This window comes from Lutjanus erythropterus, chromosome 16 (genome assembly GCF_056507025.1).
Source record: "Lutjanus erythropterus isolate fLutEry1 chromosome 16, fLutEry1.hap2, whole genome shotgun sequence".
Taxonomy (NCBI): domain Eukaryota; kingdom Metazoa; phylum Chordata; class Actinopteri; order Lutjaniformes; family Lutjanidae; genus Lutjanus; species Lutjanus erythropterus.
In genome coordinates, this window is record NC_139332.1 from 20,698,454 (window position 1) to 20,762,950 (window position 64,497).

At 39.6% G+C, this 64,497-nt stretch overlaps 2 protein-coding genes across 5 annotated transcripts; one reads left to right on the plus strand and one right to left on the minus strand.

The window, feature by feature from the left end:
- Positions 1–7,806: 7,806 nt before the first annotated feature.
- zbtb10 (zinc finger and BTB domain containing 10) lies at positions 7,807–37,075 on the minus strand. Of its 2 annotated transcripts, XM_084738528.1 has the most exons (5): positions 36,092–37,075; positions 24,822–25,860; positions 17,021–17,086; positions 12,384–12,559; positions 7,807–10,922 (listed from the first exon to the last, which is right to left on the minus strand). In XM_084738528.1, exons 1-5 carry the CDS (start codon positions 36,773–36,775, stop codon positions 10,623–10,625), a joined length of 2,265 nt encoding a protein of 754 aa, XP_084594654.1. In that variant the 5' UTR covers positions 36,776–37,075; the 3' UTR covers positions 7,807–10,622. The 2 variants fall into 2 exon arrangements, with proteins under 2 accessions (XP_084594654.1, XP_084594655.1); XM_084738529.1 differs by lacking the exon at positions 17,021–17,086.
- Positions 37,076–39,338: 2,263 nt separating this feature from the next.
- tpd52 (tumor protein D52) lies at positions 39,339–60,128 on the plus strand. Of its 3 annotated transcripts, none has more exons than XM_084738667.1 (7): positions 39,339–39,486; positions 54,287–54,414; positions 55,213–55,361; positions 55,770–55,871; positions 57,513–57,554; positions 58,895–58,943; positions 59,862–60,128. In XM_084738667.1, the coding sequence occupies exons 1-7, from the start codon at positions 39,468–39,470 to the stop codon at positions 59,982–59,984; spliced, it is 612 nt and encodes a 203-aa protein (XP_084594793.1). In that variant the 5' UTR covers positions 39,339–39,467; the 3' UTR covers positions 59,985–60,128. The 3 variants fall into 3 exon arrangements, with proteins under 3 accessions (XP_084594793.1, XP_084594791.1, XP_084594792.1); XM_084738665.1 differs by lacking the exon at positions 39,339–39,486 and adding an exon at positions 48,409–49,141; XM_084738666.1 differs by lacking the exons at positions 39,339–39,486; positions 57,513–57,554 and adding an exon at positions 48,438–49,141.
- The last annotated feature ends 4,369 nt before the right edge of the window (positions 60,129–64,497 follow it).

The window sequence follows — 64,497 nt, forward strand, 5'->3', positions numbered from 1 at the left end:
AATAAAAAGCAAGTATGAACACATGACATGACAGTGTGTGTGTGGATTATTAACAGACATAATCATAAACACAGATACTTGTGTAAACAGAAAGGATTAAAAACACACACACACTCATTTCTGTCAACACCAGAGAGAGAGAGGAAGCCTGAGGCAGCATGTTTATACCTGGCACAAACACTGCCATGCACAATATGTGTATGTTATGGTCAGAGATGGGCAATTTTTCAATTCAATATATTTGCAACAAAATAATTACTCTTATTCTTAAATAAGACACATTTTTATCCCCTGGTTTACACTGTAATAAAAAAAAAAAGCCTAAACGCATCCTTTGGCTAAATTTATGTGAATCATGTGATGTGTCCTCTCTGGTCCAGCAACGCACTCATTGTGAACTACTGTATTTAATTTGTGCCTTATGACCGCAGTTTGAGGAAGGATGCTGCTTTAATGTTTGATGCAAATTTCCCCTCAGATAAATGTTTATTATTAAAATATGATCAGATATTGCGGCTCAGGAAGCTCAGTGAATGACACTAAAACACAACAGAAGAAAAGAGTAATTAGTGAACATATGCTCTGAAACCACTAACAGGTCATCACAAATAAATGACAGAATAGATCCATAGCTAATGACTCCCAAAACAACATATGTGACCACTGGAAAGTACCAGTGATAGGTCCACCTGATGTATGTGCATTGAGTATGTGATGAAAGTCGCGACACAAGTTTTAACCACATGGTTATACTTATGAAACATTTGCAAATTGATTAAGTGCAGGCACCAAAACTACTTAAGTAAGGTTTAGAATGAATACTTTATATTTAGTAAATAACATCAATCATGAAACTTCACTGAGGTAACTTAAAACTTAAATTTAGTCAGCACTGACTTTTTGGTTTTCCCAGTCTCCAGGGTGAAAGTCCTGAGTTCGTCCTCTATGCGGACTCTCTCACTCTCTATAGAGCCCAACAGTGACCCCTGACTTTTTCAATGGCCCCAGTTCTGGAAGTGGATTTCCCATTCATTAACTCCATTTACGAAACAGAAAATCCTCATGTTCAGTTTTAGGCCTGGAACTAGCAAGCCAAACAACTACGAGATGAATCGTAACAATAAAACATTTGATTCAGAATAAAAAGATATTGAAAATAGAGTAAAAAGGCAAAGATACAAACCTGTGTACATGATTACTTTAAAAATGAAGGAACTACTTTGTATAGAATGTATTTTTGTATTTTCTTATTACAAATGACCTATTCTTTAATAAATACATTTTCTATACCAATATTTAGTATTTTATTTAAATACATTTGATGAACAAGTATTTGTAATTTATAACAAGTTATTTTTTGATGTATTTGCCCATCTACCGCGTGTGTGTGTGTGTGTGTGTGTGTGTGTGTGTGTGTGTGTGTGTGTGTGTGTGTATTGATTGTGTTGGCCTTGACTTGGAGATGGTGGCCCTAAATAAAGCGAAGCTGAAAAGAAAAGAGGACAGAAGAGAGGCCACCACACCACAAGCCAGTAAACTCTCCACATCTTAATTGCCCTTTCGTTTTCACATGGTAATGACTTTCCGCGTGTGTGTGTGTTTGTGTGTGTTTATATGTGCCAGGTTCACACAGCAAAGCCCGCCAGGCCAACACAGTGTGGTGTGTGTGTGTATGTGTGTGTGTGTGTGTGTGTGTGTGTGTGTGTGTGTCCTCCTGCCATAAACACACACACTCTGCTGCCCTGAGCTCCATTGTACACACAGCCGGATGGAAGGATGGATGGATGGAGTGTTTCCACCCCCACACACACCCGTTTTATTTCATCAACCGATGTTTCCCATCACCCCCCTCTGCTTGACCACTCCTTCATACAGTGTTCTGACATTTTAGTGAGTAAAGAACCTCTCTGTCGCTCTTTTTCTCGCATCATGTGGCCACACTCACAGAGGATCTTTCTAACAGTCTGATATATTTGATTTCAACAAACTGAGAGCATTGAGAGCAAAGGTTGGGCTTTACTTTACTTTTAAAACATGCACACCAAAAGTAGTTCGCACCAAATGACAAAGGAGCTGTTATGTCTAGTCTTATTCTATTCTTGTGTTCTTGTGTGTTGCTGATTCTGATTCTGAATTTGTTTTTTAATCTGGGAGAACAGACAACACATCTTGCTTGCAGACGCATCTTGCATCTTGGGTAAATAAGGAGTAAATTTCACAGGACTTGGAGGTTTTCAACAATGATTTTTTTTTTTCCCTGCACGCTGCTGTGATGCAGTATGGGAGAAATCCATCAGCTGTGCAGAACAGAATAAACTCATCATTGGTTTAACTTGTATTTTCATTTCAAGTGGTTACTTGAATACACTGCTGCATCACCACTAGATGCCAATAAATAGATATACCTTGTACCGTTAAAAGTAGCCCAAATCATGCCACAGAGCCTGAGTTATCCTGACTTTTAGTCCCTAGTATCGGTCAAGCTCCAAAAAATCTAGATACCACATTTCCCATAATGCAACATGCATGCAGATAGAATCCATCATTAAAATAAACCTGCATGTTAAATGACATGATGTTTCAAACCCAGTTTATAAAGTAGGTTTTCTGTACAACATTTGAAGTCTCAAGCCTCAAACTTCCCAAAACTTCATGAAAGCTCAACCCCCAGAGTCTCAGCAGACTTTTACAAACGCTTTCACAATGATGATCTGCATGACAAATAAACCACCTTTTATGTATAAAATCAGTGCGGTGCTCCCTCAAAAGGCAGAACAATATGAAAGATTAGTCAGAAAGACTAAAACAGAAAGTTTAGTTGTCTGTGTTCAGTTGCACAGAGTGTTGCTCCATAGCACTTCAAAGCCCATTTTAAAGCTGCAGTGTAAATGCGGGCCACGTGCAGCGCAGTATTAAGCCATCCTGCTGGGAACACTTTGTGCATGAGAACCAGATTTGTCTCAACACCAGTGCAGGGTCACAGCAGGTCACAGAGGAGATAATAGTGATCAGAGAATAATCTTCTCCATTAATGTTTGCTCTCCCGTTGACCTCTGAGTGCCTCGCTGTGAAGCATCGAGCCTTTACAGATGATGTGAAGGTCAAACACACACATACACACACACACACACACACAATGGGTGGAGCTGGGGTTCCCCTGTTCACAGCTGCAGCTGTGACCACATGATTACCTGTCTGTCTCTCCACCTTAGATATTTCATGTCCAGCCCATCAGAGCTCCGGGAGCACCAGGGGAGAGAAAGGGGAGTGCAAACAAACTCTCCCCAGGTCCGGGGCTCCGGTTTCAGCCTTCCGTCCGCCGTGGTTGGGGGGCCATGGGAACATGAAGCGCCAGGGGCCCTGTGTCAATAAGGAGCAGTGGTTCAACACAATGGGGGCCTGCCTGCAGACAACACCGCTGACAGACACCCACACAAAAGGGCCTGTGAATGGGAAGGAGGCTCACGCACACACACACACACACCCACACACACACACACACGCACACGTGAACACACACACACACACATTGAAAAGAATAGACCAGTGTGCGGTTGCTCACAAGGCCAATGTTTGATGACTGCTCCTGTGTGTGTACACTCAAACACGCAGCAGCACTCATGCCCACGAGGAAATAAACACACTACAATAAACTGAGGCCTGCACACAGTTTAGACTTACAGTACACCGTGTACCACAGAGAATCAGTGTGACAAACACACATCACTAGATTGGACTTTTAATGCATTCTTTGCATTGGTTTCAGTCTGTTTTCCGAATTTACTGCAGTCAGCCGCTCAGATAACATTTAGATAAGTTGCAACAGAAAACTGAACCGTCAGATATTTTAATCTATAAGGTGCTGTCAGATAAACCTGCATGCTGAAATATCCAAGTTTCAACTCTGCTTTTCATGCATGCTTGGGAGCAGGACGATCTAATCTGTTAACGTGGATTTTATGCCATAAATGTGTTTACACGATAACCTGAGAATCACAGAGGGTTTGCTTTATATCTCTAATATCTGAATACATGTATGCAAAACAGAAGCTGTTCAAGGTAAAGTAATTATACACACATTATTATGCAGGTTCAAGGCTGTAAGAAACATTGTCAAAGAAAATAGGTAACACCTGCAACAACCAAACTTTATGCATGTTAGATTTGGTTGCCTCTACACATGCACATCAGTCCTCTTGCAGTCTATATAACTCAATTCAATCCCATTCAAAAAGGCAAAATCAACAACATTGTAACCAGAGGGGAAAAAATAAAAAAAAATAATAAAATAGTGAAATGTGAGTATTTTGTCCTCCTTGACTTTTAGACTTGAGATGTACCTTTTCAAGTTTCTGGAACATGCTCTCTGAATTCTGGGTTTCACACTCCACTGAGAATCTCATTGATTAAGAGCATCCTCCTTTTTTTTTAAGAAATACAGCCTAATATCGTTTGACATGACTTCAGGCTTCAGCAAATATGTTAAAACCTCTGTCCGCAGATATTAGTTAGTTTATGATGCTGAAAAACCCTTATCTCTGAACTGTAGGCTATTCTATGTGATTTACTTTTGATTTAATGTTTTAATATTTTTTCACTTTCATTCGCTGAGCTTCCCCTTAAACTGTTTGGAGGCCCACCTCCCGCTTTGAAAATCTCTGATTAAAGGAATCATATGTTTAAAACAAATGTCATAAAACTGTGACCAGGCTTACTACCCCAGTGTTAGCAGGCCTCATCAATGCATCACTCAGTTCTTCCATCAGTGGTCTCACTACACAACTGGGGCAGTTCAGGAGCCCTGCTGACTGACTGTGCAGGAGGAAAAGTAAAGACAAGTGCTGCCACCTGGTGTCGTTTGAGAATAAAAAAGCCAAATGATGTTTTAATGCACAGTCTTAACAGCAGATGGCAGCACTTTAGCTTTTAGGGAGAGAGTAAATTAAACAGAAATCACGCTCCCAGGCAGGATTATGTTGAGAGAAAATACCATTTAACATGATTAACTGATGAGACTAAGAAACATTAGTGGTTGCTGAAGACAGCTCACCACCAGCGTCTCTGTTTCTTGTGTGTATAAATCTGATAAAGCACTTTCAGTTGGCCCAGTCTGAAGCTGTGCAGCTGTCAGTAAATCTCTGAAAATATCATCTCATCATCACCAGGAGTGAGTTTTACTCTGACTGTGTGCTGAGTGTCACCCTGTTGTTATCCTTTAACCACAGGTGTGTCAGTATGAACTGAACCACTGGGCAAACTGCTGGTTTAACAGTATCACCAGCAGCTAGAGGACACGCCGACAGCTCCGACTGCTTAAGAACATTTTCAGAAACGTTGCAGCTCAAAAAACATTACAGAAATCTCCACCAGTCTACTGTGAGGGCATGGGTTTTTTTTTTTTTTGGTTTTTTTTTTTGCAAACTACCAATTACTTTACACTGGAAGAAACTGAACTACAGCAAAGCTATCTGTGTAGAAATCTAGTTTGGCTGGTACAAACTATCTGGTAAAAGATGACTAAGTTAACAACATGTGATGTGAAATTATAACAAAATACGATACAAGAAAGTCCCATGATGGCAAACAATGTCACTCAAATGAGTTTCCTGCAAAACTCATTCATGGAAAATCCCTGAGACCTAAACCTGGGAAGAAAAATGTAAATAATAATAATGATAATATAATATTATTGTTGCTAACTAAGCTGGATTTTGTAGCTGACGACAACTAAAATAAAATTACATTTAACTTGTATCTTTTTAGACCATCTGAGCACTATTGAACCTCAGTTTTGTAACAATCTTATTTACCAAATTAATTTGACTTTCTTGTTAATATTTGGAGGATGTCTGAGTTAATAAAAAGTAAATGGTGGATAAAATTGTAATTCATTGTTGCTCTTTGTTATATAGTATTTCTTTGTTTCGTCTACTTTCCTGACTTAATTTATTTGTTGTCATCTGTTGAATGTTTTCTTATTTTTTCTTTATATAAGTACTTTCTCTGTTGTTATTTTTATGTATTGAAAATGTCAATAAATAGATTGTCCAAAAAACAAAAGAAAAATCATCCAGATGGTGTCGGGGAATACTCCTGTAGTGCAGGTGAACACAGTGTTGTGTGGTGTTGGTGAACGCAGCTGAGGCCCGACTCCTCCCAAACCAATTCTCTAATCAGGACCAGACTAGATACGGCACCTGTTGGCCATTGTTCACTCCTTTGTCTCCTGTCCTCTGTCCCTGTTGTGGCTGGTAATGTTTAGCCCCACAGGTATGTAGTTAATGTGACCATTTAACATGCACAATTCATCCCTCTTCATATTTAGCTCACTGCCCTTTGTGTGTGAGGGTTTTTTTTTTTTGACGTGTTTGCTGAGCATGTGTGCTGGAAACCTGTTGTCCTCGTGCCCATCTGAGTGATCACATGCATTAATGCCTCAAACCAAAGGTTGCTCTCCTGCTGTTTTTACCACTGCTGTTCTGCCCCTTGTTTTGTCAGAGCTTAGAGTTATTAGTACCTATAGTGTTTGATTTAGCAATTGTTAAAGTCAACTGGGCTGTCTGTTTGTCTTTTGTATTCGTTTCTTTCAGAGGAGCAGCATATCGTCATGTTGGGAGGCTATATGCAGCCATGGGAATAAAAGCACCAATATATTCTGTACCACTGATTAACATAATTTAAGGTTCACTTGTCTGTTTAGAATTTGAATCAAGGCCTTTTTAATGATAATTGTAATAGTGAAATTTATTAATCTTATTGTTTTTCATTAAAATCTTTAGGCTAATCATAAGCTCCAGTCTCTGTTTTGTTTTGATTAAAATAAAATTTAAAAGTAAAATAAAATTAGTTTCTTTGTCCACATCTCCTGCCACACAGTTTACTTGGTTTTATTAAGATAAAAAAAATCTGAGGATGAATATGTAACTAATTACTTTTTGGGCTTTTCTTTAATTGACTGCACAGCCACAAGACACACACTCTACCAGCTGATCCACCAGACAATAGAAAACTATTTAACTGAAATGTACATGATATGTTGAAGAGCCTCAAGTTGTCTCAAATGTTTTACATGATGGATTTACACAGAAACATGGATATAAAAATAGTTACAAAAAACATTCAAAATGTTAAGTAAAAATACTGGCATCAAAGTATACCTTAGAATAATTTGTTCCTAGATTAAAATTATTGTATTGTACCAATGTGTATCACTTTAATGGTGCAGCTGGTAAAGGTGGAGTTAATTTTAACTACTTTAACTGCTGAATAGCTTCATTTATAAATGCACTGTGATTTATTAGTTTTTTATATTTAGTATTACTAATCTAAACTTGCAAACTTTGCCCCTATGATGTAGTGTAGTAGAAGTATGGAGCAGGATAAAATGGAAAAACTCAAGAGAACAGTACCTCAACTCTGTATAAATCAGTACTTGAGTAAGTGTACTTGCATATATTCGATCACAATGCATCACTTGATCAGCTGTAGATATTTGGATTGTGCCAGAGCAACAGAAAACCTGTAACCAAAATGGTATAATAAATAAATCTCTTGATCATGGACAGCAGCCATTCACAGGGCTACAATAAAATTGTTTTTGAAGGATGTTGAATACGAGTAATAAGTTGGGCTGCAGATTTTAGGAGATGTTCCACCATGTAATAACTTTTGTAGTGTTTAATATATGTGTGTGTCTCTTTGAGTGTCTTAAATGGATGTTTTCCTCATTTTTTTCAAAACAGAAATGTTCTGACCATCATCAGAAGAGCGACATTCTCACGATGGGACAATAAGTGGACAGAAAGGTTAAAGCAATATCAAAGTTTTATTCTTAAAATGTAGTATAGAGAGGAACAGTAGTACAATTCAGACAGAAAAAAGGAGAATGTAGTTCCATCTTTGAAAACCTTTGATAAAAACGTAAAAAGAGTAACCTGAATTTGCTTTGTGTTCGGAGGGCACTGAGGCGCGGCCCGAGTTTTGCATCACTGTTAAAGTTCGAGAGAAATTGAAAAATACCTTTTGCAACAGCGTAAAAAAATACAGCTGGGGAAAAAAAACCTCTGCTTTACATCTGTAGTGTTTTTGCTTCGTTTTTCTGTGTTTTTTTGTCCATATAACAAATACAGCATAAAATCTAAAATGATACATCATAGTTTTGAGTTTCATTCATTACAGTAAAATCAGTAGGATGGTAAATAGTATCAAAAGAACAAACAAGACAACAGGATGAACGTGTGATGAACGAGCACACAGCGTGAACAGAGAGAAGAAAGCGGAAGGTTAAAGTTCACGGAAATAAGAACCACCACATCAGGAGGTCTGTAGCTGACTGTCAATGTGTTCCATTACGCAAATCCACTAGTTAAATAATATATTCTTCATATATATATATTTATCTTATATATTCTCAACATATATATATGTAATATAACCCCTCCCACAGTGATTTGAAGGTAAAAGTGACACGAAGAGGCTGAATATCTCTATGACTTAAAATAAATCTTCTTCCACTGAGAGTAAAGGGAAGTTACACATCTTCTGTATCATTAGCACTTCAGTACATACTGTATATATCCACTGCATATGAACAGATACTGCTGTTCCAAGGTTTCAACCCGCAAACAATCCGTGTTTCTTTAGAAAATATGTGCTTAATGAAATAACAAAAGGAGAAAGGAAACATCTTGTGGAAAGGACAAAAATTAAAATATGTATCTAGGGTAAAGTGAATGATTCTGTAGCATAAAAACATTTAAAAATCTCAACAATTACAGACACAAGCAAGGATTTTCTACACTAAGCAAAGTTTTCACCTGGCTTTTTCTCATACATTATATCTCAACAATAATTAAAAACAATTTTGGTTGGACAAATAGAAATTAACAGTCTTGATTGCATTTTGGAGTCAATATATAATATTAAATAACAAAAAAAACAAAAATGTCTAATAATAAAAAAAGTTGCTCATTGGAAGAAAAGACACAACAGTTTTTTTTAATATAGTTCCATTCAGACCCGCTTTTGGGGGAAGCGAAGAAACATAAAAAGCAAATTATTTTCATGAACACAAACGTAAGTGCATGTCTATGAGGTGCCATAGAGCTTCACTTTCTGTGGAACAAAGTGTTTTTCTACCTGGCAGACCTAAAAAAAAAAAAAAAAAAAAGAAAGAAAAACTTACATCAAATTAAACCAACGACATTTTGTATACCTTTTACACATGAAAAATGGAGTTCTTTCAGACACACATCATGATTTTCTTCCCCCTCACAACCAAGGTTCAAGTGACTCAAAATATATATACTGTATTTACTATATAACTCAGTACCAAATATAAACAAACAGGTATTGATGTCCACTTAGGTCCTCAAAACGTCAATTACAAGTACTGCCGGTAGTTCTACAAAATGGTATGTGTGTGTCCGTGTGTGTTTGTGTGTGCATTAAATAAAATAAAAGCTTAAAAACAATGGCAAAGCATACCTGATAGTCGCCGTAGCACAACAGTGTTCTATAGTTTGAGCTGATTACATATGTATAACTGAGTCAGTTTAAGCTTTATGATTATAAACATCATATATAGCCTGTAGGTCCAGTATTCTGCGACAAGCATTACAGCACCAAACGTTTCATCATTTGGCAAAATTCAAGCTTTAAGTGAAAGTCAAATGCTTTTGTTTAATAATAATAAAGTGTTACTGTGACGCCGTGATTTGTATAAAGCTAGCAATAACATTTCCCCTTGTACTTTTTTTTTTTTAGTCATCTTTTTTTCCCCACTTAACAAAAAAAAAAAAAAAACTCACGTTGTCTTTTATTTTTTCTCTTTAAAGCGTATTCAGTAGTTTTTGTTTCCTGCTAAATCTTGGTGTGCGGTCTGTTTGGCACAATATCGCAGCCCTCTTAAATTAATCATAAATATGGCTGTGATACATTAGAGTCACAAAACAGATTTTTTGGTTCCAAGATTTGTGCAGGGAAAGAATAAAGAAAAAAAAAATTAGAAAAGAATAATATAATAATATTTAGCGCATCTAAACAAGATCTACAGAGCAAGTTAAAAATCTTCCTGTGGACAATAATGCTCTTCTTCTTCTCCGTGTACTTCTACAAGCACCAAGCTATATACTTTCAGATTGTGCAGAAAGCAGCAGCTACAACTGTGCCTCTGCCTGCAGACGAAAACAACAGAAATAAAAAAATTATAGCATTTGATAAGACCATAATAACCTCTCTTCATAAATTAAATAATTAACATTTCGCTCTTTTTTTTTTTTAGATGATTGGCCTACCCCAACTCTACATCACCACCCTGCCCAGGAAATAAAAATACATCACCAAAAACCTGATTCATCATATTATTCGTCGTTATTAATCTTTCTCTTGTGGGCGCTGGGCCCAGAGTTGGACACATTTCAACAATAATAAATCTGTACATCTTGAAGTTCCCGTTCTACCAAAGCTTTTTCTTTTTAAACCCATCTCTTTGTCATATACTTGCACAATTAAGTAACCTCGAGGTTTGATAGCACTTTGGAGTTGATTGTTTACCAGCTAGTTTTTGTATACATATATATTAAACATCAACTTTTTTTTTTAGATTTTGTTTCTCAAGCTTGTTAAAATTCTTTGTCCTCTTCTGGGGCAGCACCAGCGTTGCCCTCGCCCCAGTTTGATTGGTCGTTGTCGGTGGGTTCTTCTCCCTCCAGGTCCTCGCCGTCCTCGCCTTCGAAGTCTTCGTCGCGAGGAAACTCCATGCCCTCCATGGCCTCCAGGCCCTCCTGAGTGGCCTGGTGCGAGTCAGCGCACTCCGCGCACACACCGTAGCGCCGCGAGCCGTGACGGATACCGACGCTGGCCGCAAGCATGAAGATCTTCTTGCACACCATGCACTTGTACTTTTTGTCCTTCTTGTGCACCTGTAAGAGGGACGTGGAGAAGAGGAGAGATTAGTTAGGTTAGTCACTCGTCACTGCTATTTTGTGAGAATTAAAGAATTTAAAGCGATTAAAAGAAGAAGAAATAAACGTATTCACTTTCTTGCTGCGAGTTAGATGAGAAGAACTGTCTTGAATCGTACTTCAAATGTCCCCCTTTCTAGATGGTAAATATAGTTTGATAACTTTGTTTCAATAACTTGTATTACTTGATTGACTTTAGTCCACCATGGAGGTTCTGCTGGTTGTTCCCTGCATTTATATCTGAATAAAGAAATGATATTACCCTGGGTGTGAGTCACCCTACATGAATAATCAGTTTTAATTATTCTGTTTGTTTATCAATAAACACTCCACCATGTTTCTCTTAACTGGTGGTTAAATATGAAGCTACTAGTAGCAGCCAGTTAGTTTTGCTTAGCATAAACACTGGAGGCAGGAGGTAACACTGAACTGTCATTTTACACTTCTGTCAAGATTTGACCAACCAGACAGAACGTGCTGGCCTGATTTCAGACTGAACTGTCGACTATTTAGACTCCATTTCCATATTCACTGTGCGACTTGTTTTTGTTTTTAAAAAAGAATGGTTCGGATTCACCAAAGTCACACAATAATGGGGGAGGGGGAAATAATCAATTCTTAAATACATCATAATTCTCTCTGGAAAAGATCAATGTGTATCTAACTGACATCTGAACCAATTAGATGATAAAACATAATGCGTGTAAACATATACATCATGTTTTACGTTCTAAACTAGGCTACGTCTCGAGTTTTTGGCGACTTTTTGAGCGTGAGCGACTGCAGATGAATGCAATCCAATCAACACCCCCTGGCTTTAAGGCTTAAAATATTGTTGCATCACGATGCACAATAACACAAACAAACTAAGAGTTCAACTCAGCAGTAGACCAGCAACTCTGTGCTCTGCAAGGTAAAATGACTGTTTTTGCCTACGGAGTTTGACAGGAAACTGTTATATAATCCAAAAAATGCTCTCTCCAAACCAACCAAAGACTGTCTGCAAAGTAAAGCAGTGAAAATACTCTTAATGATGGTAAACACATTTTTAGTCAGACTTCTTTTCAGTGAAAAGGTCTCAGTTTAGTTCACATTGCCTGCTTCTTCTTTCAAGTTTTGCTGCCTGTACAACGATACAGCCTCCTGATTTCTTCCCAGAAATCCATTTGTTTTGTACCACTTTGTGAGAGATACTACGATCCTCCCTACACGAGAAAGTAGATATCATAGCCAAACATTTCTGCTTTTAAAAATATCTTGTTGAACTCCCTCCCTCGAGCTGCCAGACAGAAACCATGAGGTGGAGTGCAGAGATGTGAGGGTGGACAGCGGAGCACTGTGGTGTTTGGCAGAAGATGGTGGATGAACGTCACGTGATGGTAAACGGGAGGAGAGGATCCTGTGCATATGTGGACTCACCAGGGAATGTCTCTTTACGTGCTCACGGCGGGTGAACAGCTTGCCACAGATGTCGCAGCTGAAGGAGCGTACGCCCGAGTGGATGATCAGGTGCCTCTTGAGCGTGCGCCGGTGCTTGGCGATGTAGTTACAGTGGGGGCACTTGAGCTTATTGAGGGCTAGGTGTGAGGACTCGCCTGGACAGAGACAGAGAGACACGCAAGGTCATTAACACACAGATGTATTAACATAAATTATTAGTTAGTTCAGTGTTAGATATTATTTTTTGCTTTATATCTTTAAAAAAATACAAATATGGTTTGTTCTTTGTGTAAAGTTTTAAAAGGAACAGTTCACCCCCAAATCAAAAATAAATAAATAAAAATAAAATCCAATGGTTTACAAAAACTTTTCAACCTATATTTAATTGAATGTGGTGCAAAGACAAGATAGTTAACTTTATTGTTTTTTTTTTGTAAATACAATCATTCTGAATTTGATGCCACAACAAGTTCCAAAAAAGTTGGGAGAGGAGCATGTTTATCACTGATACATCACCTTTTCTTTAAACAAAACTCAATTTGGGAACTGAGGACACCAGTTGTTGGAGTTTTGAAAGTGAAACCCCTTTCTCATTCCTGTTTGATATACAACATCAGGTGCTCAACAGTCTGGGGTCTCTGTTGTCGAATTCTGTGCTTCACAGTGCACCACAATTTCAATGGGAGACACGTCTGGAATGCAGGCGGGTCAGTGTAGTACCTGAACTCTTTTACTGCAAAGCCACACTGTTGTGACACGTGCAGAATGTGCCTCGGTGTTGTACTGCTGAAATAAGAAGGGACACCTCTGAAAAAGACATCTGGATGGCAGCATATATTGCTCCAAAACCTGTATGTTCCTACATGAAACTACTTGGGATCGAGTAACCTGATCATGATCTCTGGCAAAAGACACAGGAGTCAAATTTTGGCACTTTGAGCACCACAGGCCCTTTTTAGTTCTATTATATTCGACAGAAGGCAGACATGTGTATGGCAGATAAATCCAAAACTGAGTGACTCACATCAAAACTTACTAGATGGTTAAATAGCACCAAAGGTAAGGGGGGAAATTTGTATATTTGACTTTGGGGTAAACTGACAGGATGTTACTTGAACAAACTGGAGATGCAAGACAAGACACTGATCATAAAAGCTACATTTGCATCTATAGATCTTCTAATGAGAGAGGGGTGTGTCAGGAACCAATATCCTGTTTATCAAATCACTGAGTTAGGATGCGGCGACCATTAGAGAGAAAAAGAAACCACAAACTGATGCATCACAAAAAGCTCCTTTAGAGAAAGATTGCTACATAAGTTTGTTAAACTGATTACTGAGGAAGCAGCCATGTGAACTTCAATATCCAGCTCTGTCACTGTTGCTAAGTAACTGCTGCTTGTCTGCATCACCATGGCAATTTTAGAAAGGATACAGATTTATATTAGCAGTGAACGCAAAGCAGCAACATGGATCTGTCGTTGTACTACATGGACACAATAATGCAGTTTGGTGTAAGATACTAATGAAATCAACACTGATAATGTAACAGGGTTGTAGAGCTGCAACCTATGAAAGACATAAATCCATATAATTACACACATATTGAAAATCAAATAACAAGCAGAGTAGGGTTGGATGTTTTCATATACTTTCTTTTATACTTTTTGTCTATGTTGGATATTGATTACAAATTGGGCAGTACTTTATGTCGTCTTTCCTTTAATAAATCAGCTGTAAGGTGCTATTATAATGCTCATCCTTCATTTTTTCATTCTCTGGCTGACACTCCCTAAAATACATATTCAGCAGTTCTGACGCACTTTTAAATCATGATGTTACGATGGTTAAAGGCTTGGTGGTTGATGACTGTCTGGCATCGTGATGGACAACAGCATTATCCATCGGCCCAACCCTAATATGGAGCACGCTCATAAGAACAATCTGCACTATTTCTAGGGCGCAACAGTGAGGATTGCCCAGTTGACTGGGGCTAGTAAAATGCCACTTTGGGCAAGTAACTCTAGAAAGTCACTAGACAAAGAATTAAACATCGTTTTTGGAGCTAATAATGGAAGCAATAGCATTCAGGGGTCAGCAGATGCCAATTTCAATGCTAAGTGTGTTTTACAAAGATCACTGTCAGCAGGGCAGAGAGCAGTTATTTGTTAACTGCTAATTAATAAAACAATTTGTATAGTGACAAGTAAAAATTTACTTTGGGCAAGTAGACTGCCGACCCACTTGCCCAGTCAGGCAAAAATAACATTGAACCCTGATTTCATCTTGATTTGACAGTAAATAATTTATTTAGTATTTAAGACATTTTAAAGGGCTTAGAATCAGATTATTGGATTTTAAACCTTTTTAGCACCTGCAGAAACTCCATTATCATCGCTAAATAACTAGAATACTTTCTTTTAAACCTCAAATAATGACAAGTTGCAACTAATAATTTAAGACATTGTCTGTACATTCACTAATGCTGTTTGTAAGACTAAAGCATTTTTTTTTTCAAACTGCTTAAGTGCAAATGTTTCTTGATATACAATTACCAACTCATAACATCAAACACCAATAGAAAAGCTAAAAACCACAACAACATCTAAATATAGAACAACATTATGTATCATCCATCAAACTTGGCTACTGTGCTACATAACAACAGGTGGGTACGCCATAACATTTTTATTTCAGTAGTTGAGGGAAAAATCACGATGTCTTCATCAGCCCTTCTAAGATGTTTATGCTAACAACAGTAAATAAGCGATCTATTGATTGTGAAGAGGCTCCAAACAGAGTGCACAGTAGTCTTCACTATGGAGAGAGTGGGGTGACAGGGCTGGGCCTTTTGTTTGAGCCAGGGAGCACACAACAGAGGCGTTGTCAGGGGAGGTTGCTAGGGGGGGAAGAGGGAGGAAGGGGGGAGGGTTGATGAGAAGCAGGTCACCTGTGTATTCCTGGTGTGTGTGTGTGTGTGTATGTGTTGTACACAGCTGACAAGCACCTTAAGGAAGTGCAACAAGCTGTTAATTTAGACTTTAGAGGTCTAGGATGAAATTATATGTTATCCGTCTCCATATATACATATATATACAAATATATATACACATATACATGTAGAGAGACAGAGTGCACGATAAATAGACATAAAACTTTATTCAAAGAAAACAAGGTGAATAAAAGTGATGCTGCTTTTCAAGTTTAATTCACTTCAAAGGAGTTTTTCTCTATATTATATAGATGTGACCTTTCCCATGTCCCCCACAGGTGTTCTACCCCACAACTCCACTGTGGCACTGATGCATTTCAATAAAACTGAGACTTATGCTGCATTCATGTGCTCCTCAGATGGGCCTATTTCTCAAGTTGGGAAGTTCTTCTTCCGACTTTGGTGTGTTTATGAGCTTTTAAGTTTTAATGTGGAAACAACACTGACACTGCATCATTACATTCCCTTAAATCACTAAAATACTGCTATAACAGACTTCTGATCAGGGTTAATGCTAACGTGTAACTTTTCTAACCAATCTAGGTCACTCTGCATGGACAACAACTAAAGGTTACAACCTAATACCATATTATGAATTACATGTGAACAAAAAATCTATATGCAACAGGTGAATTTACATTTATTCTCGAGGCACCACCGTATTTTTGCGTACATGACATCAACAGAAAACAACCTGGCATGTTGTGTAACATATTTTCCCCAACTTTCCGAGGTGTTCAGACTTGAGGGGGTCTAACTACTTTTTCCACTTGTTCTGACACCACATGAACGCAGGATTAATGCCAAAAGACGTAATTTCCAAGGATTAACTGTTGTTTGGTTCTCTGGTTCTCCCAGTCATTTTACCACCATCCACAACTTGTTTTAATTTTTTTTTTTTCAGCTCTAGAGCAGCCCCTCTGATGCCTTTGTGCAAAGCATTGTGGGAAAGTGGTGTCCAACAGCACACTCCAAAGACTTTTTTTAATGCATACTTGTATTTCTGGGTGTACTTCATTTTGACACTCATGATCACATATTTTTACATACATGTGTGTAACTGGTGTGTATTATGAACGTGGGACACATGGCCCCATGTACTGTAGACACTGGTCACCTACATATGTGGTCTGTGGCTTCCCCACCACCCCTTCTAGGCAAATTGTGATTTTGGCCCATAAATACAATTAACTTTACTACTCGTTAATGCTCTACTTGCAGGTAAAACTATTCTAGGGAAGTGAAAGAAGGGTGGGGGGGGGTAAGGATGAGGGTTGAGGGGTAGATTGGTTTAGAATTAAAAATGTAATCTGCAACCTGTTGTATCATCTGTAATTGGTTGGTGTTTCAGTAAAAAAAGCAATAAAAAAACACCGATTGATTTTACTGGCATGTAGACAAATTAGATCATTTGATGTAAAAGGGTCATGCAGATTAGCTATGCATTTAAATGCTGGTTGTTCATGAATCCTTGAATAGAAATCATGTGTTTGTCTTCTCTCTTAATCAAGGAGACACATTAACTGGACTGCCCACACTCATTTTCAAGATGCATTTTGGGTAAGTTTCATTGAAGCAGCCTGTTTTTTTCTTTTAGCTGTAGCTTAAAGAGTGCGGCGTCTTACCATTCTCCCAGGACTCCCCTTGGTTTAAGTCCTGGATGATGCTATACGGGATCTGATTGGCCAGCTCTGGGAAAGGGAGGACGGGGGGGAGGGGTGGGGAGAAGAGAAGCAACAGGGAGAAAGAGAGATGAGAGGTGGTTGAGAGCCTGGTGGAGGCACACACGCATACACACACACACACACACCTCACAACACCTCATGTACAAAACTAACCCCCCACCCCCCACGTGAAACAATGGGAGCTTCAGTTAAGGGCAGACAAACAAACACACAACCACGCACCCCTACTATATGTAAAGCAGTGTGCTCCCCAGGCCACAGCAGCCAACTGATGGTGTAACCATGGCTCCAGCAGGGAGGGGGTTAATTAGAGTCTGAGAGTCGAGCCTTCACACCGGCTCAGCTTACACTCGGCTTTTGTAAGCTCTTGTGTGTGAGCACCTGTGTGTGTGTGCATGTCCTGTTCCTCCAGCATCAGCGCTTAGAGCCCATTAAAGACACACCCCTCTGAGTGTGTGTGTGTGTGTGTGTGTGTGTGTGTGTGTGTGTGTGTGTGTGTGTCCATTCTCCCTGGGTCAATATTTGAAATAGTGAGGACAGCCCCAGTGCATTAGAGTGGATTAGGGAGGGAAGGGACTGCCTCTGCCGGCTTTGCACCTCACACAGACTGGGGGGAGTTATTGTGTGTGTGTGGACGCTTCAACGGGGACTAGTGTGTATGCAAATGTATTTCACCTGCTGTGTGTGTGTGTGTGTGTGCGTCTGTGTGTGCAGCAACCGCCCTTTAAACAATCCAACAGTCTTGTTTGGAGAAGACCCAAGAATTTATTGGCCACGAGTGTTGGCTGTGGGCTCAGCGTGGTGAGAGCGGACAGCGATGGTAAAGTACTTATATCATTGAAAACACCCCTCACTTTCAACTGTTATTTTCCACACCACGAGCCTTAATGTGATTCTGTAAACTGTCCAACACCAGCTGCCTCTACAGCCATATCTTTTTACTCTGCTTTGTCTTTTTGTTTTTGGCAAGCCGTTGCTGCTAATTTTAAAATGAGACGTCCACCATTTTGAAACAGGAAAACGGTATCAGCCATTTTCAGATTTTATGGTAGTAAACTTAATCCAGTGTAGGGGTGTCAAAATTTAAATTCAAAATTGAAAATCGATTGAAATGGGCTTTCAATTTCAGTAACTGAATTCAAAAGCAGGATTGGCCATTCTAGTCTTTTTTAAGTGCCCATCACGTGGCTCTAAGAATAACTATATAGAAAAACTCAATTTTCTCTCTGATGGTCTCATTACTCATGTAGGTCATATGGAGGCATCAGTAATAAAATGAGACTGAGTATGTTTAACTACCCCTTTCTTCATCAAAAAAACAGGAGATGAATCCATAAAGACAAGTGAAAGTTACAGCCTTGAATATTTTGTTAGTTGAACAACCTCTAGAAAAGGGATGATAGACAACACAACAGAATGAAACAACCATTTGGGCTACTATGTTTCCATCCTTGGAGCATGACCGCACAGATCAAACTGAAACAAAATGAAAGCCACACAAGTGACATCACTGTGGGGAACTGGGACAGCTAATATTGGTGGATGACTGCTCATCGGCTCCAACAGAAATATGCAAGCAAATGACGACTAATTGCGCAAGAGAGATCCGAAACTGTCCATTCTCCGTGTGCGTGTGTGTGTGTGTGTGTGTCTCAGCAACCTTACAAACCAATCTAATAACCCACAGCAGGCATGAGCGATAATTCTATGCATTCTCATTTTTGCTTTGGAAAGCAATATTTCAGTATAGCGTAACTAACATGTTAGACATCATGTGACACGCATTTCCAGAGCGAGTCACAACAAATGAGCCCTGTGTGCAATACAAGACTAATCAAGCCTAGACAGCACGGAGAGACTATGGGAAACACTGTCATGAACTGAAACCTTTGATAAACGACCCTCTGTCCATAAATGGTACCAGACCATCTTTACGTGTGCTTTCCAGGAGATGTGGACTGAAAAATGATTAAATAAATATGGTTTTGTGCGCCCTGGCACGACAAGTAGTTGACTCTGTGCAACACATTCCATGACACAGCAGCTTTACTACAGCTTACTTGTAAACAAATTCAGAATATCACACACACACTAGTGGATCTCACTTCATCAGAACTGTAGTCCACATCTCATTTATTCATTAGCTCATCCACAATAACACAGATTTTGAAGGGTTACTTGGTCAGCCAGTTTATTTGTGAGACCCAAAGTCAAAGCTAGAGAGCTTTGCTTCTAAGCAGCTTTCATGTACGACACTTTTACCTACAGATAAGCAAAAAACATTGTCAATGAAAAAGCTTTACTAAAAAAGAAGAATCTTATGTCTGTATTTAACAACTGAAATTAAATCAGCCTTGCAGATTGAGGCAGGGAGATCTCATGGATGGAGAATATTGATAAGATTGTAGCTAAAAGGGGTTATGACCATTGCCGTTCCCAGGAAATGTTCTAGGTGTATGTCTGAACAAAGTGTTTCAGGCTTTAGTTTTGTCCCACCTTAAGCACTGTTCAGTCATTTAGTTATCCACAGCTAAAAAAAACGTCCAACTGCCTCAAAACAAAGGAGCCAGATTAGCTCCGTCTCCCTGTGTTCATGGCTGACAGTGGGGACCAGATTCAGTCTTCTGATCTTTTTCAGCAACGTCTTAAATGACAAAAAACAGTATTTATTTTCTGAGCAAGTAACATACATCAGACACACATAACATAATCATGACCAGACAGGCCAGTTTAGGATCTTAAACCCAACTGTAACTTACAGAGCTATTACAGGATGGAAATCTTTATCATATCACGTCATTAAAACAAACACCAGAGCCGCTTTTGAGAAAATAAAAAAGTACTTAATACAATCAATTGTATAAACAAACAGTAGATGATTCATTTTGTCTTTAAGTATCTGATGATTTGATGATGCATCTTTGTGAATAATGGGGTTGTATCAATGTATAAAATTGTTGTAAACATCTGATCTGAACCTAATGTACATATTTTCTCCTTTCGGTTTGTCCTTTCCATCTGTCTCACCTTGCCCTAATAGATGGACAGAGTAAAAAATGTTGTAGAAATCCCTGTCAAAAATCTGCTATGCCTTTGACATATTAGACTTTTAAACTTCAACTCAACGTATCTGAAAAAAGACAGCACCTCAAAACTTGGGAAAATATTTTGAGAACATTCCTCTTTAAGAGAACACTTTTCTTACAACCTTAAAGAAAACTGGAACTGAAAAACAACACACACACAAGTTGATAACTTTGCCAACAAGTTTTTTTTTTTTTTTTCAAAAGAGTAGTATTTAGAGTTTCTATGCCAAGCCATCATGAGCAGACTAGCTAGGCTAAACTAACTTTTTTTTTGCAAGCTAGTAAAGTATGCAATATTTGGTTAAGTTTTTGTTAGGTTTGTTAGTTTTTGTAATATTTTGTTGAGGAATATAGAGCTGACGAGAGCTTTGTCCCAACAACATTCAAAAATTTTCAGTTATTTATTTATTTTAATTTGGGTAATCTCCATATTATTTTTTATTGATACACTGTAAGCAATTTTTTTTCCTAAACTCTGATAAGAACAAATGATAGATTAGATTAATCTTTGTTGGTGCAACCCAGTCTATGGCCTTGCAGGGGCGAAATATTCAGAGATCCGTTTTGAAATTTTAAAGATACAGTTTACTGCATGAATGAATTCCACTGTTTGGAGGTAAATGAACTGTTGGACACAAAACTATAATTTAGAAGGCAAACAGTTGCCTTGAAACCTTTTACTGTGACTAACAGCCTACTTGAAGTCTTAGCCATATCTTTATTTGGAAATGTAGTATACATTAAATAGAGACATGGAGCTAAACAACAGATAAGTGAAGAGAGGAGCGTTGGCACACATGCAGACAAACTCAGTCTTAAAGTGAGCGTCTCTCTTGGCTATTACAACACCCTGGATCACTTCGTGCACACATTAAAAGAGCCCTATGAGGAGTTGGAGGCACTAAGAGCATTCAAGTGCATTTAGGGAGGCCTGGGGGGAGAAATGTTTCCCCTGCTTTCTTCATTTTCCTGCATTAGAGATGGCTTCTCTCTCACACACACTCAGGCACACAAAATGTTGCTCACTCTCTCTCTCTCTCTCTCTTCCTACACACACTTTGTGCCACACACACACCCCCTCCCCCTCATCCATACCACTCCACTTAATATGTGATATCATTATGAGTGCCATGCTTAATGGGGCCAACAGAAGAAGGCTGGAGCTGAGAGAAGAGATTACCAAGAGCGCTACACTGTGTGTGGATAGGATGGATGGAGTGATTTATAGATTAGAAGGACAGAAAGTTATCAGATAGTTAAGAGAAAGAGAGAAGATGAAGAGGGCAAAAGTTTTATTAAGAGATAGAAAAAGATAGAAAAAACTGATTCTATGATTCTATGTAATTTTTTGCAATTATTACAGCAACTATACATTTATATCACTTTGAAATTTTTTGCAGCTCAAATGGATGATGAAGTCCACACCACCACCAAGGTATACAACTTATTATAATAAAGCTTCTCTATGGTCTGTTATTTTCAAAGAGCTAATCACTCTTGAGGAAAAAAAATATTAATCTGAAAATGATTTTACTGATTTAAAGATTATTTTGTGTCAAATTATTTATCTTTTTAAGTAGGTAGCTGTGTAATAAATGGCATAATGTACAGTGAGCAGGTCAGTGTTGCAAAATAAACCCCTTCAGGGTTAATTCAAGATCCTGCACCACCCTGTTGGGGTTTGTTTCTGAGTAATGATCCACTCACTGTACATTATCCCTCACATATGATGCAATATTAGACTGCAAATAACACACAAAAATGTCATTTTACCTGAGACATCATGGGGTCTCTGAAATTTGTTTGGTCCTTACTGGTGTCCTCTTTGATGATTGCAGGGATACCATCAAATTAATGATGACCCACATGAAAGCATGAACAAAATTTGACTTCAAAAGACTAAAACTCACTACATGTTGGATGCTCATAACTCCTGTCACCTTTAAACAATTTAGTAAACTAAAATCTTTCTGGTTTTCTTTTTGTTTCTCTGTGCATCGCACAGCACTAACCATTCATCAATATCCATTTCTGTTACCACAGCGGGAGGCCACAGTGAATGCTTGGCGCTACGGTTTACAGAACGTTAATGTTTATAAATGTGTATGTGTGTATTATTAATAGAGACAAACTGAAATATTGCATAGATATTATAATATGCACCCAATATTGGCTTAGCACAGCTGTATTCTGTATCAGTATTGGGTTATATGTTACCTTTTTTTTTTTCATTATTTTCTCATCAACATACCAGTCTGACTCATTAAATTGATTCAAAATCACTGATTTGAAGTCAGCCTTACAACACGTCTCATCCTTCCTTCAGAACAAGTCTCAGCGGTGATGTGGCAACAGATCTCTGTGCTGACACAAAGCACTCCAGGTGGGCGTAAGTTTCGTAAGCCCCCTACTCTGGAGTGATTAGTGGAGATCACAACTGGGAGTGACTCAGTTGCTGGCGAAGGCAAACAGCAGGCTAAAGGCTTGATGAGAAAATATCCCTGCTGTTGGGTGTGACAGCAAGACATGGACCGAAAAGCTGAGAATCCATACTTTTTGTTGTGTGATCATGAAAACCAGTGTTTCCCTACTGCGGGCAGCCACAGCCTAGCTTATTAGCGATGAATTAGTCACTGATCATGAGTGTGACGTGTTTAGATATGTCGCTACATGGTGACGGATCACCCGAATAAATGAGGCAATGCTGCCCCCAGGAAACAAAAGTGCAATCTCCCAGTTCTAGATTGAAATTACGCAAAGTTGTATGGGCAGAAGGACTGAAAACAGAGGATTAAATACTGAAGCCACGTAACTGTAAGGGTTATCCTCTTCAGCTTCACAGACCCCCTGATGGGTAAATCATTACAGATGCTATAGTGCGGGTACAAGCATTAGTCATAACTACGATTTCATTTAAAATACTTTTTGAACATTTTCTTGATGAAATGGTGCAGCAGCAGCCATAAAACAGTGTATGTGCTGTGTATAAGCATCATTCGCTTTTTAGTAAGTGTTGCAGCAAAAAGAAGGCATAGAGCCATCAGGCTAAGTAATGATGCTACATGACATAACTGGTTATTGTGTCTCAAACTAGCAGTAGCTTTAGGCAGAGTTCGCAGATATAATCGCAGTGTATGTCAGAAACTGTGCAGGGATGCACACAGTTTCATAGATGAATGCACATCGCACAGGCCAACCACCTCTTTTAATGCTGCTGTAGCCATGCTGTTGAGCTTTTTGCACTAGAGGCTACTTTAACATGCAAAACACACTTAACTGATGGCACTATGTTGGTGCAGACCATGCAATGCAAGAGTCCCAAATTACTAAAGCCTTCCAAACATGATGTAGAAAAATATGTGCAGTATCTCCATATCGCAGGCCCATCATATGTCACAAAAATTTTGCATGCACCTCTCTTCCTCTTTATTTCGTGTGTGTGCTGTGTACAGCGTGACCAATAGTAATGAGAAATTCATGATTTGAATGTGAAAGCTATACATATATTATAGGGCAGCCTTTCTCAAACACTGGCAGTCCTCAGAGTTCTAGGTCATGGACCTTGGAGGCAGCAGTGCTTCCTAATAATTTGATGAAAATTAAAAGTTGTTTTGTTTTTGTCCATTTAAAAAGTGAGTTATTTATATATCTACATCTGCTCAACAATTTATATCAATAAATGTTAAATTATAATGCATCATTTCAATTGTTCCAAATCCAGTTGGGTTTAAATATTATTACACCAATCAACTGAATGCAATCACACAAAATGAATTGTTTTGTTTTTTTTTTATTAAAAAGTTACATTCAAACCTGAGCCAGTGAAAGTCAACCTGTCTGGTGAGGAAATATAACTCTGAATACATTAAATCTGGATTCATAATGAGTGTGTTCAATGCTGTGAAATCCTGTCATAGCTCAGATTATTTCTCTTTTTTTTTTGTCATGTAATTTATTTGGGAAGGTGGTCCTCAGATTTTTTTTTTTTGCAATCAGAAGTGGGACTTTAAGGAGAAATCTGTAAAGTAATTGCTGTAATAATTAATATATTTACCATGATATATCAGAGACTAACTTTCACTTCTCTGACCACATCACTACTGCTGTGGTGTCCTTTGAAATTTCTGTGCTATTTTTTTGCCCATGTTAATTAGAGTTAAAATTTACGCAGAATGCTGTCATTCTGTTTATGGGTCATAATAAATCATTAAAAATCTTAAAGAAGAAGTAGGTTCTTATAATAGTTCAATTGAGCAATTTGTTTATGGAGTCTGGTAGACAGTAAGACAGGCAGTCACTGAACTCAAACTCCCAAGGGTGTATTTTTTTAGTAGTATGCTTTTTTTTTGAAGATAACAGTTTTAACGTTACATTGACAGATAACTGACAGTTATAAACAGCTGATTAATTTAGAGTGGAAGACTCATCGCCTGTTGTTGTCAAATTACAATGCTGCACTTGTCTTGTGCTCCTGCAGTCTACCTGAGCTTCTTCGAGTCTGGGGAGGAGGGGGTGGGGAGGAAACAACTACCTATTCAATATACCGTCTATGGCTGCAACTCACAATTTGGACTAAATTAATTCACAAAATGTAGAGAAAGGACTGTGGTGGAGAGTGTGTGAGATGTATGTAGAGGCACAAATGTGTGTCATACCAGCATTTTCGGAGAGGGAGGAGAAGTCCTCTCTGGGGTACGAGGCTGAGGGCTGGATGAACATCCCCTCGTCAAATCCCTCTTCAGGCTCTGGTGGAAAGTTGTACACAAAACGCCGCGTGGTGGTCTGTTTTTTCCTCCGTCCGCTTCCAGCTGCAGCATCCGGTGCTTCTCGCTTTATTGCCGCGGGTGCTGCTGCAGCGCCGCCCGTGGCAGGCTCGTTCCAGACGAATACCCGCGCCTGGCCACTCGCCGCCCGTGTTTCATTGGTCTCTGCTGAATCAGACGAGTTGTCGTTGTGGGGGGCCCAACTACCAGAGGCTCCGGGGGTCACCAGGGCACAGCCCTCACCCCCAACCACTGTCACCTCTATGTCACTGCTCTCCTCCTTCACCTTCACCCTGCCGCCTTCATCTTCCTCCTCCGCTGTGTCCTTTCCTTGGTTGTTGCTGGCCTTGATCGACAGCTTCGACAGGATGCTTGTGGCCCAGAAGTTGCTCGGCTTCCGGTCAGGCCCTCTCTGTCCCTCTTTGGCCACCATCTGCCTCTTGTTGTAGTCCACCACCACTGAGTCAGGAGCCTCCTGCTTGATGCTGATATTCAGGGCGTCCTTTATAAACGCCCTGCATGAGTGTACAACCTCTGTCATCTGGAGGTAACTCGCAACAGACATCACCTCAATGGCATTTTGGCTTGTGAGCAGCAGATTCCCGGAGTAGAGAAAGTCGAGGATAACTGAGAAGCCCTGCACAGCAGCAACATCCAGGTGTGTGACTGTGGCCTGGTCCTGGGCCTCGCTCTTGGTCAGACAGTAGAGGGTTTTGAAGTAGCGGCTGCCCGCCACCAGGATGTTCTTGTGTGCGCGGAACACCTGGCCAGAGACCACAATGTTGACGTCACAGAGGATGCCACTTTTGCGTTGCTTGTCCAGCTCCTGGAGAAGCTGGTAACAGTAGGAGTTCTCATTGGGCTTGTTGCGGTAGTCTTCCCCTGAGCAGTTAGTGGCAGGGCAGGCATTGTCTGAGGGCCTCACCGTCTCCTTTTATATAAAAGAGAGGAAGACAGAGACAAATTATTGCATAAGACTTTTGTACTCGCAAGGCATTTGCAAAAGCACGCACAAAAGCACTTATACACTAATATATTTTCTCTTCCTGTAACTCCATCTTTACAAAACAGACATGCACATATATAGCCTCGGGGTTCCCTGAGTTAGACTGACGCACCTGCCCTAGGGGTGAAACAGGTTTGACAGGCTTCTGTTATGGAGGAGGTGGGAAAGGTGTGTTACTTTTAGGCTGGGTAGTATTACACAGCCCTAAAATCATTTTCTTTCCTCCATCAAACTTTGAACCTCACAGAAAATATGAATAACCCATGAAAGACTGTAATTAAACATATAAAAAGGCAGAGTATTTTTCATTTACTAGCTATACAGAAGGAGAGGTCCACCTCATATACTGTGCAGTTAGATATTACAAGACTGCATTGTACAACAAATTACAATGGCTTGTGAAAGCACTGTATATTTTGTGGTACACCAATTTATGTTCTAATTAATAATTTACTATATTTTCCTGAATGCATTTTGACAACCCCAGATAATGTGTCAAAACGTTTTGCATATTTGTCAATCGGTAGTGACATTAGCATCAGTGACTGCTTAATCTATTACAATGGAAACTCCTTACAGTCATCTCATCTGTCTGGGTCACAGATGATTATTACAGCTGAATTGTTTTGTTTTTCTTCATTTCTCATGCAGATTACTGTTTATTAGACATTGGTATATTTATTACATGCTTCTAATGTAATGAAACAGACAGCTTCACTGTTCACCCTCACCAAGGGCTCACTCAAGGGGGAATTTTATTTTTCTGTCTCTATCACCAACTGACTGTTTCTCATTTGAGTAGACTGCACACAGTAGCAAGAGGAACAACAAGTTTCAAGGAGAAAATGTTTGAAACATTGAAGGAAAATTACTATTTTTCCCATCATGATTTCAATGTGCACCCACCACCCCCCTCAGATAATCAGCCAGAAGCAGACGAGTTACTGTAGTTAATAGAATTTCATGTTGTTGTGTATGAAAACACCCAAAATGAACCCTGTAAGCAGACTACTTGAGTATTAAAAGCAGATTACTTAAACTGAATTTGTATATGAATGATTCTGTACCAAGATTTTTGATTCATGTAAGTGGTTTCCACTGTTGCCTACTGAGTCTAGGAAAAAACTCAGGGCTGCATTGAAAACATGTTTACTGTTGAGGTTTTTCTACATTTTTTCAAATATCTGAGGCAATACAAAAATGTTCACCACCAAAAACAAAAAGAATCAGAAATGCAAGAGACATCATCTACGATTACTTTTATAGACTTCTGAAAACACTGTTCATCAAGATTTCGCTTTTACAAGTTGACAGGTTTTTCAGTTTTTAAATTTCATTTAAAGCAACAGGGAGGAATTGATTTGCCAGGAACATAATAAAAGGCTCAATTTGTAGTAATACTTGAAAATGTCTTGGTTTTACAAGACTTTTAGACAAAGGCAGATGTTTAATGAATACATTTTCCAATTTGGCATTGCTCATCACCTCCAAAGCCAACTTGGAAAGTAAATTTTCAAGATCAAGATTTTACACACACTTAGTTTCTATGCAATCAAGTCTCTCTTTAAAATATGCAACATCTAAGTTCTGCTGCTAGTGGTCTCTTTCACAATAACAAAAGCTATTTGATGACATCTGACGCTGCACAGGAGTTGTTTTCTTCATCGTTAAATGACAACCATTCCAGATAAAAATCTATCTGACATGACTCAAGCAGAAATCATGCTCACGGACAAAGTAATGTGTTAAGTTTTATTCCCGTTATGTTTAGTCACGCTTGCTGACTTCCTTTCTCACTGCGTATCCTGAGTTTTCCTGGAAGTTATAGCAGCTAACAGCTAGTTGGAAACTCACCACCGCTGGAAACATTTGGGAATAATGTAAGTATACAACTCAACAAAATATATAACATATGTCTAGTATTTTTAAGACATTTCAATGCAGAAATGTTACATATTATAGCTTTAACTCGGAAGCTAGATGTAGAATAGGCCATAATTAGACCTGGAGGAGGGCCGACAAGTGTCCAAAACAGGACACACAACGTGGCTGTAGGATAGGATGGGAGGGAAACTGGCAGAAGCATAGAAAACTACCCTGTAACAGCCCCACTCCCCCTCCCCTGCTCCCCCTTAACAGGGCAAAGGGCCAGGCTGGTACCGAGCAGAGGAAAGGGGAGTATACACACACACACGTATGCATATGCTTACATATGCAAAAATACATGGCCTGATTTATATGCATAATTACACCTCCCAATAAAAATGAAAATGTATATACAGCCTGCATGTATAGAAGTCTACATTACAGTTTTTACACTCAACACACGCTGCAGCATACATCTCCGGCTCATTTTAGAATTGCACAGCAGATGTCCTAATCCAGAATAATTCACATTGCTTGAGCCCTGCATTTTTGCCCCCACCCACCACCATCTCTTCTGCGTACACATGCATGTACACACACACATGCACGCACACACAAACCAAGCTGCCTACACACATACACACAGCTGGGGTTTCAGCTCGAGTAATTCAGATTAAATCCATTTCTCTGAGGTCCCCACCCAGCCCCCACCCCCACCCCTACTCCCTCCACACTGCAGCTCTTGTCCAGGGCAGCCTGGGCACACAGGATAGTATAGGGGGGCTTATCATCCTCTGCCACAGCTGGAGGGGGAGAGATGGAGAGAGATGGGATGGGATGAAATGAGAGGCAGAGAGGGGGGAAAGTCAATGTACTTTGCAAGCTGCAAAGAAATAAAAAGAGGCCAGAAGGACACAAAATAAAAGCAGACAACACAGCAGAATTGTGGAGGAAAAAGTAGAAACAGAGCTGATAGAATTAAGTGTGAAAAGAAGATGAGAAATGGTCGGAGCATAAAAAAGAAAAGCCTGATAACACACGCACAAAGAAGACAAGTGAGAGCATGAGGCAGAGATTGAGAGAGCTGAGACCTTGAGCCGAAACTAAAAGGGTGGAGGAGAAAATGTGGAGCAGAGGGAGCCGGAAAGCCAACACGATAGAGAGAAGGAGTTGGGTCACCCCATTTTAGCCTTCACAATAGCCCGTGTTCTCCCCGAGGCTCATTGTCCACTCACTGTGGGCCTTTGTGAAAGGGCTCGGCACTCACTCTCTTATTACACAGCAGCATCTCCCACTCACAAGCACAGAAAGGAGCCAGGGTGTGGGTGAGGCGGAGAGGATGGGGAGAGCGGAGAAAAAATATTCCATGATATACACATCAAAGCCTCTGGAGGGGCCTGGTCATCATGTTGAGTACTGTGGTGGAATATATTGGTGCGGTGAAGGGCAGGAGTGCTATCACAACAAGAGGGATGGATATGCTTAGATTGTCTGTGGTCACACAATTTTTCCCGCTTTGTTTTGGTCTACTGCTCTCCTCTTCTAATACATTTAGGGCGCGTTCACACTTAAAGGTCTGGCTTCTGAAGTGAACCAACACAAGGATGGTGCATTGGTTCAATTTTCCGTTTGGTCCGGACAGCACTCACAAAGGCATAACTTCAAGGGTCCAGAAATCAATGTCAATCAATTATTTGTTATACAGTCTGTGGGTAAAAAGTCAACAAACGATTTCTACCTGGCTATCATACATCACAGTGCATTCAGTTTCTGTCGGTGTTGATCAGCAGACTTTAGAGGACCACGCATATGAACATCTTGTGAAACAAGGGGTGATAATGAAATTTGATAATGCAAGCATTTCCACTTCGTCTGAGTCCAGGTATATTCCCCCACCAGTCGACGTTTTGGCAGCTAGTACACTAGTCATCAAAACAGGAAGAAACATTTTTAACCAATTAAATGACACAACAGTATACTTCTGTGATTGTTTCAAATGGTGTTCACACTAGAATTGAACTGCCCCTTCGAGATGGACCAGAGAGCGATGTTTGGTCTGCACTGGAGTTGAAGTCTGGTGTACACAGCAACCCAAAAGAACTGCACCAAAGAGGTAAAGGCTCAAAGGTTTGATTCAACCAGCCTAAACAAACATGATGTGAACTTGCCTTTTCACCTAACAAGCTTTCAACTTGCTGGGCTAACCAGTGGATGAATTATACTCAGTATCCTACAACGGGGGTTGCTCCAATACCAAGATCAGAAATGCCTCCCATACAGCCTAAAATGCTGGATTGGGTACCTGCTGGTACACAATTCTATGCACTGATCTGATATCATGTACATTATTAGTCCCTGAAACAGGACCATGCTACATCCCAGAAGTGCATGGAAAATTATTTTAACCTGCCACCATACAATTAGTGCTTAATCCATAACTTGTTTGGTCCGTAAAATGTCTGACAAAATTGAAAAGTGTTGATCACCGTTTTAAAAAATGACTCAAACTGACTAATTGATTATCAAAATAGTTGAAGATTAATTTCATCTGTGACATCCAATCCATTAATTGTTGCAGCTTTACTCAGCGTTCAGCTGACACAAAGGAAAAAATGGTAAACATCTCTACTACACCAAAAATACTTAACTACATTTCCACGCAACAAACTTTCCCCAGGGACTAGAAACCTTTGGATAAAGTCAGTGTGTTTCTACTGCAGGTACCAGGGTCTGAATTAAATATCAGGGACATAATTTTACCTCCCAGAAAGCCGTTGCCGGGGATGTAGTACTTTCCAAAAATACAGGAACTTTGGTAGTAGGGCTTGCAGTGATGACCCTTTCTGATCGGTTGAGTACACACAGCAGCCACCATATTTTAGCTACCATTTTTTAAACATTTTCAGCCACAAACCAGTTTGTTTCTTTCCATTGTGCTTCAGCACGTCACAGACGAAAGCATATGAAAGATGTGTTGACAATGAAGTCCATGCCTTCGAAGTTATATAGTCACACAAAAACAGCTATCGTGTTTTCATATGTCGGCAAACTAATTTGCCTAATTTTCATAAGTCTTCAGACCACAATGGAAACTCTGACAATAATGGGTTAAATGAACCTTTAAGCTCCTTGACAAGTAGTTCCACAGAATACAGATTCTGCGTACTTTGGGTGAAAAGCGACTCTTGTTAAAGATAGTGAGGACTGACCAGAATAAGAGACACAATATGTTGGAAATATCTTCTATCAAATAAACACACATTCCCAGACTCATAGTACCTGGGAAATTGTAGACCAGTTTTATCATTTTGACTTACTGGCCATCCCACCCCTGAACCCCATGACTCCCCACAGCTTTTATCCATTACACATAACAAGGCAATGGGCCAGAGAGGTAAGACTTTGCCTGGCAGTTCTGATACGAGTTGTGCGTATGTGCACACTTTTTGGAGTCAGGCTAGGACAGCCTGGTACTGGATAAGTTGCTCCATACTGGCCTCATCAGCAGCATCATCCTTTCTCCAGATGTGCCACGTGTGAGCTGGGAGCTGAGAGAACCAGCAGACCAACCCTGCACAGCAGATGCTGGAGGCAAAACCAGCCTGAGCCCAGAACGGAGAATGTGGGGACAATATCAGCCTCCCCCAGAATGACGTGGCTAGTTTTTTTATTCGAGCCAGAGATGGTAGGGGTGGAAGAATGAAAGGCAGAGAGAGCGTGTAAGGGAATTCAAGAGGGCGCCGGGGAAAAAGAATCCTTTGATCTAACATGGATGCTTCAAAAGCTGGAGTGAACGGCCAATAAGAATTGATTTACAGGTGGATTAAACAAACCAAGATGGCCATAAATTCAAGCTTACTGAGGCACTGGCCAGTCAGACACACCTCTTTGAGATCATGTGATACAGCACTGTCCCCATGCAACATAATGACCCACTGGAGCCAGTTTTTGTTTACCTTTTACACACACATGTTTGCCTACATCCCCTAACTCATCTACCCCCACCCATCATCAAGCCAGTCCCATGACCAACCCAGCCCTGAGGCCATCTCCACTGGTCCCTCACCAGCTCCCTACATCTACTGTATACCCCCCTCCTTACCCAACCCGTCTGTCCCCAGATGCTAGAACAATACCACAGTGTGCGTTTGGCCCAAGGTGTGGGAGGGCTGTGCCGAGTGTCTCCCAGCCTCCTAACAATGCTCTGACAGAAGAGGCAGAGAAGGGGTGGGGGGAGAAAACGAGGCGAGGGTAGAGTCACTGACGGACTCAACAAGAAGAATTTTCCCTCTGGCTGCACCCCACCCCATTCCCCTGACCTGTGGCCCCCAATAAACATCCCATCTATCTGGCAGACACCAGGCTGCCATGGGTGGGGTCCCCGTTCCCATTCGGGGAGACTTAACTCTTAACAATGAGTGTGCTGTTTGTCTTAACAGAAACTAAAATGAATGGGTAAAAGAGACTTGTCTAGGTCCCCCATATCTGATTTTAACCCCTGGGGCTCAATAAAGTGTTGCGTTATCTTATCTTACACCCCATTTAGACCAGCACAATGACACAGGTAAAACATTGGCCATCACATGTGACTGAAGCAACATGGATGGCTTGATGAGCCTCCTCCTAGCCTGGGTTGAATGAGGTTTGGATATGGCAGGGATTTGGTGAACAGGTGGAAATCTAGCGTCTCATTTCCCATTCAGACAAAAAAGAATTGAACTATTAGATTTCAGTATATCAATTAATAATAATTAATGATTCATTATCGATTAATCAGTCGATTAATTGTTAAAGCAACGTCTCAAGCAAAAATCGCGGAAAATGCTATTTTCAGCCTTTCAGTTATGGAGCTTTCCTGCTTTTTTTTGTCTCTCATCATATTAAACTGAATTTATTTGGGTTTGAGACTGTCAAAACAATACATTTAAAGATATCACTTTGGGCTTTGAAAAACTGGGATGGACATTTTTCACTCTTTTCTGACATTTTATAGAGCTTGCAGCCCCAGATTAAACATCACAAATAACTTTAGTATTTGTTATTTTATAATAACTTAAATAAAACATTTTTTATAGGAGCGAGTAAAAATGACTTAAAGCAACCAGATTTCTGATCGATTTGCTGAACTGAACAAGAGAAAAAAACATTAATATTGAACGCTGAAGAAAGCACAGAGGTGGCTGCCAGATGTGTATGTCTGGGCTGGATGTGAATAAGGTTGTCAAAAGTATTGATTTGTCAATAATTCCTCAATACCCCGTGTTTAAAATTATACATCTGTTAATTAAAATATCAAGTACCAAAAGCTATTAAAAAAAAGTGTTCATTCAAGACCACATTTCAGCTCAGACTCATTGTCCTGTCTGAAATTTGGCTTGCAGCAAATCCAGTGTTCAGTGACTTTTTCTGTACTGGTACTATGTGCAGTTTGTTAATTAAAACAAAGAATTAATTATCCTACTCTTGTGCAAAGGACTTTTTTTTAAATTATACTTAGTTTTGCTGTGGTATCGAATATTGTTTTTTTTATACTAGTGGTGGATCAAAGTTTAAAATGCTGGTATTGTGAAAACCCTAGATGTGGAGAGAAGTGAAGCTAACTTAGTACTGTAATTATGCAATGTACCTGGGAGTTGTGATGTGTATGAAACTACAGATATAAAAGACATAAATATAAAGATGTATGTACATAGATATAAAAATCTATGTACACATTAACAACAAGGGAGACCTTTGTGACAGCCAGTGTGGGTTTTACACAAAACCTTTTACCGATTTTTGAACAATGGAAAAAATGTTTGTAGAGAATAAAATATACTTATTTTTGTCCCAGATACATGATCTCATCTTTGATCTAGGGGAACAAATGCTCTACTTTTGCCTTGTCTTAACCTTTCACCAGTGAGTGAGCATAGGGAACAATCTGAGCACAAGACAGCATCTAGAGAATTAAGGACAACGGCCCCCTTCTCCAAGGAGACCCACATTCACCACAGCTGCCCTGGTGTGCTAAGGCTAATTGAGTTAGCTTTAACGAATGCAGCAGAGGCCTGACTAACGTCAGGAATGGGTGAATAGAACAAGACGTTGCCCCGTAACACCATAATTCCCCTTTAATGTAGTGCCTCACAATGCTGCCTTGCTTAACATATACTGCTGTTCATTATTTTAGCAGTACTGTATATGTGAAGATTACAGTTTTATTCAAAAGGCAGAAAAAGCAGAAAAGCTAATCTGTGGAACACCAGAACAACAAAGAATAATCCAATTTTCATTTCCAACAGTGCGGCAATGGGACTGTATCTTCCCAGCTCTATTCTATGCGAGATAATGGCCTGGATAACCTCTCAGCACAGTGTCTGGGGTCCTTGTTGCTAGGGAGAAGACACACCAAGCCCCTAATCCACTCCTACTGCTCTCCTTACCAATTAGAGATGTACACAAGTTAGTGGATCACTTTAAGTCATTCTGATTAGTGATTGCGTGTGCAAAGGAAGGGAACTAAATGTAGTAGTGCAATCCTCTTCGCTCACAAATTAGAGTCAAATAGCACCCGGCTCTTAATTCCCCTGACAGTTCAGACCATTGTCAGGACAGGAGGTTGGATGGGGCAATGTACAAGGAACAGTAAGTTTTTATTTTTTTTTTTAATATAGGATTGATGGGAGAAATGCCCTTTGACACCAGATTGTTCGTGGAAATATGCACTCCCTGTTTTTATGAGGTCTCCGTAGAAATGTTGCCTACAAGGCAATAAAAATAATGAACCAATAAAAAGACCTCATGCACATCAATAAAGACAGGGTTCACCAAATATAAAAACAGGCTTCAGTGTTTTGAATTAAAAGCAGTCAATATACTATCGTCAATGACTTTAAACCTGCCTACTTCAGGCTTAGGCTACCCACAGTCTTTATATGCCAATTAAATAATGAGGGGTAATTTCCCAGTTTGTATGGTTTCAGTCTTGTGCATACAGGATGGGGGATTAATCATAAGATTTGCCCCAAAAACTACAACACTAGAGCCCTTTAATCCAGAAATATGTGTATGACAGGGTCAGGTGATGCCATGTCATTTTATTTACTGACATCTCTTTCCCTCATTCATGCCTGTTCAAATGGTTGCATATGGGCCGGGCAGGCTTTCAGGCTACAGGCAACATGATTTACTCTCTTCCTCTTGTCCAGCACTGCAAGTGACACCATCTATGGATTTTGGGGGGTCATTCTCGCACAATGCCTCTAATTTAGCTCCCCAAAGGGAGGAGGAGGGTGGAGGAGGAAGAAATGCGCCAGAGGTCACCCGGGACTGCGAGCCAGCAGAACTGCAGGAGAGGCCAAGAGGCGGGGGGTTGGGAAGGGGTGCGGTTCCCCAAAGGCTGATAGGGTCGAGCCCTTGCCATTGTGTGACCTCTAGCAAGCTAGCAATCAAGACAGCTGCTGATGCAACAAAAGAATAAGCTGTACACTGTATATATTAAAATATATACTAAAACACTCTGTTTATTACTTGTTAATGGCTTTTTAAGCAGTTCAAAATGATTAACAGACATTTGTGACCTGCAGTTGATCCTTCAATAGAGGAAACAGCCTCCGGTGTGAGAGTGGCTAGCAGGTGTCATACTGGAGCAGGTTTGAGCGTGTAACTTGACTGATGAGTGGACAGACACTCATTTTTAAACATCAGCTGAATCAGAGAAATGCGTGATACTGACACTGTGAAGCGATTCAGTGTGTTTTGCCGTTCAATAATTCAGTTAGTCGACATTAGCCTCGCTAGGGGCTTTCCACTGCCGTCACTGGGCATCTACCTCCGGCTACACAGCCAAGCTACCAGCGGCTAGTTGGCTAAGCTAGTCGGTAGCTCAGGTTAGCAGGCTGATGCTAGCTAATTAGCCAGGAGGCGATATTTTTTCCTAGGATAGCCACGGAATGACCCGCCCTACTCCGCCTCTGATTGGCTTTCCTTGATATGCTACCCAATCATCACTCCTCAAGCCTAAACCTCACAAACTTTAACCAACAAAAGAAAGGAGTACCAGCCAATCTAAGGCAGAGTAGGGCAGGTCTTTCCTTTGCCATCCTAGGAAAGAAAACTTTGAAGCTAGGAAAAGGGATTGTGAAGCTTAGGTATTGGCCTATTTTCGCTTTCACTGTGTTTTAAAGTTGCAAAAACTGTCATCAATAGTGCCAAACAAGACACATAATTACATGTTTTGTGATTAATTTGTGGCAGGTGCTTAACAATACGTAAAAGCGAAGTCGACACGTAGTTGAGCTAACGTTACCTGTCTGGTGGGGTCATTTCTCCCGTGTTCAGAAGACAGGTGATGTCTCAGCAGCAAGGCCCGTTTGTAGTTGCGACTGCCTTTGACAAGCTCGTCGCTGTTTTTAGTGGCAATGTTGTGACACCAGGAACACGACATGAGTCCCGTCTCCTGGCAAAATTTGAGCCATGGAAATTCTTGCAACCACGAAGCATGGAATAGTGAGTGTTTCTGAAGCAGCGTCTGCGGTCTCATCTCTACGCCAGATTTCCTGGATCCCGTCTCGTCTCCCGTCGCTCCGTTCCCCGACTCCTGCCCGTCGACGCTGCTGCTGGGACCGTTCCCCGCTGTCAAGCTATCCCCCTCCCTGGACCCGTCTTCTCCTCCTTCCACGGAGCCGACACGATCGTCGCCGTCCCCGGGTGCCAGGCTGCCCCCTTCCGGGTCCTCTTCTTCCTCCGCTTCGGGTTCCGTGCTGTCGCTGACAGACCCAGCGCCCTCCACTCTCTTCTGCGATGATCCGTTTGCCCCCAGATCCCTGCTGTCCTCCTCTTGATCCGGCCTGTTCCCGTTAAATTGTCGGTCTTGACAGGCCGGGGCCTCCCAGCTGTTACAGTTCCCCCCACCGATACCGCTGGAACCCGTTAACCCAGCTAATCCACCTCCTCGGAAAGCCAGCGACCTGCGGTTTCTCTCACCGGACATTTTTTCTTAATATATATCAGAATCTTCACTTTCTCAACAGTATCCCCCTCCGATAGAAATAAGGTGTTTGTACAGGATGTATTTTCCCGAAGAGATGGACCCGTCGTCGTTTCTTTGCTCCGCTGTGGCCCTCCCGGTGAGAGTATGTAGGTTATGCGGAAATAAATAAAGGTTTTAAACGCATAATGAATTTCAGGGTTCTCGCTGCGTCCGCGCAGGCCCCGCAGAGGTCGAATGGCAACGACTTTCCTCCCCACAATGCACCTCGACCAGAGAAAGGGGGGTTGGAGAGGGAGGGGGCGGCTTTTAAAGGAAGATGGGGGTGCTGTTGGATCAGCAAGGGGTCTTTTGTGTTTGAAGGCTGCACCCATTTTCCGCATGCTTTTCATCTTTTGACTTTGCTTGTCTTCTTAACCCATTTGCGTGCCCCACTTAAGCCCTTTCTTTAGCGGGGTTACCATAAGTTTCCCATAATATTTCTATAGGAATTCTATAATAACTTTTAGTGTGTCATACGACAACGTAAGGTGTAATACTTGCATTTTTATTTCATTTTTAAGAGATAAACATATATTTATATAAAGATTTATATGTGGATGTAAAAATCTATAAAGCAATTTATAAATAAATATACAATATATGTATAAATATACGTGTGAATTAATTGTGATGTTTAAAGAAAATAAATGATAATTAATATTTAATTAGATTAGTATTAACACTGTTAAAGTAGTACATTTTTTTGTCAAAATATAAAAGCATAATGGTATGTCACCATGATATCATAAGTTGTAGTATATTTGCTTTTTGTTTCTTATCATAGGAACTATGTGTAAATTGATAGGTATGCATTTTTTAAATAATAAAAAATACATTTGATTTTAAGAAAGTCACGTGATGTGTGATCATTTTGATGTTAAATTAGCATGCTCCAGAGACTAGTAATATGTTAGAGCCCAGTAAAATATTCTAACATATCAACATGTGTCTCAAGTATGTTTCTGTTCCCTGTCATCAGGATTGGGTCCAGCAGGTGGCACTCTTTCATGTGAACGTCCACCTCTCCTTTTCTCTCTTGGTGTGTGTGTGTGTGTGTGTGTGTGTGTGATGCTTCACATACTTGGGTGTATAGTTTCAGTTCTGTCCAATTAAGGGCTTTGCACACAGTGTGTGAACAAGAGTGGGATTTAACCCCGGTTTTGATTACAGTAAGGTGGGGGTTGCATATCTCACTGTAATGGTTAAATTCCCAAGGGGCTAATAAGGCTTGTCATGTACGATTAGTGTATCTATTTATTGCCCTAGTTAATACATTGGCTATAAACTTGACATAACCACCAGCAGAATGAATTTGACAAATTTGATTGCCCTGAAGTGAATAGGACAGCGTATGTCAAACTATTCTCCCAGGTATTAAATAAATGAATAAACCTTGCAGGTACCAGTGATTGAGTTTCTGCCATGGTTACACCTTCAGCTAGATAATAAATCACTGACTGTACTTCTACTGGTATTATTCATTTATTTATTTATTTATTTTGATGGTGGTCATTTCACCACAAGCACAGGAATAAAACCTGTAGTATGGTCCAGAAGATATTGCCATCAAGTTCCAATGCAATTTAAAGAAAGTTTTCAGAACATAAATGTGTTGGACTGACTATATACCTACTAATTCTACTTAAATCCAGAGATATGTTATAGGACAAAAGTAATATATAGAAACAGGTCAGGGAAGCATGCATGGTCATGTGACAGAAATCTATCCTTTCATATTAATTATATTAAAAGGCAAAGGCTACATTCCAAAAAAATCTTTCCAGTGGTTCTGTATCTTCTATGTACAATTACAACAGGATAATACTTTATCTGCATATAGAACATACAACATATTTTAGGTTTCGGTTCTATTTAGGCATGCATGGATTTTAATTTTGGAGGACAGATGTAACTTTTGTTACAATTCTGCTTGTGACAGACGTCTCTGTGTTAACTAAGATTGTATTATAATGATATCTGTATTTAAATTATTTTAAATTCAGTTTTTCTTGTTTTTCAAAAGAGGAACACCATAAAGAACAAAAACCTCATAAACAGAAAAATAAGAAAAAAAGAAGCTAATAATATATGTTATTCACGTATCAAAATAGCTTAAAATATTTTTTTTAATCACTCATGAAGTATTTCACTACCAAATTAACATTCTTTGTCAGAATCAGAAATACTACTTTTTTGATCCCCAGGGTAAATTAGGTTACAATTTCTAGAAAAATACATAAACATGGAGAAATGATGAGCTACAGAAAACAGAAATAGAAAGTACATTCAAAATATCTGCATTATATTACAATTATTATACGGACAACAACAGTGTATAATTGAGATATTATATATTTTATTATATATTATATTTTTTTATAAATTTTTAAGTCTGTGATGTATACTAGAAAAAAAGCAAGCAATGACGTGTCGGTGACATGCAGCTGTGCGTTGTTGACGGTGTAAAACTTGATCCACGTGCTCGCTTCTGTTTACACTGCTGCGTGTTGACGTCACGGCGAACCCCACCCCGCCGTACGGCGAGCTGCCTGGCAACATGAGAGAGAGAGCAGGAAGAACTGCTGCAGCCAAGTGAGCAACCTGCACACTCTGGACTTAAAAAAAACTAACAGGACCAACGCTCAGACGTACCATGGACGATACAGAGAAAGGTAAAAGATTTGCTGAAATGTTTCTCAGTGACTTTGTTGTCACCGAAAATTATTATGATTATTATTATTTTTGCCTCACATGAAAGTTAGCAAACTAGCTAACTTTGCGCAGGGAGGGAGTAAAGTAAGACCGTTGGGAACATATGCTACTTTTCAAACTCAAACAAAGTGCTTTTTTGTCACAGAGATGACAAAGTTGAGACTGTGGGAAGAAAATAAATCTTTTAGATGCATCAGTAGAGTGCCAACGTTTACCAAAAATATCACGGAAGTTGTGGTTTAAGTTACACAGCAATTGTTTCAACGTGTAACCAACCGTTGAGCTAACGTTACTTCAAAACAAACATAAACGAGGAAGTTATTTTCTCACTCATTTTTATTAAAATTAAAAAAAATGTGTTAAAGTGTTGACGCTGAAATGTGCATTTGGTGTAGAATTGATCAAATAAAACACTATTGGGAATTGGTATTGGGATGGTTCATAGATTTGGTGAAAATCCTGTCTCTGCAACTGGGAACTTAGAGTTAACTAAACTAGTACAAGTAGGTCACACCCGTTTGACAGCTCATCACTTGTTCTCCAAATATCCTCACGGTACCTGTTCTAGTCAAGTTAAACTGTCTACATTTGTGGTCTTTTTTTTTGAAAGTGTGAGTGTATACATTTAGTTTGAAAGTAGCACAGTTTCATTCTAAATCAGTTTATCTTTCAAAGCTCTGGGGTTTGTTAAAAAGCCTGTATTTTCCTTAAAGGTCTAAAAAGTCTGTAGTTTTGTTGGGTCAAACAGACATAAGCACATATGTCTTAATATAAAGAGAGGAGGTGAGTGCATGAACCACAGGTATGCTGTGAATGCATTCTACCTGCCATTCCTGCTTCCTTTCCTCTCCTACCTGGACATTTCCGTTCCTGCTCTGCAGCCATCTGCTCACTCATACCTCTACTTGCTTCTCTTTACCCATTCTCCAGATTTTCCTATTGTGACAGCTGCTTCTCAGGCAAGTGCATGTGTTTTTGCTGCAATGCAAGAAAATTAGTTGGGCTGAACAATTAAAATATTATTGCAGTTGCACACAAGATGCAAAAAAAATTGATGAAGGTAAAATATGTGGAAAAAAAATGTATTATAATAAAGCACTGTAGTGCTGCAGAGATGCACTGGCCTACAAATCTTGTTCTCCAACATGTTTGTTTAGTACAGACCCAGCAAATGTCACATCATCATGATTTTAATTTTTTTTTTTTCTGAGAAAATGAAAATTGTGATACAAAAATTATTATTCCTACTAAATGTGAATCATTTCGCAATCTTAATATTTATCAAAATCATTGCAATATGTTTTTTTTAAACACAGCTTATATGAAAGACTGGGTTTAGTTGATATAAAACATGACTTTCTTGTATTGTATTTGCACATAACAACACCTTGTAGGTCTTGTGGAAAGAAGCAAGTGGAGTTTATTTGTTCACCTCAAAGGGATGCCAGGTATACAAGGCACAGCCCTGACCTCATTTCCCTTCAGCACTTCAGTCCTCACCCACCCTGCAGAAATGTCATTTCCTGATGTCTGCATGTTGTGTTTCTTGGCCTTAATGTGAAAAATATTGTAAAAAATTGTGCAGCATATTTTGTATATTGACAAGTGTAACTCGTGACTGATAATTCATGCTTGTTAATGTCAGACCACATGAGGTCTATGTTAGTCAGACAATTCTGTAAGTCTCTTTGAATGTCTTGGGCTGGACACAATAACAGAAATACATTCTAATACAGTTGCTCTGGAGTCTGTGAAGCTTTTAATGTTTGGCTTTGTTTCATTTAGATGAGAGTTGTTCCATCTTGATGGTATTTTTAAGCAAATTGTCTCTTAGTCATTGCTAGTAAGGGACTCCTTGTCTTGTGACCATGGTTCCTCTTTGGTAGTGTAGGTTTCCTGTGCTTTGCATGTGTTTAAGGTTTTCCCTCACCACATCACATTATTTCCCTTAGTAGTGCTACTGACTGATATTCATCAAAATCACAATTTGGCTTTCTTGTGCTGCATTTGTGTTTTGCCACTGTCGCCATTGTTCGTGCATCAACAGCAAAATGACTTATTAATTGTTATTTGCACAATAAATACTGAAAAAAAGCAAAACTTAATTAATTTTTACTGTAGTCATAAGGTGTTTGTTCTTCTCCATGCAGAAGTAAATTTCGATCCTTCCTATTTGCGATTGTTTCCTTTTTTAATATCATCATAGGAACTGATAAGTTCTCTTTTTTATGGTTACACCCTCAGGGCAGCACATAGTGGAGTCTATTTTATTGTCACCCTGTCATCTATGTCATCTGTATCCTGGTAGTATCTGTACCTGCATCACTGTCACTGTCACCTGTTGGAACTCAGCAGTATTTGAGACTAGAAAGACACTTGAAGCATTTCATTATAGAATTCCCACTATAAACTGTCCGTTTTGTATTGTAGTGTCTCACTTGAAAGATTACAAATAAACAGGATGAAAAGGAGCTTGCTTAACAGGTTTTGGCAGGCATGTTCTGACTGGTGCTTTTCAGTGGGGCTGTCAGGGGAGTGGAGTCTGCTCCCCTCTGATTGTGTGTATGTAGATGACCTTTTTGATAACAAACATCTCTTTCTTTGTGCTTGCTTTTCCCTGCAGTTGAATGGAGTTTCCACTAGCGACTTTAGATCATATGGGTTCTTTTAGTGCTTGAGTGGGAATTCCTTTGCTTCAATTTTTCTCGCTTTTTAGTACAATGTCTGGAATTTGAGGTTGTGTTTAGAGACTAGCACACAATTTGGCCATGTGATGTAGTGTGGCAAACTTGATTTTAGTTGTTTGCATTTGTGATATTCCCACTTTTGTGTACTTATACTGGAAATTTCTGAAAATAAGCAACACTTTTCATGTTAAGGCCTAATTGTCTGTTTTTGCTTAATTCACTTAACCCTGATTTAATTGTCTTATTTTCTAAGAAATCATATTTCCATAGGCTTGTTTCTGATACAAGCATATGGAACCATAGGCTCACGGTTGTTTTCTGCAATTCCCCTCAATGTTTTAGACCCTTAAAATACTCCAGAATATCTCACTGCAAATGTCTTCATATCTTAAAATGTGGGGTTTTGTAGCTTGACAAGAAAGTCATGCATAATTCAAACAATTTTTAACTGTTGTTTGGATGCAGCCTGCCTCTGGTATTTGCTACTTTCCTGACTGAAGCTTAGGGTCTTCTTGGCTCAAATTAGATGTTCAAATATGAGGCAGTCAGACTCACCAGTCTATCTTGTTTTTCAACTCAGTTCTCTAATGAGATTGATCAAGAGCAGTGGCCAACATTTTTTGTCTTATTAGATTTCACTGACGCACAACTGGATGCTTTCAGCTGTGTGAGGAGTCATAGGAAGTCTGTAACAAATAACATCCCCCCATCAATGTACAGCAGATTTTGTCTGAGTAAGAAATGTGTTTTGCAACAAAATCATACTTTCAAAATGGGTGTTTAAGTTCATATCGTGACAAATTTCTGCTGGAGCTAATCTTAAACTTAGAGATGAGACATGTGATCTACAATATCTTGATATGAAAATTTTATCAAGGCCTGGGCGATAAATAAAATGTATCTGCAATAGACATGTCATCAATAGCAACAAGAAAATCGCTTACCAAAATGTTATTTTATCTGTACTATCTAAACATTGTATTGTGTTAAGTTTTTCAGCGATATTGCCCAGCCCTATTTTTGCCTCACCACTGACAAAGGTTAAATCAAAATATTGATTCATCATGTCAGCGCTGTCGGTGAAATACAACTCAGCAACTGTCTTTCTCTTGTGTAAATGTTACATGTAGGTGGTACCGGATGTTTGCTTGCCAGAACTCTCACTTACTTAAAAGTACATCTCTGTCTGCACACCAGTCAGGGCTGTCTGAAGATGTTTTGAAAAGAGCTCTTGAAGGGTTTGATGTGAGCCATTATTGAACTAAAACTTGTTCCCCAAAACCCTTACCCCAACCAAAAAACCTGCAGACTTGGTGTCAGCAGATTTGCACATTTCCTCTCGAAGTTAAAAGGGAAATCCCCCTGTCTATTTAAAAACTTTGATCTCTGAGCTGATAGTTCATGACTGAACATTAGAAAATGTGGTCTATGATTGAAATGTTCTCTATGTTCTATATAATGAGCTGAGTAGTTCTAGCTCTTTTAAGTTTCTGCACTTCAGCTTACTTCAGCATTTATAGAGAGTGAATGGAAATCACAACCTCTATGACAAGAAAAGTTTAGGCTAATATAACCCAAATATAAATGACAGTAGTACATGTGTCCCCAAAATGCAGTTTTTATTAGTAATTTTTACAAAGCTTTGGGATAGAAAGACAAAACTATAGAAAGTGCCAACTCAAATTATGCAGTGGTTATTTCATTACTTGTCATTCACTTCTTCTTTAGGGAGAATTTTTCATTAACCTGTGAGATTTGACCAAGCAGAGGTCTCACCTGTCTGGTACCTCAGGCATCAGAATCTCAGTATCGTCCAACATGACACTGTAGAGAGAAACTTTGGGCCTCGCTGTCAAGTGGAGCATAGTTAGAAAATTTTACGTTATGTATTATTGATAATCTATAGCCTTTACTGTGTCATTTAGTTCCTTATTTAAAATCACTATTTTTTTTCTGAGATACACTAGATATAGATAAATGAGACATACAAATATTGTGCCAAAAACTGTTGAATACAAAGAGGCATCCCTCTGCTTTTGTCTTAGCCACATAACTGCAGATAGTTTCCCGGTGTTTCAGTTCTAACTGTTTATTTGCTATATCATTCTCAACTCAGGGACTCTTTTACAACAGTTGACCAAAATCAAAATCCACCTTTAATTTTCTTGTGATTTATGAAATTGGCCTATTAATAATAGCCGAGTGTCTTAAACATGAGCCTGGCTGAGATGTAATGATTCTGCACAGTATGATGGTATGAGGAGTAACTGTAATCACCAAGGTTGAGTCTGCATGTGCCAGATCTTGTGTTTGAAGAATGAACCTGATTAAGTACGTTCACCTGTTTAAAAAAAAATAGCGACACAGTTTTCAAATGGATGAAACAATCAAAATTTTATGTGTTGATTAGGAAGGTTTAGAGGTGCTGGTAGCTGGACTTTATCATCTTTGGACAGGGCTAGGGTAGCTGTTCCCACCTGTTTCCAGTGTTTATGCTGAGATAAGTTAACCGGCTGCTCTTCATCTAACTCTTTGCAATAGCCTACAACCAATAAGTGAATTTCCCAAAATGTTAAACTATTCTTACAAACAGCTATTGTCTAGGTGCTTGTCTACAGTACTGCTGCAGAGGGCCTTGATTTGATCAAAACAAATTTGTGAGATGACTGAGACAGTTAAGATGTAATACTGAGATGAAGACATGATATACAGTAAAGAGACTGGTTTTAAAAATCATTTATTGTCTGTTCACTGCACAGTACATGAGCAGTATCTGTGTTTCTATTGGAGGTGTCGCCACTCTTTGCTCTTCTTACTGTTTTCCCATGGTGCACATGTCATGGGAACTTTGTGGGCACTCTTGGTGCATCCCCAGTCATCCATGTCTCATGACTCTTGTTTTAGGTTAATCATGTGACAGGGTATGCCATGAATAGTAAGGTAATTGATCTCATGCTGTGCTTCATTAACCACTTTAAAATGGCTGTTTGTTCCTGACTGCAGGAACAGAGTGGATGGGTGCCATGGGTTGTGTTTTCATGCTCTTATCTGCTTTGGTTGGGGCTTGTTTTGTGACTTTGATGGATTTTATTCTTAATATTTATTAATTATCCAATTCAAACATATCAGTTATTTTCTTTTCCACAAATGTCATCTGATCCAGTGGCTCCATTGATTAGGAGGGCTGCAGAGTCGGAGTAAGGTTGAGTATGTCAAAACCACAAATTTCATTTATTTCACCATTAATAAACATTTTGTCACTATATTATCTTGTCTTGGAATAATGCCATCACAAATATGTTCCTCACCTTCATAGTGAATAGATTGGCTTTTCACTGTGAAAAGGGAGCCTTTGGATGGAGTAGGATTGAAAGACTACTGTGCATGCATACTGTGCATGTGTGCTTGTTTTAGTTGAATATGCCCATCCAAGACTTTCAGTAGCAATAATGAAGCATAATTTGGTTTCTTCCTAATAAAAATGAATAGTAAGCCCAAAAAATCTGAGGGACAAGAGAGGAAGGATGCTAGCAAGTGTACATTGTCCTTGATGTGGGCCTATTTTGGTGCATGTGGATACTTGATAGTCTGCAATGACTGTTTGTGTGTGTGCGTGTGTGTGTGTGTGAGATGGAGAGAGAGATCGTGTGCGTGCGTGTGCACGTGTGTGTGTGTGTGTGTCACTTCCTGGGCTGACCTTGCTGAGTAGAAGCACAGTGCAGTGAAGCCTGACTCTGCAGGGCACGACACAGTTACAGTAGTTAGCCTTGCATGTTAGCCTTGCATGACCCAAGTGATTTGTACAAAACTCATTCTATCTATAAAAATAGTTAACCTTTCATGTATTTTATATATATAGCAAGGCTACTTACGTATGGGTTTATTATGTCTACTCAAAATGCTAATGCAGTCCTTACAGAACAACCAGAAACACAAAACAGAACAACCAGAAATACAAAAAACGGACCATGAAAACAAATTAAATGGCAACAAAATTTTAGGAGTGAATGGAAGCAGGTGTTTACTTGAATAGAGTATGACACACTCAAGGACGTAATGTAGTGATGGTGTTTGCTGCCAGTTTCCTCTCCTGGCCAAGAAGTCTAGCTCGTTTTTCATCAGAAACAATGCTCCAGGAAACACTACATCACAATTCGTGGAAAAAGTGGACAACCCAAGTGTCACAGTTAAGGAAGGTTGTGGTAAATTTCCTTTGTTTATATTTGGGGCATCAAAAATGGACTTTGGCCACCATATTTAATGGCTTGATGGCCCATGTGATCAGTGTTTGAAATATTAGTGCCTATTCTTGTCCATTCTTTTCATTTTGAATAGATGATTTTATAATCTGTTCCCCTGTGAATCAGTGCCTTCAGGCCAGCGTCTTGTTCTACTCTCTTAATGCACAGTATTTCCTGGAGATCACACAAACATGCTTGTCTGGCTCTTAACCACAGAGGGATGGTGAATGGGAACTCAGTGTACAGTCTACATTTTTGTACTGATCATATTATTTGTTTTTTCTTTGACAATTTTAGGCACTTTCTGTGAGGATGAGCTGCTCTCATTAGCATTAGTCTAAATATATAAATCAACATGTTTAAAAATGGGAGATGCTTTATTTACCACGAATCATTGACTTTGTGGACAAAGACTTGATGGGTTCATTCTTTGTTGTCTTTTTTATCTGCTCCAGTTTATTTGAGTAGTCAGTGTGCTCTATCCTAATGTATCAAAGAATAGTCTTAAAGCAGATTTATATTTGAATTTTAGTCATGATTCCTATGAGGAATAGTCTTCTTAAAATAATATTGATGACATACAGCTTCACTATACCCTCATTTTCTTCCTCCTTTGATGCTCAGGATGATTTTCTGCCTCCCACCATGCTGTGTCTAGTGCTACTATAAATTCTTGGTAGCATCTACATCCTCTTTCATAAAATTAGGGCTGGAATGTCACCAGGCTGCTTTTCCACTTCACTGCAGCCTTGAGTGTGTGAGCAGGTGCATGCACACACTGAGATGGCTGCTCTCTATTGACACCCCATGAATGTCATTGAATGAAATGAGACATGACCTATCTCTGCATATTTGCTCTCTTTGTACAGCTTGAATTCCTGCCTGAAAATATTTGATGGATGCTTTACATGGTTTGGAGGTTATATAGTCTATACTGTACTTTATTCAGATCAAGCATGTACCTTTCAAAAGCCCACATCTGAGTTAATATGTATTCATGTTATAGTGTACAGAATATCCCTTTTCTTCCTTGGGACTCATCTGCACTACAATCTGACTAAGTGTATGATGATGTTGATACTAGCATGTATAAACCTGCAGTGAAACTATTATTTAAATAAACAATTCAACAGAAATTTTATTTATCGTAGTTCATCAACATCTTGTTAACTTATTTCAGCATGGCATAACCTTACACAAGTGCTGTTGTTCATACAGAGCAATACATAACTTTCAACTTGAAAATAAGATCACTACAAATTTGCTCTTCAACCGCGTCACACCTTTCCTGTCACCACCTGAACCTGAGTCAAAGTCCTGGTCAGAGCCACTGTAAATCATCTTGATATCTCGTCAAACTGGCCTGTGTCAATTTTGGTCGTTGTGTCCCAGTGACATATTGCTTTTAAACAGTGCATTTTTATAGTTGATTTCATCGATTATGAAAATACGTTGATTTGAATATTGTGCCTTGACACATCATTATGAACTGCTGTGCCTGCACAGAGTTTGCATTCACTAAATAACTCCCTGTCATAACCAATTTAGGTTTGGAGTCAAAATGCTGTTTTTTCAATTCAGTGAACGGTTGTCAGTGGTTAGTTATTAAATAATATTCATCATAGAGAAAATAATCTGATTGATAATAAAACAGTAATTAGTTTGCAGCCCTAGTATGAACACACAAACACACACAGAGGCATGTGTACATGTATGTACTCTCTTCAGCACACATAGAGCACTTTCCCTCAAGAACACACACAATACCAAGTGTAGCCTCTGGCATCCTCTCCCCTCCATTCTAGCTGACTAGCATTACTGCTGCTCTGAGCTGGACCGGCCACCATGGATTAGCGCTTCACTGTAATCTGGGACACTGCAGATTATGCTTTTCATCTAATGCCCCCCCCACACACACATATCACGTGAACGGCCCACACAAATGGGACCTCTTTTATTTCCTCCTTGGATGTCAGGCTTGATGACGGGACGTGAGGGAGGGAATTGACAGAGAGACCTGAGACTAGTGAAACTGGACTGTCACGCAATATCACTGCAGCACTAGCTCAGCAAACAGCGGCCAGCGTCTGAACACGGCACTGATTGTTCAAAGGATGGACTGAGAATTGACCTTTGGGATTACGGTGAGAGGAAGAAGGAGGGTGTGTGTGTGTGGAGAGTGTGTGTGCAACAGCTGCTTCAAGGGACAGGTAACTTATTAACAGCAAGGAAGGAGCAGAGGGTTCACAACGCCTTGGCCTGCTGCAGGAAGGAAAGAGGGAAAACCAGCGTCATTGCACTCTTGCTCTGACCTTCTGACTACCTGAAAGCCAATACAGAACCCCCTCCCAACTACACACACAGACACACACACTTGGATATTGTGTATCTGTCTGTCACACACACCACAAGGAGTCCAGGACTCTGTACACAAGGAGTCACACAGCCTGCACGCGCCAGGATCACATGCAGACAATCAGCACTTGGTTGTTTTTGCTTCGGTAGTTGTGGTGTCAGGGAGGAGGTGGTCACTCCGAGCAGCAACACACTAAGAGCTGTAAACATGGAGCCCCTGGAGGAGTACCACTCTCCATTTGACTTTGAACAAGGTGTCAACACCAACTACCTCTACCTCTCCCCGGCCTACAGCGACACGCCGCCAAGCTCACCAGCTGTCAAAACCAGAGGTAATCACACGGAGGAAAGGGGGAGGCTGCGCGGAGTATGTGAGGTGTGTGTGTGTGTGTGTGTGTGTGTGTGTGTGTGTGTGTGTGTGTGTGTGTTTGTGTTTGTGTTTGTGTGTGTGTGTATGTATGTTCAGGACACAAAGACAAAACATGGGTTTAGTTCACTGGATGGGAAAATTTGGTAGAACACATAGCACTATGTGTGTGTCTTAGCAGCAGTTTCCTTTCATTGACTGTAGTTTGTCTTGGCCACTTTTTTAAAGAAATGTTGAAAATCGTCATATTTCTAAGTGAGTTTCAGTCTGTTTTGTTATTGTTATGACTATCATTGCTCAGTTCTCCAGTACATGATGCTTTATTCGCCATTTCAGTCTATCATGCTTTCATCAGTGTGCATATAGTGTCTCAGTGGTGTCGGAGAGCTTGCCGCCTGCCGATCGTCTGGGTTTTTTTAAAATGCAAAATAGTCATTGAAATGGCGGCAAGACACTAACAAACCTACGCCCCTTACATATTTTTCAAGAACACGCCTTAGTGGACATGATGCTCTCCCTCCATTTTCCTCAATAGTTGTATAACTTCTGCATGTCACCGCCCCAATATGAAGAACCTCCCTAAAGAATTTGGATTGATTCCGAAGTGCAGGTTTTTTGTAAACTTTCTAATTGTTTCCGCTCAGTTTTAATAACAGCAGCTTGGTAGATTCTCCTCAATCTCTACTGACTGGAGCGACGAAAACATCTTTGTTGAATTTAGTGTGTTAGAGAAGAGTTGTACGACAGATTTATAGATTTGTATCGAAGCTCACATGGGTCTGCATCAGCTGTGTATGCTCTCTCAAAGTTAAAAATTATTATTTGACGCCAGGAAGGTGTTGGCATGTGTTTTGGGGTCCACGTGTAGAAATGGCCATTAAAAACTGATGTTGTGCTGTCTTTCAATATGATTACCATTAAATTAACAGTAGGGCTGCGTATTGGCAAGAATCTGGTGATATGATACATATCACGATACAGGAGTTACAATTCACTATATTGTGATACTTTAACTGGATGGATAATAGATGGACAATATCTCGATACAGTGTTTCTGAGAATCAATACAGTATCATAAACATATCGCAATACTCAAGTGTATTGACATTTACTTACGCCCCTGTTTAAAAGTAACCATATACTATCTGTGGTGTAATACTTTCCATCATACTCTGATAAGTTTAATAAGTCAAGATTAATATATTATACAGTATGTCAGGAATGTTGGTGGTATCTGATGTGCTGTTGTCTCCACCCTCGTCCCGTTGTTTCACAAACAAAACGTAATAATCTTAAACTTTAGGGAAATTAAGTCCTATGAATCAGGCATAACTTAATATCATCTGAGTTTGGACTGGAAAAAAAAAACAAATGTCATAACAAATCTAGTGTAACTTAGGTTGTGCTGCTGACTGCTTTTTTGTCTTAAGAGTGTCTTTTCCACACTGCCTTAGAAAAATCTTTTATTGGTTTGTTATAGTGTATGAAGGATTGTACTTTTATACATAAAACAAGCCTTGTTATCTGGTCTTAACTATTTCAGTCCTGATGTGTTTTATTTTAACAGTAAGATTTTATTATACTCAAAAAACTTAAACCAGCTTCCAGACTAAATAAAATGATTTATCCATTCCACATTGCTTTGTGCTGCGTATAAATATCAAAAGTGGCTTAGTCACAATCACAAAGGAGTAACCATAACACAGTTATCAAATGATTAGGCAAGCATTAGTTTAGTGGACATAAGCATTTGCAGAGCTTTGCTTTTGACTAGTTATTATAAAAGAAAAGATAATTATGTGGGGGCATTTGGTGAGTCTATTAAAATGTTCCTCTTCAGCTTCATAGCCTTGCTTTTCTAATTAGTCGTTATGGATTTGAAAGCTGCACAGAGTCACATGGTCACACACGGGGCAGAGCATGTTGGTCTCATAGGAAATGAGCAAAAGCAGAGGGGTAGGGCAGTGATGTGGGCGGGTACACGACTTGGTGTAGTAAGCCAAACTTCTGCCTACACCTACTTACAAAACTTCTCCCTTTCCCTCTCTACCTTTGTGTCTGTTACTCCTCTCTTGCTCCTGGCACGTAATGATGGAAACACACCTCTAAGGCATACATTCACTGCATTTGCTGCCTCCACACTCATACATACACATCTCACATTGCTGCCTGCAGGAGTGTATTACACAATTTTAAACAGCATATAACTCAGGCGAGGTGTCAGCCTACAGAACCTGTTCTTCTCACCCCAAGGAGATGCAAGACTTTAACTGTAATCTTACGGTTTGAGGCAGATAGGAGCTCATGAGCATTATTATGTAGGCTACCTAAATAAAAAAAAAATAGGAGAACTACTTAATAAGGAGGAGATTTGTCCTTTTGGTGACTGAAGCACAGCCGTTATAAAGGGAAGTATACATTACACAATTCTGTCACTGTAAGCAGGTGTTTATCTGTAGGCTATATTCTGTGTGTTTGTGTGTCACCAGAAAGGGGATGAGAGGGCAAATATAAGATGAAAGAAAGTGATATGAGGGGGGGGGAGTGCTCGAGGTCAGATGAAGTGTAATGCTTCAGAGGAACAGTGGAGGTGGTTTCAGTGCTGAGAGCTGAAGAGAGAATTTCCACGGTATTTCTTCTCAGTCAATTAGTGTAATGCCCGCCTCTGTTTCCTTTGTTAAATTGTGTAATCATTTTCAGTTTAATCTCATGCATGTTTTGAAATCTAAATATTCTCATTTGAGATGTATCCAATCAGCTCCTCTTATTCCCGTGGTATTAATTAATGTTAGAATGGGGCATCCCAGCCCTGAGCTTATGTGAACAGTGTGATAGGAAGACTGAGAAATGTTGTCATTTCGTGAGCAGCTCTCCAGACAGTCATGAGGAAATTCCACTGTGGTCTACGTGGGAGTATATATTGATTTTGCTATCTCTGTCCTGGACAAACATTCTGTCTCAGTTAAAATATTTTGTAAAGTAAGGGGAGTGTTGGGGTCTGGCATGAAAGAGAGGAAATGTGCCAAGTGTCTGGAATGATGTAGGAGAGAGGATGTGGGGTGTGTTGAGTAAAAAAAAGATATTTAAGGGTCAAAAATCAGAGTGCAATTTTTACCACCCATCTTTGATGTTGGGCGTGGTCATATCTAAAAGGGCACTGAAACTTTCAACCAGAGCTAGTTACTGCTGTGCATATGTATGTAAATATGGATTATATTCAGTTGCTGCAGATCCAGCTAATGCAATCATAAAGAAGTATGATAAGATATTACAAAACCAACAGAGTTGAGGTCATATACTATAAAGCAGGGTATATTTGTTTTCGACCCGTATCTGTAAGTCTAGACTTTGTTTCCTAATCAGAATGTGCCTTAAAAGAATGGTTTGACAATTTAGGACATACACTTATTATTTGCTTTCTTGCAGAGAGTTGGATGGGAAGATTGATACCACTCTATTATGTGGCAAGATTCCCACCAGCCGCCATGCCCAGCAGCCTGCCAGTTCTAAGTTGACCCCCCCACCAAGCCTAAGCATCAGAGATTTAAACTAAAATGTGTTTAGTAGCAAACTTCTTTAAAGAATAACTCAGTGCGTAGGTTGTAGAGAGAGTTGTAGAGAGCTGTGTGGATGAGAAAGTACAGACGGAGTGTTCACTCGTCAGAGAGTATGTGTTCGACCTTATAGCTGTGAACGTAGCAGTGTTGCGTGTGCTCAGTTTGGGCTGTTTGTCCGTGAATAAATGCTACAGCTTCTCAAGACACCAGCCAAGATCCCGTGTCTTGCATGTTGATAAAGGGGGTTGGCTCCAGACTTAGCAACAGTGTCGTCCCAGACTTGCTTAAGGTGCACCAACCCCGATATGGTTTTTAGATTAAAAAAACACAGCCACGTAGCCTAGTATAGCATAAATACTGGAAACAAGGTGAAAGAGCTAGTTTGGCTTTGTTGACAGATAGCATCATCCACCTACCAGAAATTAACAACCAGTCAGGCAAATTCAGGATGTTCATGTTCATTCTAATTAGCCATTCAAACCGTGTTCTTTAGGTTTCTAACTATATTTAGAAATAATTGTATTTGCAACTTTTCTTGCCTCCATTACAATGGCTTTGGGTTGTGAAGTTAAAAGTCCTGAAAGTCCAATGTTTACATGAAATCTGCTCTCAGCAGGTCTGTTTGTGCTTCTTCTCTGTTTTTGCTTTAGTTCTGCCCTCTTCCCTGCTGAGGTAATGGTACAGTATAGGCATTATATATAGTTTTCTGTAGCAGTTCCTTTTTTAATCCTCCCCCATACTGTTTTATTCAGCTCTTGGGTTTCCTCTTTTTTAATACCATCATATTTTTGTCTTTGTTTCTATATTTTTACTTTCATTCTGAATCTTTGAAAGGAAAGACCAGATAAAAAGAAAAATTACCTCAGAGGCACGTTTGTGTCTCCCTGTTGCGGCTCAGTTCTGGCCCAGAACATCCTCACCCGCTGTTGTCCTTTTGACTGACAGATCCTAACAACCCCTTTGCTCTGGTGTTCTCTCACGCTGTCTGAGCCCAGGATGTCTCCATCTAGAAAGTTCTTTGTATTATTGATGCACTGTGCTGCTCCTACTGGGCACAGCTCTGTCAGAGACAGCAACATCAAAGACAGTGTATGCTGTATGTGTGTGTGTGGACTGGAGTAAAATATAACTGTGTGCATGTGTGTGTGTGAGAGAGAAGGTGTTTTGTGCAATTGTACAGAAGGAATGGAAACTTGTGTTTTGGATCATGAAAAGATTTTCCCTCTTGGCCATTGCCTGTCATCAAACAGCATATTTAGATTTCCTAAACTTCTTGGTCTTGGTCTTTCTTTCAGATATTCATTTTCTATCAGCTTTCTCCCATTTCCTTATCCTGCACAGGAGCAGGTTCAGCATAACAGCTTGTGTTTGACAGCTAGGATCAGCCTCCCCTCTCATACCACCTGTTCACTGTCACACAGCAAACACAGGCACCTATATGTCCTTAGCAAGAGACACTCTGTAAATATTCTCCAGCCTCAAAGCAGATGCACATGACTTGCCAAGTGAGAGGATGCATGGATGTATCTAACATCTTTGATTTTACCCCCCAGATTCCCAGCAGCATCCGGACTCAGTCCCAGAGATGGGAGAAGATGCAGTGACGTCCGTCGCTCCCTCCTCCCCTCCGCCTGCTTTGACAGAGGAGGAGCGGCAGGAGTTACAAGAGGAGTTGGTCAAGGTTAGGAGGGGATCAGGGATCAAAGAGGGCGTAGGTCAAGGAGTCAAGCTCAGGTGTTGGAGCTTACTTGCCGATTTGCTATTTTCATGACAGTGCCAATATTTCCAGCAGCTCTTTCACCATAATCGCTGTGGCTAAATGAGACTACAGAGGCTGTTGCGGTCATTAAACATCATCACACTGAACACTAGTCACTTGGTGGGGTTTGACGTTGAAGTTATGTGACTGTGGTATAGTTTGTTTCTAGCCTAACATTGGCTTTTTAATTCTGGTGATTGCATTTATTCTTCATAAATCCTAAAAGGTGGTTTTCATTTATCAAGATTATCTTTCTGAACAAAATGTGTAATTATCATAAATGTTTGTTTGCCACAAAACATATTTTCTGCATGAATCCAATGGAAAAATCACACTGACTTTTTGTGGAGGGAAATAACTTCCTGGTTCTCCAGTGCTGAGCGCTGTGGAGGGAGGTCTGGTTATGCAAGACTATTAACTGACTAATTGTTGTAGTTCTATGTGGAAATAAACTGTGTGGTGTGGTGAATGGTTATTTGGGATTGTCTTGGATCGACTACAGCTCTTCCATGACCCTCTTAAGGTTAAGCAGTAATTGATATTGGATGGATGGGCATTATAATGCACCATACTTTCTGTATTTGGTTCTGCTGCTTACCTTTGGTTCTTCTAAACTAAACTAAAATAGATTAAGTTAAAACAAGGTTAAGCATATCATGTGTACATTTAATAGCTCTAAACTTAAATACATTTCTAACTGTATCTGTTTTGTGTGTGCAGGTTGAGGATGAGATTCAGACTCTGTCCCAGGTGCTGGCAGCCAAGGAGAAGCAGTTAGCCGACATTAAGAGGAAGCTGGGCGTCACGCCTCTCAATGAACTCAAGCAGAACATCACCAAAACCTGGCAGGAGGTCACCACCTCCACTGCGTAAGTGCTCTCCCACCACATTATTGAGCTTTTCCCTCTTTCTACCCTTTGGGGAAACCTCATGACCAACATCTTTCTGTATCTGAATAGCCTGAAAACATGGTTAACTGTCAGCACTGTTGAGAGAAGCTTCTTCCTCCTCCGAACGATGAGGAAAAGAGATGTCAATGCTTCTGACAAGTCGCTTGCGTGAAACTATTTGATGGGTTTCATACTGCAGGAAATGAGCAGCGTTCTGATGCTTTGAGGCTTTTTAAAATTAAAAAGACATTGAATTGTTTAGTCCTGACCTTGATGCTTCTCTTCAGTCTTTGATCTCTCTGTCTGTTTTCATCACTCTCATATCCTCTCTTTTCGCTGCCCGTCACTTACTCGTCATTCACCGTCTCTCCCCCGTCTGTCTTCCAGCTATAGGAGGACATCTGAAACACTGTCTCAGGCCAGTCTGAAAGCTACAGCAGCGCTCTCCAATGTGGGCTCAGTCATCAGCAGGAAGCTGGAGGATGTCAGGTCAGTAAGATAAAAGACATGAGACGGCATATTCAATAACTTAAAAAGTGAATGATATATTGTGATACAGCCACTCTTTCAGCAGCAAGTCTGAGAAACCACTGTATGATTTGTTTCACTGTACTTTTTTTTTTTTATCTATCTGTCAGATCCAATATTCTGCTGCTTACTTGAATAACCCAATGATCTCTTTCCTGGGTTCCACTCTGTATTGTTTTAGGGGGCCAGCTTTCATACTTTCTGAAATACTTAATGTTTTCATTTAGAAAATTTTTTAGACATCAAAATATTAAACATTGTTTGTATATTTTAGCTATCATACAACTTTAAAATGCCATTAAAACTTTCCAAAACATTCAGCATTCTTTAAAGCGCTTATACACTCTATTTTGCATCTGTCCTTCCTTTCCCACTTTTACAAATTGTTCATTCTCTTTTCAACTTCTTTGTAGTCGTTCACACTCAAAGCCAGAGACAAGTTTTATATCCCATTTATACTGATTAGACCTATTCACATTTTTCCAACTCTTGATACTCCTTCAACTGCTTCTACATACAAATTACAGCTAGCAATGCAGTTCGGCATCAGCTTTACAACAGCCAGCATTCAAACCCAAAATCATAACAATATATAATATTTGGCTGCCGTGATCTGTGCATCTCCTGAAAATTTCTACTTTCTTTCCTGCTTTTGTTTCCTGATATTTATTTCATTTTGCATGAACACAGTTTTAATGTTTTATATGCATTTTATTGGTCAAATTCTATTGACAAAACTACAACCAGTCAAATGTAGAGGTTATTATGCGTGTTTGTGTACAAAGTTTTTGTCATTGCTTTTATTTATAGTCCAGTATGATAACATCATTGGGTACCACTTACACACTTTAAATGCCCATCCTAATTACATTATGTTTCACAGCCACCTGCTGTCTCTATTATCTTCTACTTATTAATAAAAGGGGTATATCTGCCATAGAAGTAATGGATTGATTTTCTGTTTTGCTTTCAAAGTGCCAAAAGCATCTCCTCTAATATCTAACAATAGATTATTGTTCATATTTCCTGGTTAAATAAGGCTTATAAAGAGCACCGACAGATTGTTCAATTTGAGATATAGCTTCAGTTGATCCCCCTCCCTTCCAGATCCTAATCTGTCTTCTCCCCTGTCATCCTTCTTCTCTCTGGATTACTGAGCTGCAAACAAGATTATTAGGCCCCTCAAAGCACCAGTGTGCTGAGAAACGCAGCCTCACAGATGAGCCTCAATACGGAGCTGGTTTGGGGGGTGGGGTAGTGAAGAGAGACCTGACAGGGGTCAAAGGGGGTGTGTGTGTGAGTGTGTGTGCACGTGCCTTGTGGTCGTTTTGTATGTCTGGTTGATGACAAGATATTCCCCCCATGATATACAGGATTAGCAAAAACCCACTGTGTTAATACACAATCGATCTTAATGGGATAAAGCAGGATTTATAGGATTTATGCACTTAGAATACTTGCTCATTGAGCATATAGAGGAATACATGTGGCTTTGTACTGTTTGTGTGTCTTTCTCTTTTGTTCTCTTGTTCTTTTTGTCTAAAACTGTCTGCTAATATGACCACTAATGCCCCCTTTCTTCTCCATAATGCTGTCGGATAGCATACGCTCATTACCACACTCAGCTAGTATGCCTGCCATGAGGTAAGGGGTTTCAAACAAGTTTGTGTTAATGTGACTGGCACACGGTGGTGCTTTCTGAAGTGCTATGTTGAATAAAATATGAAAGTGGTCAAGGCTGTTTGGCTTTACTCGAGTATATTCATGTAATAGATTGTCTGAAAAGGTCTGAAGTATCTACCTTGAGGTTGCCAAGAGCGACCACCGCTAAGAGCTACTTCATCAGCTATCAGTGAGGCTGCAGTTGTAATAATCTTGCCTAGACAGACCTCTGTTTCGTTAAAGCCTATGAGGACAAGCAAAAATCCTGTCAAAAATACGTAGATAAAAGGCAAAGGCAGCAACGATTAGCTGTAAATTGAGAAACGCCCACATTAAGAAGCAGCTGGTTGATTTTCTGTCTCTCCAGTGTAGTTTGAAGTGTAATAATATAATAACCATTGTCTTTCCAGCCATTTCTAAACAAATTCTGTGATCAGTTTCTTGAGATCATAGTGCTAATCCAGACCTGCACTTCAGCAAATCTCTAAGACAATTAGTTGTCAATTATTAACTCAATCAGCAGCTATTTTGATATTTGATCAATAGTCTTGAGGATTTTTTAAGAAAAAAATGGCCAAATTTTCTGTTTCCAGTTTCTCAAATGTGTATAGTTTCTGGTTTCTCTATGACAGTAATCCGAATATCTTTGGGTTGTGGACAAAACAAGACATTTGAGGACGTTGTCTTAGGCTTTGGAAAACACTGATCAACATTTTTCATCCTTTTATGAACCAAACAACTAATCAATTAAATGAGAAAATTATCGACAGACTAACTGAAAATGAAGATAATTATTAGTTGCCTAGTCTGGATGATTAGAGCTGCAAGCAATGATTATTTTCATTATCAATGAATCTGTTGATAATTAACTGATTAACTGATTAAATAATGAAACTAGTCTATTATAAAATAATAAACAATTCTTCTAATTTACACACTACAATCCAAAAACCCAAAGAAATTTAGTTTACTATCATAGAAGATCACAGAAAATGTTTAGGCTAGATCCTCTAAATTTTTGGCACCTTTGATAATCATTTCAGCTCAATCATGACATTTTTAGTCATGTTCATGCAAACCGACCCATACGTCTAGATGAATTCAGAGTTGTATGAACCAAACACAACTTTTCTTAATGCTTGTGATTATATTTTCATGAAAATCAACACCTCTTAGAACCTTTTCAGTAGAACAGAACAGAATGGGGTCACTGTTTTGTCTGTGTTGGGTATCAGATAACATGACCTCTAAAGGTGTGAATACAGAGGATGTTCTGCTCCTTCTTCCTTTTGAAGCCTCACTTATGTGTTTTTCTTTCACAGGAATGCGCCAACTTTCAAGTCATTTGAGGAGAAAGTGGAGACTTTGAAGGTAACTAATCTAAAAACAGGACCAGTGGACTAATAATTATTAGGACCAGCAGGAATGTGTGCAGGAAATATCACTAATTTAGTTCCATTGTATTTGTGTATTAATGTGTTTTTTACTCTTGTTGTTGCCTTTCAGCATCTTAATGAAGTCTATCGACCAGGTCAAGTGCTTTGCATTGGCCTAACTCAGTTCTAAACATCACTCTGTCAATCATTTAAAGCTTTATCCAATATTCCTAAAGGTCACCAACGGTTCAGCTCTTTTCACTGTCATTAAAAATTGGAATTCAGCTTTAAATAGCTTTTTAATCAACATTAAAATTGAGAGTTTGTAACTGTTGCTGAACAGCGACCACCTGTGCCCGTAAGTGACAATTACAGAATAACAGCACATTGAATTTGGCTTCATTTCTGTATATTTTTGAGTCTTCAAAAAGATAATTTTCAGGTGACTCGACTGAGTTATAATGTGTAACAGTAGCACAAATAGAGAAAAACCATAAAGACCAGCAATTTGATGTAGAAACAAAAGTTATACAGTAATATCTGCAGCATCTAACCGTTGGCTAACATTAGCCGACATGATCTACTGGTCAAACCAAACCAAGGGAGGCTACAGCAGATGAATTCTTTTATATAAATTGTGTTTCTTTGCTTATGAATTAAACTTTTCTTTCAAGGAAGATTGTTATTACTTCCTTCAAACGTCACATAGTCTTCATTACAATCAGGCCATATCGGTTAAGTCTCTTCCAAATGAAGTGTTTGCATGAGGCACTTTTATTAACTTATATTAATCTGTTTATTATTGTTATTATTGTGGAACATTAGGGTCCATGTAAATGCAGCTATTGTTAACTTGGCCTATGGTAATCAATTTTCTTATTCCTCCTCCCTTGTTCTCTTCCCCCTGCTTCAGACCAAGATGACTACATCAGCCTCCAGCACTAACTCTGGCAACCAGGACAGTGGCAGTCCCACCACTGAGTCTTTGCTCAGTCAGCCTGAAGACTCGCCCACCCAGGAGACACCGATGAACTGAGACCTGCCTAACCCCTCCTGACCTCCCGGCCGCCTCCTCCTCCTCACTTGACCCTCTAACCCCTGGACTGTCAACACTCGCCCCCCCAAACTTTTGTGTGCCAGTCTCTCTTTATTGGAAACAAGTGACTTACCACAGCCTCCCTTGTGATCTAATTGTCTGGTCTTTTTGTCTGACACGTGCACTCACTTGTTAACTGGCGTGGAAACTGAAAGCATGGGATGGGTGCAGGCATGTGGTCTTGTGCCGGTCGTATATTTTTTGAGCGTTTTCTGGCTCGCTGTGGGAGAAATACCCCCCCCCCCCCCCCCCGCTGTATGGCTTTCCTTTTCTTCTTTGCTTGTCCTCCTGCGCTCCTTACTTCTCTGCCTTTGTCTAACCAGCAAAGCTCAGATGCCAAACATGCTCCTATTTTGTTTTCTGTATCAAATTAACACTGTTTCACTTTTTATGTTTGTTTGAGTGTAGAGAATTGCACAAATAGAGACAGATTTACACTTATGAAGTTGATTAGAGAAGGTTTTACACTTTAAAACTCAGCTTATTGCTTTTGCATGGCCCTTGTTATATGTTGAAGTTGTTATTATATGCACTTGTTTTGTGTTTTGCCTCCATTTTGGGGCCATTCTTGGTTTACTATGGGTTTCCATTTTGGGGCCAATCTGAGTTCCGTTTTCTTCATTGTATTAATTTTAGGACACCACACATCCATAAAATAGTCTAACACTGTGTTCAGAATATGAATGTATGCCTTTCTGTGTCATATAGGTATAACACTTTGTATATTTTCACCCACAGTACTGAGCTACTGATACAGTGTGTCACGACTCCGAAGCTGGTATTTCAAAACTCACTTTGGAATAAAAACCATCTCTTTTTCCATTGTTACGAGTCCGTCAGAAAGTGATCTCCACGCTTAGATAGTTACAGGAAAACGGCCAAGATCAGCAGAATGGAGGCAGAGCAAACACACAGTCAAGGTTTAGCCTTGACCCGAGGTGAGAGTGAAATAAATGTCTCTTCCAGAGCCAGAGTCAATATTTAAACACTTGTCCATTGTTTCTGTGTGGGAGGTAACACCTAGCCTCCCCCATCTCTGTAGAGACTCAGCTGGGTGTTACTTTGTACACTGATACAGAATAATAATGTGAAAGAGAAGGCTTACCTTCAGTTTCTCATCATGTTTACCTATTTTGGCATTTCCTTTTCTTAGCCATGCTAGTGGCATGGTTCTGTAGAGGGCCGTCTTGTTTGAGAGTTGGTTGGTTGGTCGGTCAGCCACTTAAGTCCAGAGAGAAATATCTTACCTATCAGATGGACTGCTGTGATTTTTTTTGCACAGACATTCATGGTCTGTAGATGATGAATTGTAATAACTTTGGGAATCCCTTAAAGATGCTGCCAGTGACTCTGGAGAAAGATGTTTGATTGTTGAGTCTCATTGCCAGGTTGTGAAATGGGAATGAGACCCAGCAACCAACTAAGGAACAGACTGGTGATTGGCTGGGATAGATTTCTAGAGCCTGAAAACAGAGCAACGAGGAGGAGCAGTCTATTTTTCTCTGACCGCTTGAATTCCATTATGCATTATGGAACTTTTGACCAATTACACCAAATAATAAATTGCCTATCCCAGCTTTAAAGGCATACTATGCAACATTTTCCCTCAAAAATATAGACTCATGTAAACATAATCCCTTTCAATCATCACTTATGACCCACTAGAAGAGTGAGGCAGTGGCTGTATCTGCAAAGACCCTGCCTCCACCTGTATTTTCTTTTCTAACAATCGACATCAATTGATTGTGGAGCCTCATTCCCACAAAATCAAATACTATCTCTCAGGTGCATTTTGGAACAGCTAGGACAAATCCTATTGATTCTACCTTTAACTTTACATCGTAGGACCATCATCAGGTCTAAATTTCAGTTTGAGTAGTTCTTTGGTTCTTTACCAAATGCTTGCAAAGCTAATGACATTCCCACTATTCTCAGCTGTACTTTTGTGTTTGATGCTAATCAGCAAATGTTTGCATGCTAATACACTAAAGTAAGACGGTGAGTATATTATACCTGCTAACTAACAGAATGGTAGCATGCTGACATTACCATTTAGATCATACTCCCACACTATTCAGTATGTCAGAAAAAGATTTAGCATGTCCCAATACATAACATGTCAAATGTAATATACCAAAAATACCATGATGTACCTGATGCATCCAGTCACAGTTTGCTTTTCTGGCTGTTCTGACCCACAATCCTTTGCGCAACACAAGTTATATCATATCTACAGAGCCACCAAGAGAGCACAGACTGGGACCAAATCTCATGCTTTTTCTTTTTACATCAAATTCTGCACTACAGACTGCAGTGAATGTATGAGCAAGACGCTCGGGCGTAAGTAATGAGTCCAAGGTGCAACTAGAATGTGCCACTTGTATGCTTGCTGCATGCGATAGTATGTAATGTGAAGGACAGCTGCAGTACATGCTAAAAGTAAAGAGAAAAAGAATGATATTTGGAATGCAGCTTTGGTTTTGTTACTCGAAGTTTGTAGGAAATGGCACAAATCAATCAATATGCTTCTTTCTTGACAAACTGCAGGATCATACATAGTATTTGATGAAAATGCTGCTTTCATACAGACCAAACACCTTCTTTTTAACGTTAAATATATAAATCTAGTAATGTCTGTATTACATCTTCAATCACAGAACATTTCTCTTGAGCTGGCTTTCTCATGCTGCATCATATGTTTATATCATACAAACTATTAAACTACTGAACAGTTACTCTCACCAGACACTTTTCTAGTTAAATGCACAGGACTACTGATCGAGGCTGAATAAAACTCGTAGGGCAAACAGAGCCGATCTGAACACAGCCAAGGACTTCACATAAACACTCTCCTGTGCTTGGTTCAGGACAAGCCTGGTACAAGTCTTTTCCTGCTGGTGGACGACCAGATAAACATCAGTGTAATGGATTTTTAACAGTGGCCCTGCTACAGTATCTCGTTGTCCTCATGTAACATCACTTTCCAGCCATGACCTGGTTCACTGAGAGGATTCATTACAGCCTTTTATCTCAGACACGAGGGTTTATTTGTATTTAGTCACACACATACACAACACATGTACACACAGGGTTTGTTTGTTCTTTAATTGGACCCATGCAGTGAAGAAATGTGCTCTAATTAAAGATACCTCTGAAGTAACCTGATTCTGAGTCCTTCTGTGTCAACCAGGGGTGACAATGGGAATATTTAAATGCAAGGGGAGTTCCTCAAGTGTAACACGCCACTATTTTTGAAGCATGGGACAGTTTGTCTAATACGGGAAACCACCTTTGAATTAACCCACAGAGAAATAGGCGTGACTGTATGTCTTTGAAACCGAGGACAAAACAAAATCTTATTCTGCTGCAGTACTTCGTTTGAACACAAGAGGGCAGCCAAGAACAGAAGCAACACCTGCTGGCTTTATTTTTCTCAATCCAGACTGGACCAGATTGCCTGGAGACAAGACAAAACTGCTGCTGAACTGACTAATGCTTACAACTGCTGCCTATTAGATTTAGTAGATCTCTCCCTAAAAGCCCAGTTCCAGGAGGATCCAGAGGAAATGAGAGTCCCACAATGTTCTTAATCTGCTTCTTATTGCAAGCAATGAGGGTCTGATATGATGAACGAACATACAGTTTAGTTATTTCACACACGACATTTCTGTTTGTGTAGTTCTGTCTTTGTTCCCACCGGCCTTAAACGGGCAGGACTGAGAAAAGTTTACGTTTCATGTTTTCAGGCACCAACCAGCAGTTAAAACTAAACATGGTGACAGTTTCGGGGTTATTTTGTTCCTTATTTAGTCGTGAATGAAAAAATGTTCAAATAGAAACATTTTAGGTTAAACTTTCAGGGTTTTGAACACGTCATATAATACTGGGAAACAAGTGTGAAAAGCCTGTAGGGAAATGCCAACGTCCTGTTAAAAATGGTGGCGAAAGCAGAAGTCCACGTTAAGATTTCAGTGTAATGGTTGATATTTAGCAGGGAAAATCCTGTTACTCATAGTCCAGTGAGGTTCTTAAAGTCTTCTGTTAATCCAAACAGGAAGTGTAGAAAAAGACATCTTGTGTTCATAGAGAGGAGTGAGAAATACTCAAACTGAGAACCTTTTTGAAGTGGAATTGTTGAGGAAGATTTTTTTTAGCAGATTTGTGCACTTTTATTAATGCATAACTTAAATCCTTATTGAGGCTAAGAAAAATGTTCCACTCGAGTTTGCTTTGAGGCTGTTTTTTCCTTCGTGAGGTAATCACTAATTAGGAGTTCTGATAAAGAACATGACTTTGGAGAGTGTAACTGGGTATAAGAGGGACAGTGTTGATGGAAGAATTCAAATGCATCACTTTAGTAAAAGTAGTAATATGAGAATGTAAAAATCCTCAGGTAGATGTCCCGCAAAGAATCCTGTTAAAGTAGCCAATAAAGGGAATATTCAATTACATT

Excerpts from the sequence above, each read along its gene's own strand:
- zbtb10 (XM_084738528.1), bottom strand. The coding sequence starts at position 36,775 with ATGTCCGGTGAGAGAAACCGCAGGTCGCTGGCTTTCCGAGGAGGTGGA. Across the intron at positions 17,087-24,821 it reads CTCCCTCTCCGAAAATGCTG|AGCTGGCCAATCAGATCCCG; the intron begins GTATGACACACA and ends TCCCTTTCCCAG. Across the intron at positions 12,560-17,020 it reads AGGGGAGTCCTGGGAGAATG|GCGAGTCCTCACACCTAGCC; the intron begins GTAAGACGCCGC and ends GTCTCTGTCCAG.
- tpd52 (XM_084738665.1), top strand. The coding sequence starts at position 49,018 with ATGGAGCCCCTGGAGGAGTACCACTCTCCATTTGACTTTGAACAAGGT. Across the intron at positions 54,415-55,212 it reads TACAAGAGGAGTTGGTCAAG|GTTGAGGATGAGATTCAGAC; the intron begins GTTAGGAGGGGA and ends TTGTGTGTGCAG. Across the intron at positions 58,944-59,861 it reads AGAAAGTGGAGACTTTGAAG|ACCAAGATGACTACATCAGC; the intron begins GTAACTAATCTA and ends CCCCTGCTTCAG.